The sequence below is a fragment of the Castor canadensis genome, chromosome 7 (genome assembly GCF_047511655.1).
Source record: "Castor canadensis chromosome 7, mCasCan1.hap1v2, whole genome shotgun sequence".
NCBI classification, from domain to species: domain Eukaryota; kingdom Metazoa; phylum Chordata; class Mammalia; order Rodentia; family Castoridae; genus Castor; species Castor canadensis.
Window position 1 is genome coordinate 150,861,996 of NC_133392.1, and position 67,059 is coordinate 150,929,054.

General features: G+C 49.4%; 2 protein-coding genes across 2 annotated transcripts in view; both read left to right on the top strand.

Annotated features, from left to right (window-relative positions):
* Positions 1 to 3,811: 3,811 nt before the first annotated feature.
* Padi2 (peptidyl arginine deiminase 2) lies at positions 3,812 to 43,889 on the top strand. The gene is made up of 16 exons (XM_020168869.2): positions 3,812 to 4,014; positions 13,939 to 14,122; positions 15,423 to 15,495; positions 19,980 to 20,041; positions 22,477 to 22,594; positions 23,009 to 23,134; positions 27,920 to 28,098; positions 28,526 to 28,629; positions 29,708 to 29,819; positions 31,867 to 31,974; positions 34,509 to 34,660; positions 35,871 to 36,015; positions 36,879 to 36,972; positions 38,788 to 38,873; positions 40,520 to 40,648; positions 41,312 to 43,889. Exons 1-16 carry the CDS (start codon positions 3,923 to 3,925, stop codon positions 41,543 to 41,545), a joined length of 1,998 nt encoding a protein of 665 aa, XP_020024458.1. The 5' UTR covers positions 3,812 to 3,922; the 3' UTR covers positions 41,546 to 43,889.
* Positions 43,890 to 55,970: 12,081 nt separating this feature from the next.
* Sdhb (succinate dehydrogenase complex iron sulfur subunit B) overlaps positions 55,971 to 67,059 on the top strand; it is a 24,081-nt gene continuing 12,992 nt past the window's right edge. The window contains exons 1-2 of the mRNA XM_020168867.2: positions 55,971 to 56,127; positions 65,466 to 65,593. Coding sequence (XP_020024456.1) covers positions 56,056 to 56,127; positions 65,466 to 65,593 — 200 coding nt within the window. The 5' untranslated portion in view covers positions 55,971 to 56,055. The remainder of the gene's footprint in view (positions 56,128 to 65,465; positions 65,594 to 67,059) is intronic.

Genomic DNA, 67,059 nt, shown 5'->3' on the forward strand with positions numbered 1-67,059 from the left:
TGCCAGGTTTAAAGCCTTGCTCCTCTCCAGCAGATGGATCTGCCGCCATGCAAACAGGACAATGGTAATGCCCGCCTCATTGGGGTGTTGGGAGGACGCCATGGGCTGAGACGAAGGAAGCTGTCAGAACCACTCCTGGCACAGCCTCAGGGCTCAGCAAGTATCACCAACCACTGTGGCATCGCGCTGTCTCCAGGTAACTCCTGCGAGATCTGACCCAAAAATCCGCCCAGTGATCTCTATATGCCAGGTCCTAGGTGATCATATCGTTTTAATTTTTCCACAATGGCCAGGCATTATCTGTGTATTTCTTTCCTTCTAAATTCTTGCATGCAATAAAGGAAATGCAAATTAAAACCACGCTAAGATTCCACCTCACCCCTGTTAGAATAGCCATCATCAGCAACACCACCAACAGGTGTTGGCGAGGATGCGGGGAAAAAGGAACCCTCTTACACTGTTGGTGGGAATGTAGACTAGTACAACCACTCTGGAAAAAAATTTGGAGGCTACTTAAAAAGATAGACATGGATCTACCATTTGATCCAGCAATACCACTCTTGGGGATATACCCAAAAGACTGTGACACAGGTTACTCCAGAGGCACCTGCACACCCATGTTTATTGCAGCACTATTCACAAGCCAAGTTATGGAAACAGCCAAGATGCCCCACCACTGACGAATGGATTAAGAAAATGTGGTATCTATACACAATGGAATTCTATGCAGCCATGAAGAAGAACGAAATGTTATCATTCGCTGGTAAATGGATGGAATTGGAGAACATCATTCTGAGTGAGGTTAGCCTGGCCCAAAAGACCAAAAATCGTATGTTCTCCCTCATATGTGGACATTAGATCAAGGGCAAACACAACAAGGGGATTAGACTATGAGCACATGATAAAAGCGAGAGCACACAAGGGAGGGGTGAGGATAGGTAAGACACCTAAAAAACTAGCTAGCATTTGTTGCCCTTAACGCAGAGAAACTAAAGCAGATACCTTAAATGCAACTGAGGCCAATAGGAAAAGGGGAACAGGTACTAGAGAAAAGGTTAGATCAAAAAGAATTAACCTAGAAGGTAACACCCACGCACAGGAAATCAATGTGAGTCAATGCCCTGTATAGCTATCCTTATCTCAACCCGCAAAAACCCTGTTCCTTCCTATTATTGCTTATACTCTCTCTACAACAAAATTAGAAATAAGGGCAAAATAGTTTCTGCTGGGTATTGAGGGGGGCGGGAGCGGGAGGGGGTGGGGGCAGGGGGGAGAAATGAACCAAGCCTTCTATGCACGTATGAATAATAAAAGAAAAAAAATAATAAAAAAATAAATAAATAAATTCTTGCATGCATGGTACCCTTGGTGAGCTATCTATCTGTTCAGGGAAGGCCAGTGGACATTTGAGTCAACTCCCAGTCAGGTCCCCACGTAACCCCAGCAAAGGATCATAACAGGGAATAGTGCAGAAGAGCCCCTCCCCGCCCAGGCACTGGAGCCTAGTGCTTGCCAGGGTCAGGAGTTGGGGGGCTTTACAGGTCCATCAATGCCAGGAACTGGCCCAAGCTAAGCCTGCCCTTTGCTGGCATTCCCCAAAAGGCACCGTGAGATGCCTGAAGGCTTTTCTGGCCCCCAGGGGAGCGGCAGGGAGCAGCCGGGATGCGTGAGACCTCCGGCCCTGAATCCACCAACAGCTGTGGTGACCACTTCAGCTATTTTAAACCCTCAGGCACCAGGAAACTTCTGTCCCATCAACCAGGCGCTAGGCTCAACAGGGTGAGCCAGAGCCAGGGCAGGAGCCCTGAGTGTGGGTGGCCGGATAGGGTCGGATTGTACAAGGGGAGGGGGCTTAACTTCCTGAGCACTTGCCTTGTGCCAGACAGCCAGTGTTTTCTGCATATTGTCATCTCATTTAATATTATTAATAAACCAACTATTTCACAGATGGGACTCTGAATAGCAGGGCGAATGGTCCAAGAGCAAAACTGAGATCAGAACCGCTGCCCTCACTCACCTTGCTCCTGCCTATGAGCTCTTATCCTGCTCTGCCACTCCTGGGAGCTGTGCAAGCCAGGATAATTCTTCACCCTCTCTGTTCTCCCTTCATCTGGAAGGGTACAATGATCTAATTCTTACTCATGAAAAGTGCCGCTTGAAACAGCACACGGACAGCAAGGACAATAAGCACCTGCTGTTATTTCTGCTCTGCTGATAATCACAGCCTTTATCTGATGTCATCACTGCCTGATCCTGTTATGACCTGCTTGGGACTTGGTACATGGGGGGGTGGGGCCAGCAATGACCTCACCCCACTCTGGGGTCCAGTTTCCCAATGCGTGAAATGAGGGAACCCTGACACATGTGCAGTGTCTGCCACCACACACAGTAAGGGCTCAAAAGGAGCTCCCTGCAGAGGGGTCAGCTCAGAGCCCACTTTTGCAGATGGCCAGCCACAAGCTGCCTTCTGATTGAAGGAAGCCACAGCAGGACCACCAGAAGCCAATCAGAAGTTAGTGGCCTCTCCCTGGGTCTGTGCACTCTGGCCTTTGGGGGACAAATGACCCCCTGGTGGGGACCTGGGCCTTCCCCCTTCCACACCCACATTCCTCCCAGATCTCTGCCACTCAGGAGCATCCTGAGTTTCTTTACTGCTCCTAATTTGGGCCTACTTGAGGGAGGAGATTAGAGTCAAGGGGCTGGTGAGTGACTCTGAGCCTCAACCCTCTTGTACAGGCTCCCTCCTTCCTGGGCCTCCCATCTCCCCTGTCCCTATCTCCATCCCTAACATGCATCCCTTCCAGCCCCTTCCCTCACAGCCTGTGCCCACTCACCCTCCTGATCCTTCCTCCTTCGTCCTCTAGGAAAGGCCACTTACTACACGTGGCTGAATTATCTGCACACACCAGTCAGGGTCAGAGAAAAAAAAGGTTGACATGGGGATAGAGACTGGTTCACACACCCACAAATGTCACCCTGCACCTTGGTCTTCACAGGACATGAACTGACCTCTACAATAGGACTCCCTTCACTCAGTGGCCCACACCAGAGCCGGGGCCCTAATCCTTGTCCACTCCCGGCCTAGTCACCAGGTGCCATCCAAATCTCTGTCCATAAACACCTTTCTGATCAATCCCCTCCTCTATAGCCCTCTCACGCTCGCCCAGCCAGGGTCTTCCTTGCCCGCCCCGGCTCAGCCAGGGGTACCGGAGACAGACAGAATGACTCATTTCACTCCTGGGGAAGAAGCCGTTCCAGGTTTCCGTCGCCCACCCACCCCGTGGCTTAGCATTCTGGTCCGTCAGCTGCCGGGTCTCCCACTCCTCCTTTTCCCTATGGTAATGTCAATCTGATGGGGTGCTGTGGGGCTGTACCCAGCTTCCTGGCTTTTGCTCTGGTAGGTTCCCCTCCTCTCCTTGAGTTTGCAAAGGCTTCCTTTAAGAAGACTCAGACTCCCCTCCTCGGAGGAGTCTTGGCAGGGGGTGCGGGAGGAGACTGGGTTGGGGCACCCCTCTGTGCTCCCACCAACTCCTGTACTGTCCCCTTGGCAGTTCCACGTTTGCATTTTCTGCCCTACTAGGCTGGGGGGGGGGGGCGGGGTCCGGAGGGGAGACAGGGTTTGTTGAATGGAAGAAGAAGCAAACCAAACAGAACAGACAAAACTACTTGCAACTCACCCTGACCACGGGGGTGGGCGTGGCGACCTGGCGAGGGCGGAGCCACGCTTGACGGACGGGCCAGCGGCCCACAGCGAGAGGAGTGCGGCGGGCGGTCCCGCCCATGCCCCGCCCTCCGGCCGCAGAATAAGGTCGCTCGCTGCACAGCGGAGGGCGCAGGCGGCTGCAGCGGGCTCACCTGCGACAGGTGCTCCAGGCCACCCAGGACGAGCGCACCGACCAGGCCAGCACTGCAGGCGGGGAAGATGCTGCGCGAGCGGACCGTGCGGCTGCAGTACGGGAGCCGCGTCGAGGCGGTGTACGTGCTGGGCACGCAACTCTGGACCGATGTCTTCAGGTGAGTCGGCACCGCGCGGGCCCCAGAACCCGCTTCGACTGCGGGTTCGGCCAGAAACCTCAGACCTTCCCCAGACTCCCGGACGCGGACAGCCTGACTCCTGCCCCAGGTGCCCCTCAACTGGGGGGTGGGGGGGCTCAGAAACCGGATACCCAGGGGATCCCAGAAACCTGACAACCCCCAAACCCTGTGTCAGCCTCTATGGAATCTTTAGCCTTCCACCCCCACCCTCCCCGACACTATGAAGCAGGGTCAGCCCCACCTGCATTTACTATCCCCATCCAAAGCCCCTCTCCTTCACCCCAGTCTTTCCACGGACTGAACTTCTCAAGTCCCTCTTCCGTGGCACCTCGGCTTCTCTACCATTCACTCCTTCACTTTCCCTCAGGCCCTCTTGGCCCACCCCAGCCCAGCCTGCACTCTGGTTTCCCACACCCAACTCAACAGAATTTCTGGGAGATTTTCTGGGGAAAGAGCAGGACCAGAGGGGATCTGTCCCAGGGTGGAATCTGGCCCTGGGGGTTGCTGGGGCTCAAATTTCACCCTCCGGGGGCTGCTGGTAGTTGCCTGTCCACAGGCACTGGCTGTGAGCTCCATGTCCCCAAGTGCCTTCCCTAACTTCACCTTGGGATCAGAGAAGGACCAAGTTCCACCTGCTGAGATCCTGGGACTCTGGGTGCAGAGGTGGGGCCTTTGAGAGAACCCCATATTCAGGATCCTATCCCCTCCTCTCCTCTCTGTTCACAAGTTTGGGGAGTACAGGACTTTAGAGACAGCAGCACTGTAGGGTAGGGCCCTACCACCACCCCCCAGCCCCAGTGACACTGCCAAGTGCTATGGTCCATCTCCCCTAGTGTGTGGGATGGGGCTTGGGGAAGGTGTGACTGGAGTGAGTAAAGGGGTAGGGCGAGTACCCTGTGGGATCGTGCTGGAGTTGGATAGGCTGCTTCTATTCGAAGCATTTGAAGTGTCCCCCCCTCAATGGGGGGAAGAACTTAGTGCTAGGAGGAGCAGCAGGAAGTACTGAGGTGGGCCCTACGTTGGTGCTCTGGGTGGGTCCCCTAGCTCTCTGGGCCTTATTGCTCCCAAATCACCCTGACATCTGGAGCACCCTGCCTCGCCCAGCTCCCCTCTAAAGCCCACTCCTGTGTCTCCCCCACACCCTGCCAGCCCTCTCTCTCCTTCAGTTCCTGTGGCCTTGCCCAGCTATCCAGCCACGTGCCTCCACAGCAGGCACTGGCCATGCTGACACCACTGAGCCCCAGAACCAAGGCCTCTGTCTGCTCCTCTTCCCCTGGCCTCAGTCCCAGTCTCTGCCTTGCCTGGGCTTGGGCCTCAGTGGTCCCACCTGTAAACCTCGGAGGCAAACTGGGTGGTCTCTGAGGGTCATAAAACAGCAGTGGAGGGTGATCCAGGTGCCAGTGACCTGGCAGAATGCCCCTTCCTTTTCTGCCCCCAGTACTGGGTACTGCCAGAGAGTGGGCTGAGAGCCAGGTCACTCAGGTCTCTAAGCTACAGCTGTCACCATACCCACCTGTTTGCCCAGGCACTTTGGGTGCTGTCCGAGAGACTGGCATGGTGCCCACAGTGGGATTGGGGAGCAAAAGAAGGACTGTACTGAAGCCCCTGCCCTTGTCTGGTGCTGGCAGAGAGAGGCCCAGCCCAGTGGGACAGGAGTTTGGGCAGGTGCCAACTCACCCTCCCTTTAGCAGGGGCAGAGGTGTGACAGTTCTCTTTGTCCTTCCTCAAGACACCAGCCATAGCCACCTGCACTTGAGGGTTGCCCACCACCCAGAGAGTCAGTACCATCCACACCAGCATTGTCCAAACGAACTCAAGCTGGGCCACAGTTGTCATTTTATTTATTTAGTTACTTATTCGTTCATTCATTTATTGGCAATACTGGAGTTTGAACCCCAGTTTCATGCTTGCAAGGCAGGTGCTCTACTGCTTGAGCCATGCCTCCAGCCCTATTTGCTCTGGTTATTCTGGAGACAGGATCTCACTTTTTGCCCAGGCCAGCCTGGACTGTGAGCCTCCTATTTTAGGCTTCCTGCTGTTACTAGGATGACGTGCTTGTACTACCACGCCTAGCTTTTTTCTGTTGAGATGGGGTCTTGCAAACTTTTTTGCCCAGGCTGACCTCGAACCATGATCCTCCTGGTCTCAGCCTCCCACATAGCTTGTGATGACAGGTGCATTCACTACACTCAGCTATTGGTTATAGAATCTCACAAACTCATCCGCTTCCCCACTCCCTCCCCTCAGGATAGCCTCAAACTGCAATCCTCTAAATCTCAGCGTCCAGAGTAGCTAGGAGTATAGGCATGAGCCATTGGCGCCCAGTTCACAGTTGTCATTTCAAATGTTCTAATAGTTCACATTTTTAAAAAAGAGAACCGAGTGTGGTGGCCTAACACTCAGTCACATTCCAGCAAGCTATGAGTAGATACACAGAAAGAAGGAAGTAGAACTTTTTTGGACTTTTTTTTCTAGAGAATGTACTTTGTGATTGTTGTTAAAAATACTTGTTGCTTCCTTCTACTAGTCTCAAATCACTTATCTTTTAGGTATGCCTTGCCCACACATCCTCCTCTGTGTTCTGCTACTTCACTGGGGCTGATTCAGGCTTGATGTGGAGTGTCCTGGGTGGATTTTACCCCTGCCACCTACGTCTTGTGGGCACTAAAAGCATAGACACCCCTGGAACGCAAAATGGCACAGCTGGTCAATGGTGAGGGAGCACCTCCCTGCCAGGTGCCTTCCTGGGACTTGCATTTTAGGCTTGAGTTCCTCCTTGCTCCCTCTCCTCCCTCAGCCATGAAGGGCAGTGAGTTGAGTGATGAATGAATGGATGTAGCATTGATAACATGCAGACCTGCCGAGCTCCCCCCGCTCCAACCTCAAGGACCTGTGGAAGGTCGAGGACATACAGCCAAGCTTGGCAGAGCTGTGCTTGACCTGAGAGAATGACGGAGGGAGGAATTCAGGCCAGGTCCCGTGGCCCCATAAATTACAACAACACCCAGCGCTCTCAGCCCTAAACAGAAGGCCGTGCCAAGGAGCGCTCCAGGGCTCCGGTTTCAGGCTGGTGTCCTGGGTAGGAGAGCCCTAGGAGGGACCTGAAACCCTGTATGCCAAGTCCACAGTTCCCTGCATAGTTGGGGTCCCTAAGAACTTGCTGACCAGGGCTCTGAGTCAGAATGGAAACAGTGACAGGGGCTCACCCCCCAGGCTGACCTGGCATGCCTGTGAAATTGTGGGGGAGAAGCCAGGCATGGTGGTTCATGCTTGTAACCCCAGCACTTGGGAAGCTGAGGCAGGAGAGTCAGAAGTTCAAAGCCAGCCTGAGGTATATATCAAGATTCTGTCTCAAAACAACGAAAAGAAAAAAAAAGCATGGTCAGGAAGACTGGTGTTTGGAGGAAGCCCTCTGCTCAGCCACACCAAACCCTATACCCAGGGGCTTAAACAGGCTCACACTGTTATCCCAGTTACTCATCTGAGAACCCAGGATGGGAAGCCAATCTTGGGTGTTGCCTCTCTGGGCCTGTGATCCCCACCTGCAAAATAAATGGGGGGCTCTGGAAGCTCCTAAAAACCCCTACTTGGTCCTCTCCTGAGCCTGCTTGAACCTTGCCTCTGCTCTCCACCTGGGCCCTGACCAGAGAACTATGAGGAAGACTTATACCTGGCTTCTCCCAGGGAGGGAGCTTAGACCCTCGGCTCTGCCATGATGGGCTCTGGGGTTTATTTGGAGCAAGTGCTCCCCTCTGTGGGCCTCAGAGTGCTCATCTATAAATTAGGATGGAAAGGATGGATGGAGAGTGTGTTGGCCAAGGGTCTGACATATACTAAACACTCAGTGAGTGGCTGCTGTGAATTAATATTGGGGTTTTGTGTGTGTGTGTGTGTGTGTGTCCTTTATTGTGATGGGTGGGCGAAAAGTTCTGATTTTTTTTTTGTGGGACTGGGATTTGAACTCATGGCTTTGTGTTGTAAAGCAGTTGCTTGCAAAGCAGACACTCTACCACTTGAGCCACACCTCCAGTCCAGTATTGGATTTATTGTATCATTGAATCCAGTCGTGGTAACACATGGTTCCTGCCAGCAGCACGTTCTTAACTCTCACAGAAGAGAAATGTTGAAAACTTGCTAGTGTCAGGTACCCGAAAAGGGAGGGAGAGCTGTGTTCTGGCTGTTGGGAGTGGGGAAGGCTTCCTGGAAGAGGTGGCAACTGAGCTAGGTCTAGAAAGATAAACAAGGCGCCCAAGACATGCCCCATGGGAGCAAATATACGTGGTAGGAAAGTGGGGTACATGGGAGGGATGGTATTCGGTGTCCTTGAGTGTAAGGCTAGGGGGTCAGTGAGCTGGAACTCAGACTTTGAAGGAATTGTTAAGGTGCTGGACTTTGTTCTGGAGGTAGTAGGGAGTCATTGAAGGTTTCTGAGGGAGGGAGTGGTCATACATTAGATTGTCTCATCCCTAAACAGAGGTATGCCGCCTAGCGAGAGCAGCTGCTGGGGCAATCAGGTGGAGGAGGAGGCTGGGCTAAGTCAGAAATCATCGTTTGCTTCCAGTAATCCTGCCCAGGACAAGTGCCCACCCTAAGGATGCTGGCCGTCACCATACCAAGCACCAGATGTAATGTATGAGGCCTGGACTGAGCTCGTCCTACCGGGCCTCGCCTCCCTCCCTTTCTCTCTGTCCATAGGCAGGCACGCATGATTCCTCCAACGACTGGAGGACAGGATGTCACACCCAGGCTGCCAGGAGCTGGGGTCACTCTGGGGAGGAGCCCCGGCTGGTGTTAACGAGGCCCAGGCCAGATGGACAAGCCGAGACAGCCAGGTGTCAGCCAGGGGCAGGCACTTCATACCCAGGAGGCTGGGGCTGGGTGAGCCTCCCAACCCCTGCTAAGCCAGTGACCTTCCTCAGTGACTGAGCGAAGACCAGAAAGGCTGGGCAGATCCCCGAAGCACATAGCATTGGAGGGGCTGCACAGATGTCCCAAGTGACACCAGCTACCTGTCCATTTCTCTCCATTTCCATGGCCGCCATCTTGTCCCAAACCACTGTTACAGCTCACCTGAGCAGCTACTGTCACTGCTCACTTGTCCCTTCCACTTCTGCTGTTTTTCTTCTGAAACCCATTCCCACCCTTTGCTCTGGGTGAGCTTCTGCAGTGCTGGGTGACCAGGCCTCCCTGCTAAGGAGCCTTGGGTGACTTCCCTCCACCCTCAGGAGAAGGGCAGGCTCCCCATGATCCAGGACCTCCCCCCTCCCTACAGCCTCCCCTGACTCACCCCCTTCGACTGCCTTGGGATGCACATGCCTTGGACTACCACTGCCCTTGTCCTCCCCTCCCCTGGCCTTTTGTCCAGTTCACTGGTTCCCAAACTGTGGCCTGGACCCATAGCTTCAGCATCCCAGAGCTCAAACTCAAGGTCCACTGGTTTAATTCATTCCTTAGAGTAGAAAGTTTTGACTTGGGAGCAAATGCCACTTCCTCAGGGATTTTCTCGATGAACCCCAAACCCAGGCCTCATGGCATGCTACACTTTTATTTTAAGTGCTGGGGATCAAACCCAGGGCCTTACACACGCTAGGCAAGCACTCACCCCCGAACTACCCGCTATACTCTATAGCAGTGATCATACCTATGATCACCCAGTGAATTGTGTAGCCCACTGAAAGTCTGTCTCTTCCACTAGAATATAAGCTCCATTGGCCTAGGGACACGTTTTCTTTCCCACCAGTCTACCCCCAGCCGTAGACCTATGCCTGGCATGTGAAAAATACTCAGTAAAAATGTGTTGAGTGACTGAGTGACCACATGGGTAAGCCCTCCTCTTCCAGCCTGTCCTCCAGCAAACATTTACACTTACTGTGTGGCTGTACAACTCCCTACTTTCAAGAAGTCACAAGGGGATGTAACATGGGTGCAAAGCTACTGAGTTGGGTCTTCAGGGAGGGATGGGCATCTGCCAGGCAGAGAATTCAAGGAAGAGCATTTCAGGTCGAAGGAATAACATGTGCAAAACTGCACAGTGAGTGGGCACTAGGGAGCCATGGAATATTCCAGAGCAAGCAAGTGAGCCGATTTCTGTTTTTAAAACATCACTCTGGCTGTACAGTTTGGAAAGCCAAGAAGGGAAGGTTCATTCATTTATTTATTGCCAAAGCATACATACAGCATAGCTATGTCCTGGACACTGAGACACGATGCACACAGGATTCCAGGGACTGGCAGCTTTTCCTTCTGTCCATGCTGTCTTTAGCCTCTTTCCAATAAGCAGGGAGGTCATAACCACCCTCAGCCCTGCTCCTCAATACTGTCCTGGGCCCCTCCCTGCAGCCCCCAGGGACCCCAAGCTGCCCACGGTCCCCAGTTCTCGGGTTTCTGCAGGGGATTCTAAGAGGATCTTCCTGGGAAGGAAGGCAGCCAACAGGATCTGCAGAGGGACAATAGGTGCCTTTGTTACTTCTGCCAGGGCTGCTCCAAGAATAGCTGTTTGCTCAGCTCTGAGCAGAGCTGATGCTGGGCTGTAGGTGGGCAGGGGGCCCTGGAGCTCTGATGTGAGCTAGGCGTTAACCCTCTGGACCCTCTGGGGCCTCCTCTGGTTTCTCAGTGGCCCAGAGGAATGAAGTCAGGCAGGAAGCATCATTACAGTGACTAAGTCAAGGTCCTAAGAGATCACCTCTTGGGAGTCTTTATAAAGCATCTTTTCCAAGTAGACTGTGCACAGAAGCTGGGTAGATGGAACCAGGCGAAGTAGCAGTGGCTCTGGCAGTGCAGGAGTCCAGCAGGTCACTGCTCTCCAAGCTCCCTCCCTGTCCTTTGCCTAGAGCCTGCCCCTCTGGCCTGGTCCTACCTTCCCACTTAACACTCAGTGATTCAGAGAGGGAGAGCCAACTGCCCAAGGCCACCCAGAAGTTGATGGGCAAAGCAAGAAGTTGCACTAGATGACCAAAGTCCATGATTTGCAGACTGTTACCATGTTTGCCAAAACCATATTCCACCCGTAACACTGTTCACACTTCTTTAAACTGACTCACAGTTTTCTAATAACTTTATTTACAATGGATGTTTTATAGCCTAACCATAAAGGGCTTTATCAGTTGCTATAAAAAGAGACTGAATTTGGCCAGACACTTGGCTCATGCCTGTAATCCTAGCTACTTTGGAGGCAGAGAAGGGGAGAATTGTGGTTCCAGGCAAGCCTGGGAAAAATGATAGTGAGACCACATCTTAACCAATAAGCTGGGCATGGTGGTGCCCACCTGTCACCTCAGCTATAAGGGAGGCGTAAATAAGAGGATCGCAGTCCAAGCCAGCCCCAGGGGGACACACAGATCCTATTCAAAAAACAAGTAAAGCAAAAAGAACTGGAACTGTGTGTGGCTCAAGTGATTTGAACTCAGGAATTCAATCCTTAGTACCTCAGGGGGAATATAAAAGAGAGAGAGAGTGTGTGGTTTAATAAACCTAAGTTTTCTCTTACACCTGCGCCTCAAGTGTAGCCTGCTCAGTCCACCCTCTTGACTGGCTGTGTGTGATGTACCCAGCCTGCACTAGGCTCTGAAGGACAAGGATGGAGGTGGGACCCTGCCCTCGGGAGACCCACAATCCACAGGAGGATTGCCACCAAGTGGCAATACCGCAAATTAAAATGAGGCCCCTGCCCTGAAAGGAATAAGATAGGGGGTGTGGGCAGGAGTGGGTGTCACCCTGTGTCTTATGCACTGGCAAGGGGACCTCAGAAGGCACAAGGGACATACTTAACCACCCCCATCCCCACACATGCACCATCAAGTCTGTGATCTCCCACACATACATCCCCCATCCATGGCTTTTGCCTAGACCCTGTGCCTCAACTAATGACGGATATGGATGGTGGGCAGCTAGTCACAGCCAACAAATGACCAGCCTCCTATCAGTCTAGTGTCCGCTGATAGCTAAGGACTTGGGAAAGGGGCAGAGGGACAAGAAACAGAAGGGCTGGGAGCTCCTTTTTCCAGCTCTGCTGCCAACATCAGGCATGGGCTGCCTCCCCCTGTCCGCTGTCTCCTCCAGTGCCAGACTGGAGTCCTTGCCAGAAGCCCCTATGGCAGTTCTTTCTTTTCCTTTGCTTGCTTGCTTGCATGGAAATTTAACCAGCAGCCCTGGGGATTCTGATACCTGACCACAGCTAAGAGGTGCAGAGCTCACAGTCTCAGGCTGGCAGGGCAGCAGCTGTGTCTTTGAGACACTCTTGTACCTAAGTCTTTCTAAGTCGCAGATCCGTGAGAATCCTTCCTTGATCTCCCTGAGCCCTCTGTGGACTTTAGGAACTTTCAGAGTGGACTGGACTTAGCAGAACTGTCAGTACCTTCCTCCCCCGGCCTCCCTGTTACCTGCCCTTAAACCAGTGACTTGTTTAGCTCCGGCTGCTATAACCAAACCATAGACTGGCAGCTTTAAAAACACATCCACGTCCTCCGTCTGGAGACTGGAAGGTGTGACCCGGCTGCCTGCCTTGTCATGTGCTAGCAAGGGCCTTCTCTGTTCTCAGGGGGCCACCTTGACACCATGGCCTTTCCTCTGTGTGTCCCTGGGAAGAGGATATCTCTCTCGCTCTCTCCCTCTTCTCTCTCCTCTCTCCTCTCTCCCTCTCTCCTGTCTCCACTGTCTCCCATCTCCCCTCTCTCCCCCTCTCCCCTTCTCTCTCTCCCTCTTTACCCTTCTTTCTTCTTCTTCTCTTCCTCCTCCTTCTTCTTTGGCCACCAATCCTATTGGATTAGAACCCCACCCAATGGCCTCATGTAAGCTTACTTCCTCCTGAAAGCCATGTCTCTGAGTGCCACCACAGTGGGGTTGGGAGGACACGAACTTCAGTCCAGGCAGCGAGATAGAAGCAGTTAGTTCTCCTGCCCTAAAGTCTCGGTAGCTTTTCAGAATTCCCTTTCAATGGAAAGGCATCCCTGCGCCCCACAGAATGACTCTCAGCAGTGGAAAATTCCAGGCCAAAGGACCTCGGAGTCAGAGTCACCCTACCCTGCCTTCTTAGGACACGGTTTCTGGACTCCATCCCTGTGACAACACAGTGCCTGCTCAGTGACACTGCATGGGGAGACAAGGTTGTAGGCCCAGCTCTGTCTTTGGAGCAAATTCATCCCTCCATATGGACCTCAGTCATCCACCCTGCCCGTGTGCTCCCAAAGCTGGTCACATCACCAGAGACACAAAGCTTTAAGAATTCAGCTCCTGCCCAGGCATGGTGGCTTATGCCTGCAATCCCAATGATTTGAGAGGCAGCAGTCAAAAGGATCCAAGTTTAATTGGGAGCCAGTGGCTCATGCCTGTAATCCTAGCTATTCAGGAGGTAGAGATCAGGAGGGTCATGGTTTGAAGGCAGCCCAGGCAAACAGTTTGAGAGACCCTATCTTGAAAAATACCCAACACAAAACAGCCGGTAGAATGGCTCAAGTGATAGAATGCCTGCCTAGCAAGTGTGAGGCCCTGAGTTCAAACACCAGTACTGCCACAAAAAAAAAAAAATAAGCAAAAAGGGATAGGGGTTTGGCTCAAATGATACAGCACCTGCCTAGCAAATGCAAGGTCCTGAGTTCAAATCCCAGTATTGTCAAAAAATTCAGGCCCTAAACCAGGCACCGTGGTATATACTTATAATCCCAGCCCTCAGAAGGTTAAGGTAGGAGGATCTTGAGTTGGAGGCCAGCCAGGCTACATAGTGAGACCCTGTTTTAAAAAGTGCCCTATTCACTATTAGGTGGTCACAATATAGCTGGGCCTTTTGGGATAGTCCAGAGCAGATGGCCTGGGAGGGCCTTGCAGCCTCACGCCTCCAGGAATCCCCTCCTGAGGCCCCTCATCCCTATCCCAAGCTCCTCCCTGACCCTCTGTCCTCTCTCCTTACAGCGCAGCCCCAGCTGGGGCCCAAACCTTCAGCCTGAAGCACTCGGAGGGAGTGCAAGTAGAGGTGGTACGCGATGGGGAGACAGAGGAGGTGGCCACCAATGGCAAACAGCGTTGGTCCCTCTCGCCCAGCACTACACTGAGGCTCACCATGGGCAAAGCCAGCACTGAGGCCAGCAGTGACAAGGTGCCATGGCAAGGGGACCCAGTGCCATTCTGGAGTCATGGGGTGGGGGGGGAGAGTGAGAGTGTTACACCAGCCTGTCCAAAAGACACAGCACAAGCCACATGTGTCCTTTCTAGTTGACTAGAAGCCACATTTAAAAAGCAAAAAAGAACCTGGGGCCCGTGGCTGACAACTGTAATCTGAGCTACTCAGGAGATCACACTTCGAAGCCAGCCCCAGACAAATAGTTCAAGCGATCCTATCTCAAAAACACCAAAATAAAAAAGGGTTAGTGGAATGGTTCAAGTGGTAGGGTGCCTATTTAGCAAGCATGAAACCCTGAGTTCAAACCTCAGTACTGCAAAAAAAAAAAAAAAAAAAAAAAAAAAAAGAACCAGGAGTTGTGGTGCATGTCTACAATCCCAGCTCCCCGGAAGGCACAAGTAAGAGGACTGGAGTCTGAGACTGGTCCTGGACAAAAACAAGACCCCCACCTGAAAAAAATAACTAAAGCGAAAAAGAGCTGGGCATGGCATAAGTGAGAGCACCTGCCTAGCAAGTGCAAAGCCCTGAGTTCAAATCCCAGTGCTGAAAAACAAATAAAGAAAAAAGAGGTAAAATTAATTTTCATAATATATTTTGCTTAATCCCAAATATCAAAACATTCTCATTTTGACATGCCATCATTATAAGAAATTAACAAGGTAGGTTTTTTGTTTTTTGGGGTTTGGGGTTTTTTTGCATACCCAGTTGGAGTTACAGTACAGCGTGTCTCAGCGCAGGCTAGCCACCTTTCAAGGGCTCAGAGGCCACAGTACAATGACTCCTGCATTGGACTGTGGAATTATGGGTAAGTGTGGCCTGCTGAGTGATGGAGAGGTCAGGTGCTCAGAACTACAGAATGGTTGGCAGTTACAGCCACAGCACCCCAGGTCTCACTGTCTGTAAAGTGGGGTGCTGAGCACACACAGGGTGAAGCAACTCGCCCAGGTGGGGAAGCCACAGCTACAGTCCCCTCACTGGGCTCTCTCACTATGAACTCAGTGCCCCATCTCGGTGACAGCACTGAGCATCATCCAAGGAAACAGTCTCAGCACTGTCCCCTGAGGCTCAGCAGGAGCAGAGTGCACCCACGCTATGCCGGGCACCCTGACCACGCTCTGCTTGATTATCTGGGAGAAGCAGCCCAACAGCCCAGGAGCGATTCCTGGAAGACAGGGGCGCTGGACAGGCTGTGAACTGGGGGCGTGGTTACTCCAGGTTTTCCTGCTATGACCAGTGATCTCTGCCCTTCTCTCTGTCCCAATGTGCCCCCACCAAGGTCACCGTCAACTACTATGACAAGGAGGGGAGCGCCCCCATCGACCAGGCTGGGCTCTTCCTCACAGCCATCGGTGAGTTGGCCTGTGTGCCTTTGCCCCAGGTGGGGCACTGGGTAGCTCCCAGCGCTGCAGACCTGGCACCTAGAGCTGCTTCTGAACAACGCAGGCCTGTGAAGGGGTAAAGTGGGTGCACACTGTGTCTGGTCCTTCCATTCTGGGTGTGAGGGGGGTTGCCTGCAAAAGGAGATGTGCCCTAGTCTGTCAGGGACTCATCCAATGCCAGGGTACCCTTCACAGATTCTCTGGGCCACAGAGAAGTAAGAGGAAAGACTGACCCTCCCCCATCTCTCCCCTCCAGCCTGGAGAAGAAACGAGGTTCCTTCCCCCTGTCCGTGATACCCCCTTTCCCTCCCCAGGCCCTCGTTCCTTCCCCCTGTCCGTGATACCCCCTTTCCCTCCCCAGGCCCAACTCTGGGTCCTTAATTCACCTATTCCAAGCTCTGTATTTGCTCCATAAGAATGGTGAGGCTCAGAGAAGCTAGGAAAGTCACACAGCAACCCCATGGCATGTTGAGTCCAGAACTCAAGATAACCCCTTCCAGGTGCTTACTATTGCCCCAAAAATCTCTGCCTTGGGTCTCAGACCCACAGTACGAGCTGAACAGCACCAGGGTTCTGATCTTCTGACCCTTCAGTCACTGGGCTGTGCTGAAGATGAGACCTTACTTTATTTTACTGTCCAATCCTAGTGTATTTGAGCCAAAAGGTCATTGCAGAGGGTCACTTTGTCTGTCCAGCCTTGGCTTAATGTTGACAGAGTCACCACACAGCAGGGGAAGGGACACTGAGCACCAACTCTGTGTGAGTGCTTTCTAAAAACACTAACTCTGTCTCCTATTTATTGCACAACTGCACTGTGCCTAGGATTGGGCTGGGTGCTTTGAGGAAGAGGAGGGAAAGGAAGCTGATTAACCCCAGGCATTTACTGAGCATGACAGTGTGCCAGGCTCCAATACTAAACATCTTCCTGGATCCTCTTCCTGGGATCAGCACTGTTGTTATCCCCATTTTACAGATGAGAAAACCAAGGTTCAGAAAAGATAAAACAAACGAAAAACTGCCTGAGGCCACGCACCTAGAAAGTGGTGTCATCCGGGGTATCTCACATTCTCTGCGGGTCTTGAGTCTCCCCAGAAAACAGGTGGCTCCTGCATCAGCCCTCTTTCTCCAGCCTCCTCTGCTGAAATACACACACCGCAGCACCCCTCCCACCTCTCAGCTAAGGCCCCAAGGGGCCTGGCTGCTCCTCGGCCTGTCCCTCTTTCTGTACCAAGGGGTCCCCAGCCCAGATGGGGATCTTGGGATGACCTCAGGAAGCCTTGAGAGATGGCAAGCAAACTCCCCCGCTGTGCTCAACCCTGGCACGTGAGTGAACCAAGTATGCTCACATAGCTCCCTCCACCCCATCTCAGATGACTGTCCCCAGGGACACCTAACCCCACAGAGACAGGGACACCTAAGGACGAAGGCAGGAAGGGTAGGGGCCAGAGGCCTGTCCACTGAAGGTAATCCCGGGGCTGACTGCACCCTTAATACATCCACCAAAACAAGACAGATAGGCTGGATGGCAAAATGAAGTTCTGAGAGGAGGCAGGCCGAGCTCGTCCCTCCCCCAGGACCACACAGAGGAGCAGGGGGCTCAGCCCTTAAGATGCCTTTCTGCCCAAGGCTCGGGACCCTCTCACCCGTCAAATCTCTGCCTTCTGCTCCACATTAATTTAACCTCCGTAGCTCCAGACATTTAGATTCCATGGGTCAGAAAAAGTCCCCCTCCACCGACTAAAACAAAAACACAGAATGGCAAAAAAAAGAGAGAGAGAGACATCAATAAGATAATTTGCCATCACCCATCGCCATTATTTTAATACCTAGATTGAGAAGAGCATCTTCTCAGAATAAAATAGCCATTAACACTGCAAAAACTAAGCCTCATGAAAACTCACCCCAGTGACCTTCCACCAGCCACCCTGAGTTCTCTGGGGAACCACTAGCCTCTCTGTGTTCTCCACTGCCCAGGTCTTCTCTTCCCTCAGGCATATACCAGATGAGCTTTTGAGTGATCACTCAGGGGCAGCACCTGGGAGGGAAGGAAACCCTGATCGCACCTGGAAGGTGGGACTCCCTTTCTCCCTTCACCCCCCCCCCACAAAGATATCTGAATCCATCTCACCTGAGTCCTGTTCTGAGCCCACACTGAGTAGAAAGAGCCCTGGCTTCAGGGTGGGAACAGAAATAAACTTCAGCTCAGCCTCCACCAGCCACACTGTGACCTTGGGCAAGTTACCTCATCCCCCAGCCTCGGTTTCCTCATCTGCAAAATAGTTGCACAGTGTTTTCTTGCACAGCGCTTCCAAGGATTGACTGGGATGGCTTGTGCAAAGGGTCTGTGCCAAGGGCTCAAAGCAGGTGTTCCGTTCAAGCTCCCCTGCTCTTGAGAAAGGCACACTTACTGTCCATGTGGGTGAAAAGGAAGAAGTACTGTCCACAGCCTTCCTCCTGTGGTACCAGAACAAATCTGTGAAAGTCCTTGCCCAAATCAGGCCCAGGGCTCAGTCCTAGTCCTCCAGGACTTGCTGTGTGCACTTGAAAAGTTGCCCACCCACTCTAGGCCTCACTTTTTCCCAGCTATGGAATGAGGGGTTTGAGCTCTTAATCCCTGAGGACCATCAGGCGTCCAATCAGGGCCGCTTTGCAAAGCCTTTCCCATTTGAGGGGCTTTGTGGGGGAGGGGGAATTGTCTCCTTTCATCATTGCCATGGTCCTAGCAGAGGGCACAGCACACAGGCTCTGGGCCCTAGGAACTCATTCCTGTCCCTCCCTGGAGCCTCGGATAAGTGCCCTTCTGGCAGTAGAGGAGGGAGAATCCCAAGCTGCTCAGAAAGACAAGGAGGCCAGGCCAGCACCCCAGCACCCCAGAACCCTGCCCCACCACTGTGCATGGGGCTGGCAGCCTGCCAGAATGTAGCCTCAGCCTCAGCATCTCCATGTCAGGGCAGACTGCCTTGAACCCAATCCTAGTGACATTTCCCGTTGATCAACCCACACCCCAGTGCCACCTGACACCTCAGGGCTATTCTGGGGAGCTGAGGTAGGATCCAGAGCCTCTGGGAAATGTCGTCTGGAGCCCAGAGGCCCTGAAACAGGTGTCCTCTCCGTCCTCCCCCTGGGGAAGGCAGAGCTGTCCCTGGAGGGCAGATCTCTGGGCCCATCATGCCAGCTCTGTCCACAGTCCCTGTAAGCATCAGCCCAATGGAATCGGATTGTCAGACACAGGGGAGCTGGCAGGGAGAACTTTTAGGGGTGGCTGGTAGTTGAAGGGGGGCTCTACAGGAGGGTGGAGTGCAGAGGAGGTCATGTCAATTGACTAAGGGACAGCTCACAGGTTCTAAGAAATTGAGAAGGAGGACAGGAGGAGGTAACAAGGTAACAAGGATGTCCAATGGTGAAATGGCCTAATTTCAGTCTGCACATAACATGTAGGGTCACAGCCAGAAGTACATCATTTAGTATTAAGGAGGTAAGAAGGAGGGCCGGACAGGGAACAGCTAATTTTCTTTAGATGCACTTTGAAATCATTTTATTTCGTATTTTTGCTCCTCTATGTGTGTATTACATTGATAAAATTTTTAAAGTTAAGAAATTCAAGGCTGGTTTATACCGCTTCATCACATCACGAATTCCCTTTATTTTTTATTTTTGAGACAATGTCTCACTATGTACCCCATGTTCACCTCAAACTCACCATCCTCCTGCCTCAGCTTCCTGGGATTATAGACATGTACCACCATGCCCAGCTGAATTTCTTTTTTTTTTTTTTTTTTGTATATATGGGAGGGACTTGGTCTTTGAACTCAGAGCTTCACGCTAGCAAAGCAGACACTCTCCTGCTTGAGCCAAACCTCCAGTCCATTTTTGCTCTGGTCATTTTGGAGATGGGGTCTTGCAAACTGTTTTCTCCAGGGTGGCCTTGAGCTGAGATCCTCCCGATCTCAGCCTCCCAAGTAGCTTGGATTACAAGCTGGCTTGAATTTCTTAACTTTAAAAGTGCTCTGCAGGAGGCAGAGTGAACTGCACACGAGAGAGCGAGAGCGGCGGCGATGTGTCAGGGAGAGGAGAGGCAGTTGGAGGGTCTTGTAGCACAGTTTCAAAATGAGTGAGTTGGACCAGCTACCATGTGTACCCTAGTTGTGTTACTACACTGTGTGTGACCTTGAGCATATGTCTTTAACTCTCTGAGGTAAAGTCCCAGAGAAGGGGGACTTTGACCCAGCCAGCTGCACCTCTGAAGCTGTAAATTGCCAGGTGCACATGGTGTCCACTGAGTTCGCTCACAGTGTGGCATTTTAGGCGAGGCTGGAAGAAGACGATCTCACCAAGGTCCTCCCTTTCCAGTGGCCGAGTGAGTGGTGGGACTGCCCCTTGACCCGCGGGTCCCCTTATGTCCGTTCCACACTGTCTCACAGGCTCAGCAACTCACCCGTGTCTCTTATCCCCAGAGATCTCCCTGGATGTGGACGCAGACCGGGACGGCGTGGTGGAGAAGAACAACCCAAAAAAGGTAGCTGCTTCCCAGGGCAGAGCCCTGCATGTGGCCTTGGGCCCCCCACAGAGGGGCACACACCTCCCGTTTATCAGGAAGGGGCTGAGATCCAAGGCAGGCTCCCAGACACAGCACAGCGATGAGCAGCCCAGGCTCCCTATAGGGTCAGCTACAGAGCAGGCACCGAGCCTGCTTCCCCAACCCAGTTAACAGAGCTGATGAGAAGAAGAAATGTGCCTGCAACAGAGGCATCGCTGCAAAGCCATCCGTCCTGATTATTGTACCTTTTATTTTAAAGTTGAGGGGGCAGGGTGTGGTGTATGCCTCTGTAATCTCAGCATGGAGGTGGAGGCAGAAGGATTATGAGTTCAAGGCCACTCTGGGTTTAGCAAGTTCCAAGTCAGCCTGAGTTACAAAACAAGACTCTGACTCGAAAAAAAAAAAATTGAGGAACAGGGGAGCCGTTCAGGAGCAGAGGGCTGAATTGATCGCGCTATCCCCACTGGCTCCTGTGAGGCCCCGCGCCTTTCTGTTCTTCGTTTATTCATTCACCATTTGCTCATTCATTCGTTTACTCGTTCCCTTTCACCTTGGGCTCCCTGCTCTTCCGCTCCCCTACAGAAGACCCTTTAATGGATTGGGAGTGTCTCTTTCTGTTCTTATGATTTTGGGAAACACAGCATGGTTGGTGTCGTGCAGTTTTAAGTTATGCAGATGGCAGGTTTTCCTGACCTCATTCTGTTTTGTACTTTCCCTCAACCAGTTTTTAAGCTCCATAGGTTCTGCTATGTGTGCATCCAGACCGTTATTTCTGAAGACTACGTTAATTATGAGCAGTGCTAGGATGGAACCCAGGGCCTCACATGCATGCTAAGCACACACCCCACCACTGACTGCACCCCCAGCTAGATGAGCACTTTAAAAAGTAAAATGGAGGACTGAGCACGGTGGCTCATATCTATAATGCCAGCTGCTCAAGAGGCAGAGATCAGGAGGATGGCAGTCTGAGGCCAGCCTGGCAAAATATTCACAAGACCCCATCTCAACCAATGGCTGGGCACAGTGGTGAGTGTGTCATCCCAGATATGACCAGGGACGCAGGAAAGATCATGGCCCAGACATAAAGCAAAACCCTATCTGAAAAACAACCAACAGAAAAAGGGCTGGTGGAGTGGCCCAAATGATAGAGCGCCTGTCTAGTAAGCATGAAGCCCTGAGTTCAAACCCCAGTACTACAAAAAAAAAAGTTAAACAGAGCTTAGTAAGAAGCCTGAGGCCAAGCGGCCTTCCAGACTCTACAGGTCTGGGGCTGGGGGGAGAGGAAGGCCTTGGCCTATTGGGCAGCACCTTCACCATGCCTTTTAGCTAAACTCTGCCTCAGCCCCAGGTCAGCCCTGCACACCACTCTCTGTGTCAAGTCACATGAGGCTCCTGAGGCCAAACCTAGGGAGAAGGCTTCCTGCCCTGGCAAAGTCACCAGGGGTTTTGTGGGCCTGAACTCGGCCAGAATTTCTACCTCTACCCCCACCAAGCACAGCCACCCCCACCCCAGAAATGGGCCAGTAAAGTTTTTGTATTTCCTTTGTTCATCCCATAAGCACCCATTGAACATCTTTTATATCCCAGGAATGTACAAAGAACAAGAGGAGCCCATCCCCCGCCCATGGGGAGCCCACAGTGCAGGGAGGGGACCAACGCTGGAGGAAGAATGACGTGGGCGGCTGTTGTCATAAAGTCTTAAGTGCCCCAAAGACTGTGTGTGGACCGTGCCATGTGTAGAGCAGGGAAGCTGTTGAGGTCTGAAAGTTGTCCTGGAAGAAGGGCTGAGTCTGAAAGGAGCAGTGGAGTTGGCCAGGGGAAGATGGACAGGTTGTCCAGGTGGAGGTCCTCACAAAAGGGTCAGGGCTTGGCCTCTGGGGAGCAGAATGGCATTGGTGTGGTTGGAGTAGAGTGAGTGAGGACAAGGACATGATGAGATGGAGCGGCAGGAGGCCTCACCAGCCCTTGCAGTCCTCAGGGTCAACTTAAATCAGGGAAGCAATGTGACCTGTGGTGGGGTCGGACCTTGTTCTAGCAGCATTCTGCTGCTGTGTGGAAGATGGAGCACCAATGTGGCTCCATTGGGAGGGCTTCATGTCTGGCAACAGTCTCCCAGGGGACCTCAGACCTGGCCTAGCATGTCTGTCTGCTCCTCCTTTGGCCACCCTCGCCCTCCCTGCCTCCACCCCCACCAGAGCTGAGGCCCACATGCCCTGTCCAGTCTTCCAGTTCCACTGTCTCTCAAAGTTGCTGTGGACACCCACACAGGTCCTCTCTGGATGTCAGAATTGGGACTCACATCTGTCAGGTCATAGCTGAGCCTGACGATGGTGGGAGCTGTTTCTCAGTGTCCCTTGAGGTCTGTACTGCAGTAGAGCCCAGAAGGGTGCTGACCAATCTTCCTGCCACTGCAGGCGTCTTGGACCTGGGGCCCAGAGGGCCAGGGGGCCATCCTACTGGTGAATTGTGACCGAGACACACCCTGGTTGCCCAAGGAGGACTGCAGCGATGAGAAGGTGTACAGCAAGCAAGGTGCCAGCGGGGTCACGCTGGGGGAGCAGTGGAATCATTTGTCCCTATCCTGGGCAGGGCGGAGGGTAAGGTAGGTGTGGACTTGGGCCTGCTGAGGATGCTGGACTCAAATGTCCACTCGTGCTCAAAGCCAACAGCAAAATAGCAAATACAGTTCAATCGGAACCATGTTTTTTCAAAAGTGACTGCTGGGGAAGAAAAAGGACTGGAAGGAAATTCCCCAGGGGTTAATAGGAGGTCCTCTCTGGGTTTAGAGGTGACAACCAGTTCTTCTCTTCTCCTTGGTGCATATTTTTCTCTAGTTCCCATGGCACACACCTGTCAGCTTTTCTTGATTATAAACATAAAAGGCAGTGATAGCCTCACCCCGCCCCAGCCTCCCCTCCGCTGACCTCCTTGTGCATGTGTCCCCAGACCTGAAGGACATGTCCCAGATGATCCTGCGGACCAAAGGCCCTGACCGCCTGCCCGCCGGGTACGAGATGGTTCTCTACATTCCCGTGTCAGACTCGGACAAAGTGGGCGTGTTCTACGTGGAGAGTGAGTGACCCAGCTTTGTCCTCAGGCCACCACCCTCCTCCCCGAGCACTCACCCCTGCAGGTACTGCCGAACCCAAGGCCTGGTTCAGTCATTGCAGCCCAGAAACACTATTGTCCTGTGGAGTCAGAGACTCTACAAAGGGAAAGTCTGTGTCCTTCCCAATGGCCAGGAGAGGATGGGCTTTTGAGGTCAGGGTCATGCTGCCTTTATGATACCTGAGATGAGATGGAAACCTCCTCCAAGAGGTGTCTGGCATCTCCAGCTTTCCAAGACCCCTAGAGATTGCTGTGGGGCTCTCCGGGAGTTAATCCTTTGTCTTTCCTGGTGGCAATAGAGGGTCCAGAACCTCCCACTCAGTGCCAGTGTCCTCATTAAACATGACCCAGTTGCATCCTGCCCTCCAGGAGCTGCCTGCAGAGCAAAGGAAGCATAATAAATAGCACAGCAGCTGGGCACCAGTGGCTCACACCTGTAATCCTCGCTATTCAGGAGGCAGAGCTCAGGAGTGTCGTGGTTTGAAGCCAACCCAGGCAAATAGTTTGAGAGACCCTATCTCAAAAATACCCAACGCAAAAGAGGGCCGGTGGAATGGCTCAAGTGGTAGAGCGCCTGCCTAGCAAGCGTGAGGCCCTGAGTTCAAACCCCAGTACCATTAAATAGATAGAAGATTGTACCATTAAATAGATGAAGATAGATAACACAAAAGAGCAAATGAAATAGACTGTCTCCCACAGAATGCCAGATCAGAGGCCCCGCTGGTTCAGTTAGTCCTGTGAGGCCTCTCTGGAGAGGTTATAGTTGAACTGAAACTGAAATGATGGAGAAAGAGGGAGCCATTCATGATCTGAGGGAAGTGTGTTGTAAGCTGGGAGCGGTGCTGTGCAGCTTTAGAGGAGCAGAAAGACAGGGTTGGGATTCAAGTTTAGAGAGCTGACCAGAGCATTGAATTTTATTCTAAGTGCAGTGGAACGCCATTAGAGGGCTTTCAGCAAGGTACTGTCAAGGGCTGATTTATCTGTTTAAAGCACCTCAGCACTGTAGTGTGGTGGGGGCAGGGAAGGGGCTGTGTTGGGGGGACCAGGACCTCGGGCCTCATTCTGGAACCCCTCCTGGCCCACTAGTACCGGGACAGTTACCTCAGGGAGTGATTTAGCCAGGACACCAGTGGATAGCAGCCACCTGAGGCCTGCTCTCCTCAGATCCACCCTGGTCTTTGGGCAGTGACCTCTCCCAGGTTGGAATGTCCCTGATAGTCAGGCCGGCTCCACAGCCCCAGGGGGCCAGGCATGTAGATGTTTACCCTGAAACCCAGGCCAGAGTTGCCACGGGGCATGAGGGGTACAGGAGGAGTCAGCCTGGGCTTTGACTCAGCCTTGGCATTGACTAAGACCCATTGCTCATAGTGACTGACGCTGGGCAATCTCTAGAGGTTTCTTCCCTTTGCTAATGGAATGGACTCAGGTTTGTTCTGTATTCGTATTTCCTCACCACTTGCCATCCGAGATGGGTCCTGAGAAGGCAAGCAAACAGAGAAGCTTAGAGAGAGTTCCCCAGAGGCTGTCTCAGCTGGGCCACCGTCCTGCAGAGACAGCGAGTCAGCTTCCCACTCAGTTGGGACTCCAAATATTCAGACAGGCAAAAAAGAAGACAGACCACTATTCATCTGTGGCCCTGTTTCCTTTTCTACCATGTGAGCACTGGGCGGTGGGGGGGGATGTCAAAATCCAAATACACCTGTAGATAAAGATGTGTTGTGTTCCACGAATGTCATATGGTCACCTGTGTTCTAGAAAAGATGGTCCAGCTATGCCACAGTCAGGTGCTGAGCTCAAGGGGTCCCGAGAGAGAGCGCTGGAGCCAGAAAGATCCCATCACCAGCCCCAGCCTGGGACCCTCCTCTGCACTGTGGTGTGGGGAGGGCAGGAGCTCCCACCTCCCCAGATGACAGGAAGGAAGGAATGAGGGACATGTGACAGGTTCTCCGCATAGCTGGCCAAGGAAAACTCTCTAAACAGCCATTATTGCTTTAGTCGGAAATGTTATGGTTATTAATGAAAGTGACCAGGGTGGGCAGAGATTTCCAGTGGAAGGCCTGGTGACCTGCTCCAGAGTCAGGATCTGCCCAGAACCCAAGAGTTAGTGCCTTCCTTCTTCCTACAAGGACATAGTGACCAAGTTCTCCCCATTTACCCAGGACTCCCCTGGTTTTAGCACTGAAAGTCCCTTGTGCTGAGACACCCCTTGATCCCAGACAAACGAAGGCAGTTGGTCACACTCTTGAAGTCTTCTTGGGAGGGGAATCATTACAGAATGTCTGGAAGGGTTAGGACAAACTATAGCACACACTGGCCAGCTGGAGTCAATGCCTGGGGCTCTGGAGAGGCTGAAGTAGCCAGTGGGTCCAGCCCAAGGCATGAGAGCCACTCAGTAGAGAGGTATTGTTGGTGCCTACAGGGAGCCAGAAAGTAGCTGGCACACAGCAGTGCTGAGACGATGACAATGACCAGGTCACAGCCATCCTGGAGGCATTTCTGCCTGTGCTTTTCTTTCTGTGACAAAAGGACAAGTCTCTCTGCCTTCCATCTCTGTCAGTGATTTCACCATCCTCCTTCCCATGGGGCTGGAGGTCTAACGTTGGTCCTTCCCACTCCAGACCCGTTCTTCAGCCAGTGCTATATCCACATCCCTGGCCAGCAAGGGAAGTGGGGGTGGGCAGTGACTCTTTGGGACAATGGCTAGATTGTTCCTACCAAGGAATGAGTCTGCCTGGCACTGCCCAAACTGCCAGAAACAGGCCCAAGATAAAGACACACTGTGAATCACAAGACACAGGCCACACGAGGAGGAGAAAGCTGTAACAGATGACTAGAATATGTCCTCCTACCTGACCCCCCCTGGCCAGACCCTCCCCCAGTCCTAGACCCTGAGGGACCCCCAGCTGCCCTGAGCCTGGGGAAGGCTATTCTGCAGGGACAAGAGGCTTCAAGGCCTGACACTGCTTCCTGAGCATCAGTCAGCTCCAGTGCAGCCTGGGGCATGTGGGCATGGGGGGTGGGCTGTGATGTGGTCCTTGGGACAGTCAAGGCCTGGCAGGTGAGGAACACATCACCAACTCATTTTCAGCCTCTCCTAACTGTAGTATCCACAGGTTACCTATGGTTACCCATAGTTGCCAAGGTTACTAAAATTACTGATGCTGTGTCATTCACAATGACCCTGTGGCATAGACACTGTTAGCCTCTGTTTAACAGTTGGGTAAACTAAGGCTCATGAGGTTAAGCGAATTCCCAGAGCTTCCATAGCTTTGAAAGACACCACTACTATGGTGGCCAGCCCTCAGCCAGATGAGTGATTGCCTTGAGGAAGAGCCATCCCAAGCCCAGGCTTTGTGGTGTGTCATTCATTTCACAGGTTATACCCAGCACCTTGTGTGCTGCAGAGTTCTGGTTCCACATTCTAACTCTTGGGTGGCTGGTCATTAACCAGTATCATTGTTGTTAAAAGTACCAAGCTGAACCTGGCTCTGCCCTTCCAGCTCTGCAGGGCATAAAGAAAGTCCTTCTGGAACTGCATAGGGCCCTGCCTCCATGCCTTTGTCCATGCAAGTATCTCCTCCCACACACACCACCTCCACCCCGCCACCTGCAAAGGCCACCTCCCCCTGCTCTGATGCCTCCCACCCTGCCTCCCCTTCCAGCCCACCCCGCATAACGAGAGCAGCTCACTCACCACGCTGCCCTTATGATGCTTCCCACTTCTGTCTTATCATCGGCTGAGCACTGCTCTTACAGATGCTCTGTCCTGACCATCTGGCTCCCCAAAGGTCTGGCCCCTGCTGGTAACAGGGTAGTAATTTGATCCATGTGCTCCAAACCAGCCCAGAAATTCCCCATTGCCCTCTTCTCTGAGAGTGGTGTGGGAGTCGTTCGTTTATCCAGAAGGCATTTATTAAACATGACCATACGCCAGGTGGGGAGCTGGGCCTGGTGGGGCCTGGCTCTGTCCTCACACTGATCATGTGCACTTACGGAGGCTGTAATGGGGAAGGGAAAAAGCTGTGGAGGCTCCAGGCAGAGTCCAGTGCTTCCTCTCTGAGGATCAAGGCAGGATTCCCACAAATGACACGAAGCAAGACCTTCAGGGAGGAGGAACATGACTGTCCTGAGCAGAGGGAATGGAACTGTGGCAAGCTGGAGATTCCAGTGAGGCAGGCACTGGAGAACCCTGCCACTCCTCCCCACCATGGAAATGGACAGCCAGATACCCACTCATTGGTCTTCAACCAACACAGCTTCTGTAATAGAAGAAAATTTCTGGTACAAATGACACATTCGTGTGTTATTTATACAAAGGGGATGGGAGCTTGGGATGCAGAATTAGACATGAATTTGAGTTCCAGCTCAGCCACTTACTGGCTATTTGACCTTGGACAAGCCATTTCTCCTTTGTGAGACTCAGTTTCCTCCTCTGTGAAATGGGCACAGTAACGTTCTATCCACCACTAGCTGTGCGGTTATCATCTGCTCTCATCACAAGAACATTCTAGCTATTCACAAGAACAGCTAGCTCATTTTATAGATGAGGAAACTGGAAGCCAGCTGGTGCACAGCAGTGCTGAGACGATGACAAATGACCAGGTCACAGCCATCCTGGTGGCACTTCTGCTTGTGCTTTTCTCTCTGCATCTAGAGGACACGGCTCTCTGCCCCCTCGTCTGTATCAGGGATTTCACGGACCTCCTCCTGATGGGGCTGGAGGCCTGATGTTGGTCCTTCCCCCTCCAGACCCATTCTTCGGCCAGCGCTATATTCACATCTTGGGCCGGCAGAAGCTCTACCATGTGGTCAAGTACACAGGCGGCTCCGCGGAGCTGCTGTTCTTCGTGGAAGGTCTCTGTTTCCCTGACGAGGGCTTCTCGGGCCTGGTCTCCATCCATGTCAGCCTGCTGGAGTACATGGCGGAGGTGAGGGCTCCAGGTCTCCCTGATGAGGGGCTGCCTGGGGTCAGGCTGGGGCACCTAGCAGAGGCCCACTCCCAGGAGCCCACACTGTGCTCTGCTCCCTGAAAGCACCGAGGGTGTCCAGGCTTGGAAACTTGGGAAGGGGCAAGTGGGGACCCCAGTAACCGGACCACCTGGGTTTAAAGCCTGGCTTCACCACTTGCTAACCTTGTGACTTAACAGTTCTGTGACTCTGTTTCCCCATCTGAAAAGCAAGGATTATAGTAGCACCCATTCCCTGGGTATGTGTAAAAATACTTGGCATGAGCCCTGGCATACAGTAAGTGCTCAATCAATGAGCTATTGTCATCAGTTTCCCCCACTTTGGAGGGCAGGAATGGAAAGGCCCTGATGTGATTTCTGTGACACTCTCTCTCTCCCCTACGCCCAGGAGATTCCCCTGACCCCCATCTTCACAGACACCGTGAAGTTCCGGATTGCACCATGGATCATGACCCCCAACATCCTGCCTCCTGTGTCGGTGTTTGTGTGCTGGTAAGAGGTGGTCACAGCCCAGACAGGCAACATGGCTGAACGACCAGTGGCTGGGCTTCGGGGGCAGACCAACCTGAATTCAGTTCCTGGTTCTGTCACTTAGCACCCACATGACCTGGAGGTTTGACCTCTCCAGACCTCTGTTTCTGCGAAATGCCCACACCACAGGGTGACTGTGAGGAGTAAATGAGAAGGAGTAGGGAAAGCATTTGTCCAAGCGTTTATCCTGGCATAGGGTGTGTGCTCCAAAAGTAACACCACTCCTCTCTCTTGCATTGCTGGGCCCAACCGTGCACTGGGCAGTGGGCAGTCAGCTCATCTTGCTCATTTATTAAGCAGGTGTTTATTGAGTACCTACTATGTGCTAAACTGACAACAGTGAAATGAGAAGCAAGGGAACAAAGTGGCCACACACGGCTGGCTGGACTGGAGGTCCTCCGCCCATCCCTGACCTTCATGCCAGGCAGAGCTCTTTTTAAAATCTGGGGCAGCAGGACCAGAGGCCTGGCTCAAATGGTAGCGCGCCTGCCTAGCAAGTGTGAGGCTCTGAGTTCAAACCCCAGTACTGCCAAAAAAAAAAGATAGTATGCTAAAAATTCTGAGTGATAACTTTTAAAAAAATGATAATAAAATAGCCAGGTGCCAGTGGCTCACGCCTGTAATCCTAGCTACTCAGAAGGCAGAGATCAGGAGGATCACGATTCAAAGCCAGCCCAGGTAAATGGTTTTCGAGACCCGATCTTGAAAATACCCAACACAAAAAAGGGCTGGTGGAGTGGCTCAAGGTGTAGGCCCTGAGTTCAAGCCCCAGTACCACAAAAATAAAATAAAATAAAATCTGGGGAGGCAGAGAGGCAGGGGAGGGGGAGGGTTCCCTTCCTCACTTGATTTGCTCCTGACTTTGACAACAGCTGCATACGTGGGTGAGTGTATGTGGCCCTTGACTCCAGTGAACTCTACAAAGGTGACTGTGAGCACAGACGTGGCCTTACTGGCCCAGCTCAGCCAGAAATGCCAGTTGTTATCACCTGTCCCTACTCACCCTTCCTCCTGGCCTCCTCTTTCCCCACCTCCTCAGCATGAAGGACAATTACCTGTTCCTGAAGGAGGTGAAGAACCTGGTGGAGAAAACCAACTGTGAGCTGAAGATCTGCTTCCAGTACTTAAACCGTGGTGACCGGTGGATCCAGGTACAAAGCTCAGCCATGGCTAGGGAGGGCATGACATGGGGGTCAGGCAAGAGGAGGTTAGTGTAAATGCCCAGGCATCAGCTCACACCTGCACATGTGCACAGAGACATGAATGAATGGACAGGGCCTGCAGTGTAGCTTCTTGTAGCAGCAAAAGGCTGCAAAACACCCAAGGTGTCCATTCATGGGGGCCTGGTGACAGCCTTGCTGTGGAGTGCTGTGCAACAGCTACAAAGAATAAGACTGGCCAGATTTGGTGGCTCACACTTGTAATCCCAGCAGAAGCAAAGATCTAGAGGATCCTGGCTTAAGGCCAGCCCAGATCAAAAGTTTACAAGACCCCATCTCAATCAATGGAAAGCTGGTGTGCCCTGGGCGCCAGTGGCTCATACCTGTAATCCTAGCTCCTCAGGAGGTAGAGATCAGGAGGATCACAGTTCAAAGTCGGCCCTGGGTAAATAGTTTGCAAGACCCTATCTCCAAAATACCCAACACAAAACAGGGCTGGCAGAGTGGCTGAAGTGGTAGAGCACCTGCCTAGCAAGCATGAGGCCCTGAGTTCACAAAAAACTGGGTGTGCAGTGGTAGCCCACATCTGTCATTCTAGCTAAGTGGGGAGCATAAATCTGAGGAGGATTGTGGTCCTAGCTGGCCTTGGAAAAATCAAGAGACCCTATTTGAAAAATAACTACAGTAAAAAGTGTTGGATATATGGTCAGTCTATGACTACAGATGTAGAATACGCTTCACGCGAAATTGTTACTTGCAGGAAAATATATTTAGGATGTTTTGGGGTTGATAGCAGAAAGAAATACTTGTAACATACAGACCATCTCTGGGATGGTTTCTGCCATTGTTTGCTGTGGGAGGAAAACTGGGGACTGGGAGGAGGTACAAAGGAAATGTGCTTTCTGCTCTATGCACTTGTGCTTTGTTTTGTTTTGTTTTTTTAGACAAGGTCTCACTAAGTAGATCAAGGGCAAACACAACAAGGGGATTGGACTATAAGCACATGATAAAAGCGAGAGCACACAAGGGAGGGGTGAGGATAGGTAAGACACCTAAAAAACTAGCTAGCATTTGTTGCCCTTAATGCAGAGAAACTAAAGCAGATACCTTAAAGCAACTGAGGCCAATAGGAAAAGGGGACCAGGAACTAGAGAAAAGGTTAGATTAAAAAGAATTAACCTAGAAGGTAACACCCACGCACAGGAAATCAATGTGAGTCAATGCCCTGTATAGCTATCCTTATCTCAACCAGCAAAACCCCTTGTTCCTTCCTATTATTGCTTATACTCTCTCTACAACAAAATTAGAGATAAGGGCAAAATAGTTTCTGCTGGGTATTGAGGGGGGGAGCGGGAGGGAGTGGAGTGGGTGGTAAGGGAGGGGGTGGGGGCAGGGGGGAGAAATAAACCAAGCCTTGTATGCACATATGAATAATAAAAGAAAAATGAAAAAAAAAAAAAAAAAAAGAAAAGAAAAGTCCAATTTGCATCCCAGACCCTAGTATCCTAACATCCAGTTCCATGGGATATTTCCTGACCATAGCATATTCATCTTTGTATTCTCCAAATGTGGATTGTGGGGTGGGGTGAGCTTTTTATTCTTTTAGGATTTAAAATTATGTACACATAAAGCAAGAAGTGGGCGTAAGTACTTTGTTGTGAGTGTGGGGGCAGGGAGAGATCTCCAATGCATGGCTTCCCATTCAGAGCAGGAAAAGGAGGCATCATTGATTCCATTTCCATCAGCACATCAGGAGGATGGCTGGGAACTCACTTCCTGAAAAATACAAAAAAAAAAAAAAAAAAAAAAAAAGGTCTCACTAAGTAGCCCAGGCTGGTCTCAAACTTGAAATTCTCCTGCCTCAGCCTCCTGAGTGCTGGGATTATAGACGTGTACCACCATGCCCGGCTCATTTGTGCTTTTTTGAGTTGTTGGCCCAAGTGCACAAATTACGTGCTTGTCCTAAGCCCTCTCCACCCTTGATTACTACCAGGCATCCCCTAGGCCCAGCTGACAGTTTTCCTCGGTGTCCCCACAGGATGAAATTGAGTTTGGCTACATCGAGGCCCCCCACAAGGGCTTCCCGGTGGTGCTGGACTCTCCTCGAGATGGAAATCTGAAGGACTTCCCCATTAAGCAACTCCTGGTGAGATGCCGAGGGCCATTTGCATGGGACACCAGGGACTCTTACAGGATAGAGCAGTCAGGAGAATCTTGGGCACCCTTGACCTAGTCTGCTGCCCAGAGCCTCTGTTTGCTCATCTGCAAAAAGGGCCAGCTGGAATGTGGCCTCTGAGGTCCTTTCCTGCTCTGATGACTAATGTTTTCCCCAAACAGAGAGAGGTGACTCAAGGGAAACAGGAACCAAGGGGGACAAAGCAGGACCCAATCCAGGACCCCAACCCTTGCTGTAGCCTGCCCCTCCAACTTGCAGAGAAATGTTTCAAAGAGGGAAAATGTAGTTTGCAACTCATGGTTCTAACCTCAGAGCTCATGGTGACTTTGAGGCTGTGGTTCTCGGCACGTGGGGGGGGTCTATTTAAAGCAATCCGACTCTTTTCATTGCACAGCCAATTGTCACCTCCATTTGTTCCTTAGCTACCCGTGTAGGGGCAGGACTGAAACCAGCCTCTTTTGAACTCACCCTTCCTCCTGAACAGGTGGCTAGAGGCCTGGGCAGAGCATGATACAGGGAAGGTGTAGGTCAGGGGCTTTCCCAAGGTCACATGCAGGGGAGCCTCCCCATTAGATGTCAAGGCTGCTCAGAGGTGACACTGGGCCTGGTACATACCTACTGCTTGAGAATATTCGCTCACCTAGTCCCCTCATCCCAGAGAGATGGCAGAGCCTGCTCTGGAACATCAGAGGGACCTGGCCTAGAGCAGTGGTCCCACAGCAGAGTTGGGATCTTGGGCAAGCAACTTAACCTCCATGAACCTCAGTCTGCTCATCTGTAAAATGGGAAGAGAAATGGGATGGGACTCACAGGATCCCCAGGAAGGTTAAAGGAGTATTCAGGGCCTCAGTGCTGTGCATGATCCAATGACCATTAATTGTCGGGGTTTCATTGCACAGCCCTGGCCACCACCATCAGTGAGCTTACAGTCCACTCCCCCGGCACTGTGGGGAGTCAAGTCAAACTGGACCAGCACCAGGGCTACTACTAGCATGAGACCCAAGCTTCCAGACCTGCTCTCTCTCTCTCCTCTCTCTTCCCTGGGCCACCACCTGCCTTCAGTGTTCCAGGCTGGACTGGTTCCAAGGCCTGGGCTGCATTGTTCCTGGTGGCTGGGCCAGGCCTGGCTTTGTGCTGTGTGCCGCATGTATAATGCTGTAAAGCCCCAGCTGCCGGCCTCCGGCCACCTCCTGCCAACTCACGCATCACCAGCTGGGGCCTCAGGCGAAAAAGCGTTAAGCTGCCACCATCCACCCACATGAGGCACAGCTGTCCCCTGTGCCTCCTGGTTGGGCCAGGTCACATCTCCCACTCCACAGATTTTTGTTAGGCAAGCTTAGTTCCAGCCCCCAGGCAAGCTCTCAAACAAGATCCCTAATGGTTTTTTGTTTTGTTTCGTTTTGTTGCGGTAGTGAGGTTTGAACTCAAGGCCTCACCCTTGCTAGGTAGGCACTTCACCACGTGAGCCACTCTGCCAGCCTGCTTCCTAACATTCTTTTAAAAAAATCATGAAAGAAATCTTAACATTCATGGGGTCAGTATGTCTTATCTTTTGGTGTGCCAGCTCAGAAGGATTCTGAAGCTGCTTCTGGGCTCAGGGGGCACTCACCATTGTCAGGACGGGTTGGGGTGGCATGCAGATCATGTCTGTGCTGTTCCTGCATGTATTAGTCAGCTAACACTAGGCAAGGCTGCAGTGACAAACAAGTCCCCAGTCTCAGTAGCTGATAACAGCCAGGGTCTCCTGCTTGCTCACCTCCCACGTTGAGCTGGTTGCTTGTCTGAGACTGATTTCTCATTCTAGAGCCTCCGTTAAGCAGCAGTTCATGCTGAGAATACCATCCTCCTAGCTTAAGACAAAGAGAAGAAAAGTGGGCAGACATGTGTGGTGGCTCGTACAGCTTCTGCTCCTAACTGGCCAGCATCTCTGCTCATATTTAATTGGCCCAAAGCAAGTCATGTGACCCAGTGATGGTTGGGAAAGTAACATTCCTTTTGCAGGGAGATACCAGAAGTCACATGTGGTGGGTCAGGATGCAAAGTTCTCTGCTGGGAAGGGGTAGCAAATCCCCCAAAATAAACATCCAATCTACCACTGCCTCAGGTCACCTGATCAGCGCTTTTACAGATGAGGAACCTGAGGGCCAGAGAGATTCAGAGATGAGCAGAGACATATACAGCACACATGAGGACTAATCTTGAAATCACCACTGTGCATCTGTGTTTGGGAAAACAGGCCCACGCAGAGACCTGGATGTGCACACGCTCGTACACACACTCACAGTCGTTCCCTCACTCTCATCAGCTCATCCATAGCCTCCCCATGCCCAGGCCCCTGCTCTTTGGTGGAAATAGGTGACCTCAGGTGATGCTTCTGGAGGCCAAGCCCCCCCCCACCACCACCCCACCAACAGCAAGGCCAAGGAGTGCTGTCGGGGCAGCTGCTTGGAGCTGAGGGTTCCTGGCTACCAGAGGCTAATGGCAAGTGTGTGCCCTCTGTCCAGGGCCCAGATTTTGGCTACGTGACCCGGGAGCCCCTCTTTGAGACTGTCACCAGCCTGGATTCCTTCGGGAACCTGGAGGTCAGTCCCCCGGTGACCGTGAATGGCAAGTGGTACCCCCTCGGCCGGATCCTTATCGGGAGCAGCTTTCCTCTGTAAGAAGCCAGAGTGGGGCAGGGGGGCAGTGGGAGGGGGAGGGGGATATTTCTCTTTAGAGGTGGTCTGGGTTGCTCCTGCCTGGAGTGAGTGGCTGGGAGAACCCCTACACACCCCCATCACGACTCTGTGAATATAAAGAAAACCAAGTCAGCCTTTACATCTTAGTATAAATTAGGATCTGCTATATAATCAAATAAATCTCTCCCTTTCCCAACTGGGAGACCATAAAACAGATGAGGAAAGGATGGAAGAATCCAGGGAAGGGACCCTGAGAGAGGGACCAGGAGCATCCCCGTGAGTCCTCAGGGCTGCCCTACATGAAAGAGGTATGAAAAGACCAGGTGCAGCCGGGAAACATGAGTCCCTGGCTCTTTGACTTGTCCACAACAACCCCACTCCCTGCCCACTTAACCACCAGCCAATGAAAAGGCAGATTCTTCCTTGGTCAGAGCAGTCGCTGGGGAGAGAGTACTCATTTCATAAAAAGGATGCCAGGAACCTGCATGTATGGATCAACCAGGATTTGAGCATAAGTCCCTCTGAGCTATATGAGATGTTCTGCCTTCTGGGGGATACAGGCAGTGGCCATTTCCCCACATTCCTCCTCTTCTCCCTCCACTCAGTGGTCACTCATCCATTGAGCAACTGTTCCTTGTGCAGATGTCAAGCCTGCTCTGCCCTCAGGGAGGTTCACAGACATGGAAATGGATGATGGGAGGTTATATCTATGGATGATGGGGAGACTGAAAGCCCCAGGGAATGTAGAAGTCAGGAAGGGCTTCCTGGAGAAGGCATCACTTGAACCACTAAAGATTAAAGCGAGCAGTAGTTAGTATACAAAAGGGCAGTGTGCTGGGGCAGAATCTGAAGCCATCAGTCTCCTGTCACCTCCAGTGGTCCAGACAGGACTGCTGAGCACAGAAGCTGCCTCCGCATACTCACCTGCACCCTCGGGGGGCTGATGGCCAGCCTCCAGGCCTCACGCAGGTGTGGCTGTGACCAGTGCATTCTCTTTCCCGTTGGCCTCAAACGCCTTCCACGGTCTCAGCACTGCAACTCAGACTCCTCCTGTGACTCTGTTAATGACACCCAGTGCCAGCCTGTGTTCCAGAGGCTAAACACCTCCTGCAGGCCCTCAGGTGCGGCAGACATGAGGAGGTGGGGAGCAGCCTCCTAAAAGACTGCCTCCTCTCCAACCATGCCCAGGTCTGGTGGTCGGAGGATGACCAAGGTGGTACGCGACTTCCTGCAGGCCCAGCAAGTACAGGCGCCTGTGGAACTCTACTCGGATTGGCTGACTGTGGGCCATGTGGACGAGTTCATGACTTTCATCCCCATCCCAGGCACAAAGGTGAGCTAGTCCCCAAGACTAGAGTGAATAGGAGAGTGCAGAACCCATGTTCTCCTTGCCAGGAGAGAGTGGGATCTAGGATCTAAAGGAAACAGACAGCAGAGGAAGAAGGAAGTGGGCTGAAGCTGTTTTGTATGTTGTAGCTGTGGCAAGTAAATGTTTAACCCAATAAATCCAAAATATCAGCATTTCCATGTGTAATCAACATAAAAATAGTGAGCAGCTTTCATTCTTTTTTCATACTGTCTTCATACCATGGTGAGTATTTCACTCTTATGGCTTATCTCCATTTACACCAGCTACAGTTCAAGTGTTCAGCAGTCAGATGACAGTGGCTACTGAATTGGCCATAACACCCTTTTTTTTGAGCTGGAGGGGTAGACTGGGACTGGGTTTGAATTCAGGGCTTTGCACTTGCAGGCATTCTACCACATGAGCCACACCTCTAGTCCATTTTGCTCTGGTTATTTTGGAGATGGGGGTGTCGCAAAATATTTTCCTGGGCTGGCCTTGAACCTCAATCCTCTTGATCTCAGACTCCCAAGTAGCTACAATTCAGTTTTTCATTTTCTGAAGTGAAAGAAATGGCTGCCACTTTGTACCCTGGAAATTCTGTAGAAATGGCCTGGCCTGTTGGCAACTTGGAGAAGTCCCTTCCCTCTGTCCTTTTGACTCTGAGCTTCGCCCCAATGGCATTGCCAAGAGGGATGAAGGATGAGAAGTAGCCTTGTGAGGAGGACGGATCCCTGCAGAGAACCATGGCCCCTCTGTGTGGAAGGCTTAAGGGATGCAGAGCCATGGCCCCTCCTGCTCCCTAGCCTCCTCCTCCCAGGCAGAACTGTACCCCGGACTGTCTCTCGCAGGAATTCCGGCTGCTCATGGCTAGCACCTCGGCCTGCTACAAGCTCTTCCGAGAGAAGCAAAAGGAGGGCCATGGGGAGGCCATCATGTTCAAAGGTGAGTGGCTATGGGGCCTTGGCAGGAAGCAGGAGCCCAGAGAAACTCAGGAGGATGGGCATATGAGCTCCTTGTCCCCGAGTGCTCAGCCCCACCTCCCTGGCCATGTGGCCTATTCCGGGGCTTGTGAAGCCACCATGGTGGCAAGGAATCCTGGGTTCTCCTGTCCCTTGCTGGAGCCAAGTGGACCATCGAGCCATTCTTACTGTCATTGACAAAGTGCTTCTTCAGGACCTAGTGCACACTTGAAATGACACCAGACCCAGAGAAAAGTTAAAGGGCCCAAACCCATGTGTGATCTGCACCCAGGAGCTTGTATTTTAGAAAGGAAGTTGTTTTGTTTTGAGGTGCTGGGGAGGAAGCCTGAGGCCTCACGCATGCTTGGCAAGTGCTGCACCACTGAACTGCACCTCAGCCTTAGAAAGGAAGATGGAGAGAAAACAGACCTGCTGCAGCTTAGGCACAGGAGGGAGCATGGGCTTTGGCAGACAGGATGCACAGTCAGGCATCATCACTGTCATCCTGGGAGCTCCATTGAGACATCCATCTATCTGGGATGGACATAGACTGGGATGAGGTCTGTGCCTAAATTAATCATGGGAAAAAGAAAACTGATCAGATGGAGACTCCGGGTCAGGTTTGAGCAGCCATGGCAGTCTCACTACTTTTTAAATGTTTTAATCGTGGTTCAAGTATACATAACCTATCTTTCATTTTAATCATTTGTAAGTACATAAATTAGGGATGAATAACTCTCCCCACTGTCCATATCCAAGTTTTCTTAAGTTACTGTTTGCCACTTTTCAGGTGGGTATCCTCGATAGATCTCACATGCAAAAGCCTGTGTGCCCAAAGGTGGTGGTCATTTATGTCCCTGTCCTCCACACCTAATTGTCTCAGACTGTTGGCAGTGTGCAGAGCGGCCAGGACCAATTCTGTCCTGGTGTAATTCCTCACCGATGGGAGTGGCTGGCATTGACTTTCTGGAGATTTCCTTTCTATAGTAAACATACCCATAAGATACAGGGACCCTTACTGTCTTTGTGGTAATGAGGGCACGCAGTGGTGAGGAGGAAGCTCTGACAGCCCTGATCTCCGCGGTCGTCAAGCTACAAGCCTGGGAAGTGTGATGGCCCAGCAGGCTCTTCCTAGAGTAACAAAAATAAAGTAGGTGCATACACCTGTAATCCCAGCACTCAGGAGGCAGAGTCAGGAGAATTTTGAGTTTGAGACCTGTCTGGGTTACGTAGCAAGGTGCTTCACGTGAGTCCTTAGACAGGTCCTTAACCTGTCTGTGTCTCAGTTTCTTCACTTTAAATGGTATCAGCTACCACAGAGAAATGCAGGGGGGTCTAATGAGTTCATCCACACAAAGCATTTAGAAGAAGGCCTGCCTGCGCTGGAGTGAGACTCAGGGTAGGGCACTTGCCTAACTTGCACGAGGCCCTGGATTCCATCCCCAGCCCTGCAAAAAACAAGACACACCATCATGAGAAGAAAAGTGTGCCTGCCACATATAGGTGCTCAGTGGGCATTGGGTCTGACCAATGGGGCACAAGACTACCTGTACCATCCCCACTCACTGGTTAGAGAGAAAACAAGGCAACCAAGGCTTCTTCCCTGGCTTGGGGGACACTGCCGACCCTGGAGGAAGGTGTGTGCACTGCCATCCCCAGGAGGACGGGCCTGTTTTCCTCCCTCCTAGTCCTCAGCCTGTTCTGGGCTCCCTGTCCCCATTCCAGTCCAAAGTTGGCTCAGATAGAGCACCCAAACTGGCATCTAAGGCTTTGGCTGTAACCCTCTGACCCTCCTCAGGCTTGGGGGGAATGAGCAGCAAGCGGATCACCATCAACAAGATCCTGTCCAACGAGAGCCTGGTGCAGGAAAACCAGTACTTCCAGGTGAGCCAGGGCCCAGGGCCGGGAGGGCTGAGCCTCGTGTCCTGATATCCTGGGGCTTCCACAGAAAATGACCAAGGGCTTCTAACACACAGTGCGCCAGTACTGACAGGTCCTCAACAAGCATTGGTCAGCCTCATTACTGCCTGGAAGGTAAAGGGCTAACAAAGTCTCTCCCAGCACAGACAAGAGGCAGTCAGGATCACTGGGAAGGAGGCATACAAGCAGAGCCAAAGAGTCAAGGTCACTGTTAGACCAGTGTTCATGTCATTTGGGGAAGGCACAAGCCTTTAAAACATGATGAAATTTGGAGGTGTGGCTCAAGTGGTGGAGCTGCCTGCCTTACAAGTATGAAGCCCTGAGTTCAAATCCCAGTACTGTTTTAAATAAAAAAAAAAAAATGAAAGCTACAAATGTGGTTTCCAGAAATATGTCCATATGAGCACAGGCCCTGACCTTGGAGGTCACAGGTCCCTGACATTTTCTGTCCATGCATGGATCCTCACCTCTGAGTTCCTAAGTCTCAATGGTTGCATCCAGATAAAGAAACCAGTCATATTTATTTGAATTAAGTATCTCTTTATTTTCATGGGCATATTTTAAGGATCCAAGTTTTTAAAAATTAAAAAACTGGTTTAAGAAAAAAAGTAATGATGTAATGTTTGACTCATTGAAGTGGAAAGGGCAGTGGTAGAATGGATTTCAGGCACAGGTTGATCAGCGCTCCAGCTCCACTTCTCTACTTCTCAGTCTCTGAAGGTGCCTCATGGTAAGAATATGGCTGCAATAGTTCAGGGCCTCATATACACCCAACACAACATCCACTGAGGGTGACCCCACACACACACAGCTGAACAAGAGCTTGCATTTCAACTTGTTTAGGTTGTTTGGGCCAACCTAAACAAATTACTAAGGCCAGGGTGGGTTTTTACATTCATTTGCTTATTCCTGGGTTATTGCCCACCCCTGAACCAATCACTGGGGCAGGAAGTACAGACAGGAATCCACGAATGATCTTCCACCTGAAGGTTGGAGCAGGGCCAATACTCTCCACTGCTGGGGAGAGGGTGTCAGTGGAGCAGGTACCAGGGACCCACGAAGTTCACCAAACACCTCTCCAGCTACTTTGTGATCCTTCTGTGCTTGCATCTTGGGAGCAGGGAGATCCGAGGTCCAATCATGGATAGGACCTGCTGTCACTTGCTTTCAGTGATAGGACCCTGGGCTATTCACTAAGGATTGTCTTTGTTTCTCATCTCGCGTCTAAGAGGGATAAGAATCGTAACTGCCTCACGGGCTGAAGGTTCAATATGTAACCCGTGCAGAGGGCTCGGGACAGTGCTGCACTTGTGCTCCGGGCGCCTACTTTACCAGCACAGTCCTACCTCAGGGGCAGCCTGAAGGGTAAGGAGATGCTGTGTGAGCTGCACCGGGCATGGGTCCAGCTCAGGAGGGGCTCAGCAGGGGGCACTTCCTCTGCCTTGTTCCCATTGTTATCACTGCCCTGGGCCCTGTGAAGTGCACAAGAGAGGTCATGGGGAGCCAGCTGAGGACTGGGCATCTCTTGAGGGTGCCAGGCCCTTAGCCTGACTCTATAGATAGGTGGTAGGTTTGTTCCATACCTGTGTACCCCCTCCTGTCCCACCCAGCGCTGCCTGGACTGGAACCGTGACATTCTGAAGAAGGAGCTGGGACTGACGGAACAGGACATCATTGACCTGCCAGCCCTGTTCAAGATGGATGAGAACCGCCAGGCCCGAGCCTTCTTCCCAAACATGGTGAGACCCTCCAACCCTGACCCTTTCCCATGCCAAGTAGAGCAACCAGATCCAAAAGGACCTCTGGCCCAGGCTGAGCTGCTGTGTGACCTCGCCCCAGGCACCAGCCTTCGCTGAGGTCCTCGATTGTCTCCTAAGAGAGATATGCTTATCCTAACTGCCCCACTTGGTACTGAGAACCCTTTACAATGAGGAGAGGAAAGTGCTTTGCAAAAAGTAAGTTCTTTTTGTACAGGAGGGATTTTGCTATCATCGGCGGGGGGGGGGCTCTCCATGACATAGAAAGAAGTCAGATCAGCAAACACAACATGCACACAGATATGACTATACACATGTACATATGTCCACACAAATGCTTACATACACGCACCCACGTGTGTGCATATTCATACAACCAGTGCCTGTATACGCTGACGCACGCACAGATAGCCATATGGACATGCATGTGCACACCTTTACAGATGTGTGCATACAGAGGCAGATTGGTTCTCTACCTCAGCCTGCCATTTGGGAGTTGCCTAGCCTGCTCTGTGCCTCAGTTTCCCCATCTGTAAAGAGGTGATTGTAATAGTACCTCCTTCACAGGGTTGTGGGGAGGCCTCAAGGAATTAGATCAGACAGGGATGCAGCAGGCACTCCCTAAATGGTTGCTCCCTGTCCCAGGTAAACATGATCGTGCTTGACAAGGACCTGGGCATCCCCAAACCCTTTGGGCCCCAAGTGGAGGAGGTGTGCTGCCTGGAGACGCATGTGCGCAGCCTGCTGGAGCCCCTGGGCGTCTCGTGCACCTTTGTTGATGACATCTCTGCCTACCACAAGTTTCTGGGGGAGGTGCACTGTGGCACCAACGTCCACAGGAAGCCCTTCACCTTCAAGTGGTGGCACATGGTGCCCTGACCTGCAAGGGCCCTGGTGCTCCCTCCTTCCCTGAGGTCTCGCACCCCCAGGCCCTTCCCCTACCTGACCCTGACTGGATGGCCCCCGCTAGGAGATCTTCAGGAAGAGGGTGGGATTTGGATTATCTATACTTTGACCTCCCTGGGAAGGGTCTCAGTGTCCACCGAAGCCACCCTCTGTGAGCCCAGCTCTGTCCCTCCTAAAAAAGCTGGGTACATGGCCAGTGTCTGCAGAGCCCTGACACAGAAACAAAAGGACACAAAAAATCATGGAGCCAAACCATTCCCCAAGGATTCTCAGTCTCAGTGCCACACTGGAATGAGGGAAGAAGGGAAGGAGGATCTGAGATTGAGGTTCTTCCTGCAGACATGGTCTAAAGTTCAAAGTAGAACAAGTGGAAAGGACCCCTGGGACCCCCGACCTTGAACTGCACCATCATTTCAAACCCTCAGGGTCTCCAAGTGGCCACCTCCAATTATTCGTTCCTTACCACCTCTCATACACCCCACACACACTCATCTACTTCTCTCTGCAGTGTAGACACCATTGGCCAGCCCTCCCCACTACCTGAGGGTCCAACCCTGTAACTTAGAACCTTCTTGGAAATAGAGCTCAGAGCAGAGACGCTCCCCCATCCTTGGGGCTCTCCCCCAGACCAGCATCGGTATGCCTGGGCTCAGAGTGTAAAGATCCTGTCGACCATCCATTTTTCTCTTGCCTGTGCTCAGTTCTCTGGCCAGTCCCTGACAAATTCCTTCACAGTGTGACTTCCTCCCTCTGTCCCTCCTCCTGCCCCTCTAGGCAGCTAGACAAGGGCTTCTTCACCACTAACCAGACTCATGCCCCAGGGCATAGGAAACAACCTGCTACTCCTACAGGAAGTCAAGGACCCTAACCAGGCCTCCAGGCCAAGCAGCGGTTCTGTGGCCTTTTTGAAGTGGATTGATTATCCTGGAGAAATTCACCAGTGCATTTACCAAAGACCCTCTGGTTTGGATATAACCAGATTAAGCCGCTGGCTTCAACTGAAAATAGACTTTCAATTTAAGAAGAAAAAGAAAAGGTCCTTTAGGGCAGGAAAATAAGTGAATTAAAATTCCACCTTGAAAGTCAGGCACTGGTGGCTCACGCCTATAATCCTAGCTACTTCGGAGGCTGAGATTAAGAGGATTGAGGTTTGAAGCCAATCCAGGCAAATAGTTTGCAAGACCCCATCTTCAAAGTAATCAGAGCAAAGCATACTAGAGGTGTGGCCCAAGTGGTGGCATAAAACCCTGAGTTCAAACACTTGTCCTACCAAAAAAAAAATGGTAATTTCACCTTAAAGGCAGAAAGGAGACATTTTATAACCAATGAAAAGACTATAAATTTTCATTCGTGGGGGAACAGGATTTTTGTTTTGAATTATTTCCATCAGCCATTCAATAAGCATTTGTTGTGACAGACACAGTGCTAGGCTCTGAGAATACAGTGGTTAACAGCAAACAGGGCATATACCTGGTCAGTCCCCCACAGGAAAAGCCTTCATTTCACCCACCAGCTTTTGTCCTTTCTACAATTCAGTCCTTAGCAATGCCAGTCCACTGTATTCTGGAAGTGCTCAGGCCATAAATCTTCCTGCAAGTAACTGGAAGAAATGAGGGGAGACAGGGTCTTCTTTAAACAGTCCCCCTTTCCCATCCAGCTGGGCCAGTACCACCTGTCAAATCAGACCCCAGCACCTCAGAAACTGCTGTCTCCCTTCTGAGGACAATGGCTCCTGCCTTTGGGGGTGGGGTAGGGTGGGGACAAAGACCCAGATCTTCTCCCTAGCCCCAGAGATGAAAACAAATCCCTAGCTGTGGGCTTTTCTCTGGAATGTGTTCGTGTGTTTGGTGGGTGTGGGTTTGTAGGCTTTCTTTTATTTTTATCTATTCTGCAATAAGGGGAAGTGAGCGCCTCCCACATGGAGACAATGTGTCTTTGTAGATTTTCCTAAAGCTCTTCCTACATAAGTCAGTCATGTTAGAAGGTTCTGGAGCCTGCAGGACTTAGACAGGGGCCCGTCCCATCTCAACTCATTCGCCCACCCAGTGTGACTCCCCTTGGTCCACCCCATGGACTCGTGCTCTTCCCCACCCCCACTGGCTATAAATGTAGGCCAAGAGCACGCTTCTGTGTTGCAAAACCCAGCCAAGTTCCTGCTTTAGTCTTGATTATGAAATAGTCTACGGAGGGTGGGGTGTTGTAAAGATCGCAGGAGCTGGGCAGTTTCTACTTTCTTTCAAGAGGTGATGGCGGAGATCAAAAGGCGTTTAAGGAAGAGCCTGACTGAACAGTGAGAAAATAAATGGTCCAAAGGGAAGTCACAAGGCTGAGGTGTGATGTTCTTTGCGGCTTCCTAGACAGGGCCCCTCCTGGCCCTAACGTTCCCGCTGTTCTGGGCACAATGCCTGCAATGCCTGGGCTTTCTGGGAGGGCATCTCAAGGACCTGAAATCTGCATACACACTCAAGAGCTGTGTGTGACAACAAGGGGATGGGACTTTGAGCACATGATAAAAGCGAGAGCACACAAGGGAGGGGTGAGGATAGGTAAGACACCTAAAAAAATTAGCATTTGTTGCCCTCAACACAGAGAAACTAAAGCAGATACCTTAAAAGCAACTGAGGCCAATAGGAAAAGGGGACCAGGAACTAGAGAAAAGGTTAGATCAAAAAGAATTAACCTAGAAGGTAACACACATGCACAGGAAATCAATGTGAGTCAATGCCCTGTATAGCTATCCTTATCTCAACTAGCAAAAACCCTTGGTCCTTCCTATTATTGCTTATACTCTCTCTACAACAAAATTAGAGATAAGGGCAAAATAGTTTCTGCTGGGTATGGAGGGGGTGGGGGGGGAGAGGGAGGGGCAGGGTGGGTGGTAAGGGAGGGAATGGGGGGAGGGGGAGAAATGACCCAAGCATTGTATGCATGTATGAATAAAAAAAAAAAAAAAAGCTGTGTGTGAGTGACATGGCCACCACCCAAGGTCAAGACCACTTCCCACAATAAGGTAACTGTTTTTATGATGGAATTCCCTCAGAAATAGATCCTGAGATAAGACTTTGGGAACAAGAGATTTATTAAGAAAGCGCCTCCAGGTAAAAGCCACAAGGGGACTGGGAAGCAGGACAGGGAAGAAGGAGAAAAATATGGGTGTGATTTCAGGTGACACCTTTAGCCTGATGCCTGGAGAGCTCTGGAGTCTCCATGCACTTGCACCAGGCATTGGCGTTGGGGCCTTTGGTGCTATGAGTGATTCAGGCCACTAGTAGCCCACAGGGAACATCTAAAGAAGGTTATGACTGTAGGTATTACGAACAAAGTCCCTTGGGGTGTGTAATCCTAGATGCTCAGGAGTTGAAGATTGGTAGGATCAAGGTTTGAGGCCAGCTCCGGCAAACAGTTCTTGACACCCCATCTCAAACAATAAGAAAGGAGCACAGTGGTACACATCTGTCATCCCAGATATGAGGGAAGCACAAATAGGAGGATCACAGTCCAGCCTGACCTGGACATAAATGTAAGATCCTATTTGTAAAATAACTAAAGCAAAAAGGGCTGGGGGCATTGTTCAAGTGACAAAGCACCTGTCTGGTGAGCTCAAGGCCAGCTCAACTCCCAGAACTACCAAAAAAAAAAAAAAAAAACCTAAATAAGTAAAAATAACAAAGTCCTAGGAGCTGGAGGTAGACTTAAAGAACCAGGAAAGTTGTGGGCAGCACACCAACAGTGTCCACTACTCCTGATAATGAGGCAGGCTAGAAGTAGGAAAAGTTTGGAGCTCATGCAGGTTGCCGGGGGATGGACCAGACCCCCCCCCACCTGGCTGGGAATCACCCATGCCCCTCCCCACTCGCTCACTGTTGGGTGGGAACCTCCTGGGCCTGCCCTCCCACCTGGGTAGGTTTTAAAGGCACCTGAAAAAAAAAAAGCACACTCTGTCAGCCGGTGGACTCCACCTGTACCCACCGTACTCTCTGCTTCTTCTTCCCTTTGCTCACGTGGGAGAACAAGTTTCTCCCCTTCTCTCAATAAAGCTACCCTACCTCACCCCACCCACATGCTCTGCTTGGATTCTTCCATCTGGAGCACAAAAACCAGGATCTTCTGGTCACAGACTGCACCAAGTGCTGTAATAAATAAGTAAAAATAACAAAGTCATAGGAGCTGGAGGTGGACTCACAGAACCAGGAAAGTTGTGGGCAACACACCAGCAGCATCCAGTACTCCTGATAACTCCGTGTTCTTATAATAGGGAATTATTACACATAGGTACTTGTGATTTGATTTGACCCATACAATGCAGCCACAATCTAACAGGTCCCATAAGAGCAAATTCCTGAGGTCCTAACTTGGAGCCACCTGGTTGGCTGCTGACTTCCAAACCTTTGGAATACATCTTCCCAGTCCTCAACCCTCCCCCTACCATCTTAGACTTCTGGACTGATCTGTTGGCGTAACTATTTTAAGTGGCCACCATAAAATGGTTTCATTTTGCTTCATTCATGGGTCCAGCCCCCTGGAATCCTTTTCTCCCCTCTTTCTTTGTAATTTACTACATGTTTCTGGGTCACAGGGCGATACATGTACACAAGGTGCAGTGATCAAATCAATATAGTTAGCACGTCCATCTCCTTACGTGTTTCTCATTTGTTGGCATTGGAAGCCTTCAAATTCCTCTCTTCCAGTTCTTCATAAAATATAAAATAGGCCAGAGGCACTGCTCAAGCAGTTGAGCACCTACCTAGCAAGTACTGAAGCCCTGAACACCAGTACCGCCAAAAATATTAATTAAAATATATACAAATGTTTGTAAACTATAGCCTCTCACTGTGCTGGAGAACCCTAGAACTATCTAGCTGTGTTTTGTTATATATTATCCAACTTCTTTCTATCCCTCCTCCCCCATCTTCCCTTTTATACCCAATTAATGTGGTCCAAACCATGGCCAGCCAATCTTTAATAGGTTTCCTGGCTCACCTATTTCTGCAACTCCTCAAGAGATGCTGGTGTGTTAAACAAATTCATCCTGGTGGGAGCTCACATCTTGGTGGCTGCTCTGACCTCAGGAGGGCTGAAGGCCACTCTGAGACTTAAAAAAACAGCACCATCCAATAGAGAAAGAATGCAAGTCACAGGTGTAATTGTAAATTCCTTAATAGCCACATTAAAAATGAAAAAAGTAAAAAGCAGGTAAAATGAACTTTAGTAATGTAGTCTCTTTGAATATTCAAATTGTTATCATTTCAACATATCAAAATCTTACATTTTTAATTTGATTTTCACTTTTTTTAAGTAAGTGTGTGTTGTATCACATCTCTCTTCAACTCAGCACATTTTAAATGCTTGATAACCACAGCTGGCTACCATAGATCTAGACACAGATCTAGAATCTTCTCTGCCAGACTGAGCCCCAATTATGGACAGGGGCTCATTCCTTAAAATCTCAAAGTTCAGCTAATCTTACTGCAAAGGTTAATGAAAGCAGACATGTTAAATATATACCAGCCCTCACTGGCCCTGGGATTCTGATTCTGCCCTTCCAGAAAGTTCTCTTGCCTAAACCCTGGCCACCACCAGGTTAGCAGGGCAACTTGAACTTAGGACCTTGCACTTGCTAGGCTAGTTGCTCTACACCTTAAGCCATACCCTGAGCCATTTTTTCCTTTAGTTATTTTTCAGGTAGGGCTGTCCTCGAACTCTGATCCTCCTGATCTCTGCCTCCTGAATAGCTGGTATTACAGATGTGAATCACTGCACCCAGCTCACCTAATACTTTTGCTGAATGGAAGAATGAATGTAGCACAGCAATCATGAACTATCATGTATGAACATATACACACACTTCTTTCATGCTGAAGAGTGTCCAGGAGTGGCCTTGGCATTCACCTGGGCTAGGATGAATGACTGTTGAATGAATGCAGGAATGGATGATTGGGCAAAGAAGGAATGAGGGGCTGCCAAGTTGAGTGGAAATGCAAAGGAAGATAACTATGTGTCATGCGTGGGAAATGGTGACCTTAAAGAGTGACTGAGATCTTATTGGGGCCTCGAGATCATTTCAAAAACAGAACATTTTTTTTTTTGAGATGTTCAGCAATTGGATCCCATCTCCCAGGAAGAGGGGAATTTGGTCTGGCAAATTCCCTCATCTGCCTCACGCCCACCAAAGAGGAAACAACAGCATTTGGCTTCTTCTCTGGCTTCCATCAACTAAACACCTGTTGTCCTGCAAATCAGGCAAGCTAGAAACAGGGAAAGAAAAAAAAAAAGAAAGAAAAACCTGCCATGCAAAAGGTTGCTCTATGCTGAATTTCTCCATGTCCCCACCGGTGGGGCATCCCCTCTAATGGTCATTTTATGGTCAGGATTACAGTTGTGAATTCCTCTGCAATTATAAATTCCCCCAAATAGACAAGGGAGTCTCTTTGCTGGTTCAAACCAGAGAATGACACATGGTCTATAAAGGAAAACCTGCCCTCAGTCTGACTTCTCTTGTAAGACCCTCTACTCAAGACCTTATGAATATTGATCACGTCTCCGTGCATATGATTAAAACCTGGGATCAGCAGAAGTGTATGCATAGAATGCTCCATGTTATATAACAAGACCTTGTCACTAGAACCTGTCACTCACCCTAGCTCCTCCTGCAAAAATGACCCAGATCTTTTTGCCATTTGCCCATACAGCTTATAAATTGCCCTTTAAACAAACAAATTGGGGCTTCTGTGCCATCTGGCCCGAGCCCACCACTCTCTCTTGCGGTGTATATTCCTCCTTTACGTTCCTTTCCATTTCTTTTTCTTTTTTTTTTTATTCATATGTACACACAATATTTGGGTCATTTCTCCCCCCTTCCCCCCCCCCCCGCTCCCTCCCTTACCACCCCCTCCCTGCCCCCTCCCTCTCCCCCCACCCCCTCACTACCCGGCAGAAACTATTTTGCCCTTATCTCTAATTTTGTTGTAGAGAGAGTATAAGCAATAATAGGAAGGAACAAGGGTTTTTGCTAGTTGAGATAAGGATAGCTATACAGGGAGTTGACTCATTAATTTCCTGTGCATGTGTTACCTTCTAGGTTAATTCTTCTTGATCTAACCTTTTCTCTAGTTCCTGGTCCCCTTCTCCTATTGGCCTCTGTCACTTTAAAGTATCTGCATTAGTTTCTCTGCATTGAGGGCAACAAATGCTATCTAGTTTTTTGGGTGTCTTACCTATCCTCACCCCTCCCTTGCATACTCTCGATTTATCATGTGATCAGAGTCTAATCCCCTTGTTGTCCTTTCTGTTTCAATGAAACTTTGCTGCTGTTTAGCAATCTGTGCCTCTGTCCACTTCTGCGTTCAGGAGATGTAAGGACCTCCTCAACCAGGGTCTTCTGAGACCACCTGCCAGTAACAGGAACAATAACTGAAGTCACCACATCTGGACAGACATTTAGCATACACCATTTCCTCTAGTTTAGACCCACAGAGAATCACTTACAAATCATTTCATTCTGAAGGACCCACAGACTTTGTCCTTGGCCACTGTGTGCTCTCCACACCCATGGAGTTCCCCTAACAATTATCTATGCTCCCTGTTCTCCCCTTCCCCTGTGGAAAAGGGGACTGTAAGTTTCTAAACCACGTGGGCTGGTGGACAATTACACTGTGTGACTGCCTTCGTGCAAGCCATAAATTCACCTGCTCTTCAATGACCTGTCTTTGTCGGGTTATAACTTTCCTAGGGCAGAGTGGAAATCTCCTTTGGTCTGATAATACAAGTTTCAGTCATACAGGGGACAGGAGGGTCTGAGCCCTGGGAGTCCCCTGAAGGTAGAGACACTGCAGTCACATAATCAATGCTGTATTTTAGAGAGCAGGCAGTAATATGAGTGTGTATCTATCTATACAGATAGATAGATGTGTACATATATTTATATATATATACACACATGTATGCAAAACTGTTTGTTTTTTAATCACTGCTAGGGTTTAAGAATATCAACAAACTGCCATCTTGCTCAACACCCCTGTTTATTTTTGGTGGGACTGGGGTTTGAACTCAGGGTCACTCTACCACTTGAACGACACCTGTCCATTTTGCTCTGGTTATTTTGAAGATGGGGTGGGGGGGCTCAACCCCCCACCTGGGCTGGCCTCGAACCTCGATCCTTCTGATCTCAGTCTTCCAGATAGCTACAATTATAGGCATGAGTCACCAGCGCCTCGCTATAGGAAAACCAATTTTAGGAAACTGCCTGAGAAATGATCAAACCAGGTCCATCCCCACACTTAATTATTCTGTAGCAATAAGATAAAATACATCTATGTGTGCAGTTAACACAAGACTCAGCCCTGGATGGAAAACACCTTACATTACCATTCATAGGAGAAAAAGAATAGCAAGCAGAACCGTGGACTTCTGTAGAAACATACATATGTATTTCAGGCAAAGGAAAAGCTCTGGAAGCAAGCCCACACCGACAATAGCAATGCCCAGGGAGAGGGGAGTGTGACAAGGGGATTTAAGCCTTATCTACATTGCCTGGATTCTTTACATAGTGAGAATTTAATTACACATGTATTTTTAAACAATTTTTAAGCTTCCTGAAATCCTTGGCATCTTCTTTATGCTGAAGTCTTCCAGCCTAATTAGCATAATCTGGTCCCCTTAATCACGAGAGTTTTTCCTCTTCCCTTTTCCCAGCTGGGCTTCCCACCACCAGTTTAAGAGTGATAACGCCTTATAGGCATTAATTCATTTAATCCTCCCCCTCGGGAGGTGTCTGGTTATTTCCCCCCATTTTATACAATAGGAAACAAATGCACAGAGAGGTTTAGTAACTTCTTCAAGATCACAGAGGAAATGGCTGATTATAAGAGGGTCTGCACACTTGACCATTTCACCTCTGATTTCCTAAAAGGCAGGCTTGCCTTTAATATTCGGCATCTCTGACTTGGTTTGTTTCCAGTTCACTGACATCCAGCCGCTACAAGTGAATATTTATATTCGTTGCTGCACTTCATTTGCATGAGTCTGTCTTTGATTTAAAAAAAAAAGGGATGTTCAAAATTTAGCATCAGCTAGAAAGGGAGTTTTATGGTGTGCAATATGCCATGTTTGCAAAGTGCACATCCAGAAAACAAAATGAGCTGATAACTTGAGCGCTGCGGCAGGCAGGTGGGAGGAAGACAGAGGTTGTCATGGTGGGGCAGTTCTAAATTTGTGTGTGTGTGCACAGTGCTATAGGGCCCGGCATCGTGACAATCCTCAGACAGTCCCGAACCACTTGCTAAGTCCCAGCAGCTGAGCTGACCTCAGCTGTGTGAAACCCAGTCCCAGCTGGAGTGGGTTTGGCTCGTGACTTTTTGCTCTTGGAATTCCATAGAGATTGCTCATGAAATTGGAGAAGCCTGGAGCATATGACTGCTTCGACCCCACTCAAAAAGAATATTTTGAGAAGTCTAATTACATCGAAGTCTAATTACATCGTAGGGTTTGCATGTGATGAAGGAAGAGGGTTTAGATGAACCATGTCTAAGGGCAGGTTAGCAAGGGCCGCTGGGGAGTACTGGGCAGTGCTGCAGGGTGGGGGCACCCCCTGCAGGTGGACCAGAGTGTCTACAGCCACCGTGTTCCCTTCATCCCGCAGAAGATACTGGCCTACTCGTTGTGTGACCTGGATGAAGGATTGACCCTTCCTGAGGCTTTGAGGTTGACCCTCTCTGAAGAAACATAACGCACACCTTGTGGGTTTGCCATAACGACTAGAGAGGGCACCCAAAGCGTTTGCACAGGACCTGGCATACAGTAAGTCCTCCAAATGTGACTGTCAGCAGCCCCATCATTACCATTATCAGCCTCATGAGCAACAGTAAAGATGCCACACAGTGTCCTAGCAGAAGGGAGAGGGCTTCTCTGAGAACCAGGCCAGGCAGGGCTAGGGTGGGGATGGGAAGAGATGGGGGCAAGAGGCCTAGTAACGTTTGATTTGCTACCTATGTTTACTCTGATTCTAGAACTTTCATCCCCTCTTCTCTCTAGAGAAGTGCCTAATTATGCACACGTACCCACCCACAGTGCCTGATAACACCGCACTCTAGAGGAAAATAGCCCAGCCAGAGAGCTGGATGTTCTTGAAGGAGACTAGATGTTTGCCAGCCTTACAGCAGTGATAGGCCTGCTTGCTTGATGTGCAAGCTGCGGGATCCTTCTGCAGCTATGGGAGAGAAGAAAGCTGTGGCCTTCCATAATTCAGGCCTCAGCCTCTCTGTGGGGTCTCTGCTCTCCCTCTCCCTGTGGGTCTGAGGGCTGGGCCTGGTGGAGGACGGAGCAATGATGGTTGTTGATCACCCCATCCCCTTCTTCATTTGGGTCCCTGACAAAGCACCCAACCCCCTTGATGAACCCAGAACTTCCCTGATACTAATTACAGAGAAGCCAACAGGGGTTAGTAAGACCTTAAGATACAAGGGAACTGGTTGTGGTGCACATCTGTAATCCCAGCACTCAGGAGGCTGGGGCAGGAGGATTGAGTTCGAGGCCAGCCAGGACTCCATAGTGAATTCTAGGCCAGTCTGGTTTACATTGTAAGAACCTGTCTCAAAAAAAAAAAAATGGCTTACACCTGTAATCCCAGCTACTTAGAAGGCAGAGATTGAGAGGATGGAGGTTTAAAGCCAGCTTTGGCAAAAAGTTATGGAGACCCCTCCCCATCTCAACAAACAAGCAGGGAATGGTGGTGCACACCTGCCATCCCAGCTACGAGGGAGGCATAAGTAGGAAGATCTTGGTCCAGATGGACTGGGTAAAAAGCTCAAGACCCAACATGAAAAATAACTAAAGCAAAAAGGACTGGGAATGTGGCTCAAGTGTAGAGTGCCTACCTAGTAAGTCTGAGGCCCTGAGTTCAAACCCTAGTACCACCAAAAAAAAAGCTCCAAGGGAGATGAAAAGTAGTCAAAAGAAGAGCAGCCCCAGGTCGGCACCAGGATGGAAGGAATCTTGCTGACACAGTTCTCCCGCTTTTCTCAAGAATGCTGAAACTTATGCCATTTTATGATCATGAATTTTTTGCATTTTAAAAAAATATTGCATTAAATCATATTGATCTCGATTGCAAGTTTTTGGGCTTCTTAAATTCTGTGTCCAAGGTGAGGGCTTCTCTAGATTCACTCCAGTCAAGACCCTGAGAAGTGGAGCTGCCTGAGCTCTCCCCTGGGCTCCCCTCTCCCACAGCCACCAGGAGGTCTCCATCTCTCCTTTCACCTTCTGCAAGGAACACATTCAGCTCATCCTCCGTTTTTTATTTATTCCTTCATTCAACCAACCAGCATTTACTGTGCACCTACTGTGTGTTAGGTTCCAAGCCAGGCACTTTGGAAACAAAGAGAATAATGAATATTCGTTCATTATTTACTGGCTACCAGCTGTGTGCCAGTCATTGAGCCATGGCACATGATATCAAACAAGGCAGATATAGTTTCTGACCTTGGCATGGAAGGTTCTGACAACGAACACATTCATACAAAATTCAATTACACCTGTAATTCCAGTACTTAGGAGGCTGAGGCAGGAGGATTGCAAGTTAAAGCCAGCCTTGCAATAGCAAGACCCTGTCTCAAAAAAAAAAGAAAGAAAGAAATCAAACAGAGCTGCAAATAGCAATAAATACTGTGAAGAAAATAAAATAGAGTGAATGTCCCCAACCTGGGCAGGTAGGCTTGTAAATGAGTAATTGTTGAACCAGGTGAAAACTGCACTGATGGCCTGTGTTAAGGATATTTTGCTGGGAGTGGTCACAAAGTGACTTTTGAAGAGAGGAGAAAGTTGAAGTTGGCAAATTGGCCATGCGAATATAGAAGAAAGAGCCTGTGATCCCAGCCCTTGGGAGGTGGAGGCAGGAGGTTATCAAATTCAAGGCCAGCCTGATGCAAAAAACAAAAAAAGAAAGAAAGAAAGGTGGGGGATGGAGCCTACTCCAGATCTAAGACATGGTGTTGTACAAAGGCTCTGGAATAAGGAATGAGGAAGGGAGCTGAGCAGGCCTCATCACAGGGACAGATGAGAATAGAGGGGCCCGCAGGGCCCTGAAGACCTTGGGGGCCGTAGTGGCAGTTAGTGGCTGCTGGTATGTGGAGGGAGAAGAAAAGGGTGACACCAGTTCCCAGCAGGGAGGTGGTGCTGATAAGGGCAGAAATGGCAACACCTCCTGCAGTATGTACAGTTTGGGACAGCTTGAGTTTTAAGAGGGATGAGGACACCCAGATGGAGATACCCAGGGGACAGCTGGGTAAAGGGAGAGGATCAGCCAGAGAAATGGAAGAGGCCAACAGCCCTGGGTCAAAGACATGTGAACTGTAGATAAAAAGGCCCTGGAGTCCCACCACAGGGGTCAATTACAGTGAAGTGGGTTTGTCTCAGAGGCAAATAAACCTCCCATGAAAAAGATCACCTGATATTTTCATCTAAATCCAATTCTTGTTAGTCCTCTGGCTTGGAGGAAATCAGCCAGATTTCTCTAAATTACAAGATACTGGATTACAGTTGATTGTACAAATATCTTTTTTTTTTTTAGACAGGGTCTCAAAATAGGGACAGTCATTCCAACCTCAAAGGGCTGTCAGGAGGGCTAGAGAGACGCCTTCGTAAGCACATTATAAATGGTGGGGTTCAGGAGAAACATGGAGCATCCAGTGGAATGTCTGATGAAAAGCAGTATGTCACTCTCTAGACAGATGGAAACAAACCAACCAAAAACCCTAGGGTCTTATCACAATGACACCTTGGGAAGATAAGTCAGGAGTAGGACATGAAAACCCCTAAGTCCCTTGGCAGAGGTACCTTTCTGGAATCTCAAAGTTCAGGCCCGAGGCACAGCCACCCAGGAATTTATTATCCTGCCCCCATAACTTTGAGCTCCTCAAATCCCCATGAAGCCCAGGAATGATGTGGCTGTGGGGCTCCCCCTCCATAAATCAAGTTCTCCTTCTCCTGGCCTCAGACTGCAAACAAAAGGGTAGTCACGTATCCAAAGGTGGCATCTGCCTTTGACATGAAAGAACCTGAAAATACCAAGAGGACCAGTGCTCTAGAAATCTATCCTGTGCACACCCTTCCTTCATCTTAGGAGAAGTTAAAGGGAGAGTGATATCTTTCCATGACTTCAGCCAACCTGGGTGGCCCAAGAGGTCCCTGGGGACAGACTGGAGGAGCCTATTCCAGTGCTGGGTCAGCCCTATTGAAAAGTCAAGGTGACCTCTACCTTGGCACCAGTTGCCCCCAAGGCAGCCATGTGAACCATAGTATCTTAAATCAGCTGGCCCTACCCCATAGTGATTAAGGCAAGGAAACTATAGTTCAGACATAGAGAAGGACTAGTCCAAGGGCACATGACCTTGAGGGGAAGATTCAAGGTGAGCTCCAAGGATCCACTACACACACTGGCAGTGTAGCCATCCTGAGGAGGACTCCAGAAACTTATCCAACCAATTCTTCTGGCCAACCTAATTTCTCCAGAAGCATTTAAATGAGCTGTGTGGAGACCAGCCTATCAAAGGCACCCTTCCTTTGTCAAAGCGAGTGGGCAGAGAGGGCAAACCATCACTCCTGGGAACGTGGAACCTGCAAAGTCACTGCCCTACGTGAACACCTGGGGAGCCTCAAGAGAGCACAAAGTGACTTGGAAAACCAAAGCCACCACACACACAAGGTAATCAAGTCCCCCAAGTGAGGACCCACTTGGGACTGAGAGGACCCACGGAGGACGATGGGAAAAAGCAGTTCAGACGACTAAAATGGAACCGTAAAAAACCAAACCAAAGCTTTCTCGAAAGGCTGTTGTGGGGATTGAGACGATACGTCACAACACTTGACGCATAGTGGAGCTCAGAGGTTAATGAAGTCACCAAGGGCAGGGTGCCCTTCGCTGGGGTCACCCCTATCTAGAGCAGAGCTGCTGTACCGCAACTGTCCATCACCTGCCCATCTCCACCATTAGAGAAGGAATGACAACTTAAGTCATCTTTGTGTTCACGTCAGTTCATTCACCACCTGTCCCAATTTGCCCCAGGACTGAGGGGCAAATTTGCCCTCAGTTTTTATTTTAAAACCTGAACAGAGAGGAAAGACTAGCAAGTTTTCAGCAAGAAAGCGGTTAAAATCAGGGCTGGTATGGAAATGGGAAGACTCCGCCCCTTCTTGGCCTTAGCCCCACCCCCTTATAGCCCCACCTCCTTATGGAAGGAGAAGGACTCCTCCTCCTTCAGCCCGGAAGGTCACCTTGGGAACGCGCGAGGGCAAATGGGCATGCGCCTGCTGGCCGCTAATGCGCATGCTCGCTTTGGTTTGCTCGCGGTAACCGCCTTCCGCTCTGTGGCTCCCAGCAGATAGCGGGCCCTCGGGCGCAGGGGAAGCCGGCTTCGTGCCGCGGTGTTCGATGGGACGCCGGCGGAGAATGACCTCAGGGTTAAGGGGCGGGGCTGACGTCACGAGCGAAGATGGCGGCGGTGGTCGGCGTCTCCTTGAGGCGCTGGTTTCCAGCTACGACCCTTGGCGGAGCGTGCCTCCAGGTGAGCCCAGGATCCGGGGACAGCAACGGGGTGGCTCTCAGGTTACCGAGGAGTAACCTATAGTTGAGAGGACCCCGGAGAGGCGGAGGAAGCCGAGAACCAGGCCTCGGGGCGGGGTGGGACCTCCCACGGCGCAGTTTTGACTTTGGCTTAGAGCATCCCTGTCCGTTATCCTGAGCCTTGACACAGTTTGTGAGCCAGGGCGGAGCCGATTTTTTAAAGATAAAAAGAGAGAGAGAGATTCAGAGAAGGAACTTGACTTGTTCAAGGTCACATGGCAAGCGATGACAGTTGGCACCCGAATTCAACTCCAGATCCTTTTTCTGCCTTGCAGAAAAGGGAGACCTGTGACTTCGTCAGGGATGGGAGCTGTGGAGTGGGATTGGTAAAGCAAAGGATGTGCAGTGTGGAAGGAAGTCACCAGGCCCCAGGATGGAGGGAAGCACCCAGCCCCCTGCAGGATCAGGACCGCTCCGTGGGCGCCTGCAGGAAAGACTTAAAGCAGCGAACCTATTCTCCTTTAGGGCGTATTAATGCTGACCTCCGAGTTGGCATGGGATGACACAGGTACCCAGCTTGGCGCTGTTTTTATTACCCTACTAAATGTAAGTTATAGGTTTTCCCCAAACGCCTTGGGTCCTCAGGGCACTACATACTTATGAACTGCAGTCTAAATGGTACCACTGAAAAGAAGGCACCATTGCTGCTTAAGAGACCTAGGATACAAATCCTCCTCTGGACTTCTCAACAACCACTTTAAGGTGGGCAACAGGAACTCTGCCTCCTTTTTAGAGAGTTGAAAACAGACCCCAAAAAACCTTTCTGGGAGCTAGGCGAGTGGCTCAAGTGGTAGAGCACCTGCATAGCAAGTGTGAAGCCCTGAGTTCAAACCCCAGTACTGCCAAAAAGAAAGAAAAGCATTTGCTTGCTCAAAATATCATAAGCCAAGAACTCCTAGATCTGGAACCATTTTTAACAAAATACCTGAAAAACACCTTAGCACAGATCTTGGCACAAAAAGTAGTTCCTCACATGAGGAGTTCTGTCATCTAAAGTACCTGCTGTGGCTGTGTAACTCAGTATATTGTCTGAGCTCTAATCATAGCTCTCTCTAATGTGCTGTACATGAACCTGGACAAGTCATTCACTCTGCATTTCTTTCTGAAAAGGAGAATTAGAAAGAGAGGATGCCAAGATTGGGAGTGTGGCTCAAGTGGTAGAGCACCTGCACAATGCCCAGAGTTCAAACCCTAATACTGACAGAAAGAGAGAGAAAGAAGAATGCGTACCAGAGCCTCAGGCTGATGTCTTCTGAGCCTTCAATTAATGATTGGTAATGACCTTGTTTACTAGTTCCTTTCAGAGTTGCTGAGGAAGCAGTTAAGTTGTTAGAGCCTTACCAATGTGAGTGAGTTCTAAGGTTCAGGCCCCTCTTCCAGGAATGAATTGTAGAAAAGGCTAGTTTCCTGGGTTGGTATTGTGATTTCAGGCCTTTATCAGGCCTTCTGAGAGAAAAGAAAGAAAAGAGCCCTACACCCTATGGGAATGTGTACCTGTACCCACAAAAGCCACCTCAAAAGAATCCAGCAATGAGCTTGATGTGTTCCTGTGGGTAATAAGTTCACAATCTCGTGGCTGTCGTCTACACCACTCTGCCACAGTTCTGCAGGTATTTAACTGTAATGTATCAGCTGTTTATGATGCTTTATTTCTTCATATACTTGGTATTTATGTATTTACTTACTTATTTTGGCAGTACTGGGGTTTGAACTCAGGGCGTTGTACTTACAAGTGGTTGCTATACCACTTGAGACATGCCCACAGTGCTTGTTTCTTCATCTGGACTATGAACCCTCGTGGGCAAACACCACCTGCTTACAGTTGTGCATTTCATTACTCCTAGCACTGGCAGGGCTTAGGACATACATCTGCCAGTCAGAATAATACAGAGTCTGAAAATGTTGCCAGTATTGGGAAGCAGAGATTATTTTGGGGCTATGCTACTACCCTCCCCTTTACAGAGGAGGTAGAATCAGAGAGGTTAAGTAATTCGCTAAAGAACACACAGCTAGAAGTGGCAGAGCTTGGAATGAACCAACACCACTGTCACACTCCAGAAAAAAGCCTGCACCTTCTGTTTTAGGAAAGCTTATGTTCATACAGGCCTCCTGGCCTCTTCTCCATTTCCCCACCTTCCTCCTCTGCCTGCACATCCCTACTGCTTTATGGGGATCCAAGTCGGCTCTCTAAGGAAGCTTTCCTGTGGAAGTAATGACCAGCCTTCTTCATGATCCAGAATTCACCCTTCCCCCCTCTCCTCAGTCCACTTTAGTCCAGTTGTTGATTATCTTTTTATTTTTTATTTTTTTTAGCAGTACTGTGGTTTGCATTAAGGACCTCACGCTCGCTGGTCAAGCACTCTTACTGCTTGAGCTACACTGCCAGCCCAACTATGAACTTAATCTCATCTGAGATTTCCTAACAATGCATTCTGCCTTGAATACTTACTAATCTTCTTCCATTGTGGATTTTTGGTATAAATTCCAGGGCAGGTAATGAAGGAGGAATCCTCACACCCTGTCCACCTTCTTGCCTCTCCCCCATATTCTTCTTTTTTTCCTGTTACTGTGGGAGAACTAGCAAGGCTCCTCTGGCCAACCCTTCATGTCCCTGTCTCTCACTTCCTCAGAGGTAGCGCTTCACTAGCTCCCTTTCTCCCCTGAACAATTGGTTTGTCCACCTCTATGGAATCTTTATCCTCAGCACACAAGCATGCTATAGTTTTTCTGAAACATGTCCAGCTACCAGCCCATTTCTCAGTTCAGTTTTATAGGAGAACTCAAAACAGTTGTTTAAATTTACAAATTTCATCTCATCATCATCATCATTTCTCTAAAATTGCTTATGTCCAGATCACCAGTGACCTTTGCCATGTTGAATCCAGCAGTCAATCAGGAATGGTGGTGTAGGCCTATAATCCCAGCACTCAGAAGCTTGAGAGGAGGATGATGAGTTTAAGGCCAGCCTGGACTACATAGCGAAACTCTGTTTCAAAAAATGAACAAAAGAGCCCAGTGATCAGCTCTCACTTCTTGTGACACTTCTCTCTGCAGTATTTGTCACTCTCATTCACTCCTTCCTTGAAACACTTTCTCAACCAGAACATCCCAGTCACTGGGTGTGTTAGTCATCTTTTTGTTGCTATGACAAAATACCCAAAATGGACAACTTAAGGGAGGAAAGATTTTTGGGGCCTACACCTTGAGCCACTCAACCATCCCTGCTTTGTGAAGGGTTTTTTCGAGATAGGGTCTCCCAAACTATTTGCCCAGGATGGCTTTGAACCTCGATCATCCTGATCTCTGCCTCCTGAGTAGCTAGGATTACAGGTGTGAGCCTCCAGCACCCAACTAAGAAAGATTGGTTTTGGAGCATGGTTTCAGAGATTTTAGTCTGTGGTTGGCTGGCTGTAGGCTTGTGGTGAGGTAGAATATTATGGTGGCGGAAGAATATGGCACAATAAAGCTGCTCACTCATGGCTGTCAGGAAATGAGAAAAAGGGAGACAGACTGGGGACAAAATACACCTTTCAAAGCCACACTCCCTCCCACACACACCTGCTTCTCCAGTCAGGCCCTGATAGCCCATTCACTATGAACTTATCAGTGAATTAACCCATTGATGAAGTTAGTGCCCTCATGATCCATTCATCTCTCAGTGGTGCCACCAGCTGGAGACTAAGCCTTCAGTACATTTTTAGAGGACACTTTTTCTTTTAAATTTATCATTTTTACATGAGTGTACATTATTTGGGCCATTTCCCTCCACCCCCCCGCCAGGGGACACTTTATATCCAAACCTAACACCAGTTTTTCTTCCTTGTATTTTGAGCCATTCTTTCTAGCTCCTTTTGCCACTTTTGCCCCATCACCCCAACCTCAGCCCGGAGGCCTATTCTCTATAGAGTCTCCCTTGGGTTTTTTAGATACTGTCTGCCTATAAATACTAACTCTTAAAATTATGATGTGTCCAGTCCAAACCAGGCCCCAAACCCCAGGTGCACATGGCTTCTGGTTATGTTCTTACTTCTCCACATGGATGTCTGGTAACACATCTTAAACTGTGCTTGCCCCTCCCACTCTCACTCCTCCCCACCACACACACCTGTTATTCTCCTCCTATCTCAGCCCATGGCAACTTTGTCCTTCAGGTTGCTTAGACCAGAAACTTTAGAGTCATCCTTGACTCTACCTTACTCTCAGAACCAATCTGTGAGCAAGTACTGTCAGACCTATCTTTAAACCACTTCTCACTACCTTTACAGCTACCAACTTGGGTCAGGCCTTGCAATTCCTGTCTTCTATAGTTAGTTCTCAAAGAAGAAGTCAAAGTGATCCTTTCAAAATTTTCGTCTGATTATGTCACTTCTCTGCTGAAAACCTTCTAAGGTTCCTATCTTACTCAGGATGAAAGCTGACCCTCCTACAAGGACCCCATCAACTTCTAATATCTTCTATCCCTGTTATTCATTCTAGTCCGCCTACTGATCTTGTTGCTTCTCCAACACGTTCCCACCACAGGTTCTTTGTGCTCAGTGTCCCCATGCATGATTTGCTGATCCCTTAGATGTGTCTTTGGCCCGCCTCCTCACCTTCCTTCAGGTCTTTGCTCAGCTGTCACCTTTTTTTGGGAAATCTTTCCTGGTCACCTCATTTAGAACTTGTAGTGTCATAGCCAGGACCTCCCAGGGCCCTTCATTTTCCTTGTCACCATCTGACATACTGTAGATTTTATTCTTGCATTCTTCCGCCAACCACTGTGTAAGCTCCATGAGTTGGGATGTGTGTCAGTTTTATACTTGATTCCCCAAGGCCTAGAAAAGTTCTGGAACATAATAGACACTATAATTATATATTGAACAATTAAATAGATGTATGAAAGTGTATCTGAGCTGGCCATTATAGAAAATCATGCTGATGGAGTGATTATAGTTGTTCTTTGCATCTGTAGGGGGTAAGGCATTCTCTTGTGCTGCTGTATTTTGTGTTTGCATTTTCACCCTTGACATAGTGGCTAAAAGGTTGGATTTTACTAGATCACCTGTACCAAAAGCCCATGGGTAAATGCTTTGCACAGGCTAGTTGTTTTGATGCCAGTGTCTTCTCTGGTTGGAGTGTAGGCATGTGCCACCATGCCCAACTATATCACATTCTTGAAATGATAAAGTGATAGCAGTGGTGAGCAGATTAGTGGGTGCTATGGGTTAAGGAGCAAGGGAGGAAGGGTGGGAAGAAGTGGACATGGCTGTAAAAGGGCAGCACTTGGGATCTGGTGGTGATGCAGGTGTCCTGCATGGTGACTGTCAGTGCCAGAATTCTGGTTGTGAGTCTGTGCTGCCATTTTGCAGGATGTTTCCATTGCAGAAGACTAGGCGAGATCAGTATTAAATAATACTGCATGCATTGCAAATGCATGTAAATCTATGAGTATTTCAGAGTGAAAGGAGTTTTTAAAAAATTAAAAAGCAGGAAACTACAGACATGCAGTAACTTATGTGACTGTCAAGGTATTGTGAGTGAAAGATGCTAGACACGCAGAGCTGCCGTGATCGAAAGCAGGCAGGCGCTGGGCGTGGGGAAGGGATTTATGGTGCCAAAGCACAGAATCTTTTTGGATGGGTATGTTCTGTGATTCTGATAGACTTACACTGCTTTGCCACAACTCATCACATTATCGACTTAAAATCACTAACTTTTGTAATGAATTGAACCTTCTGAATCTAACCAAAAGAAAAAAGGTAGGCTAAGCAAGCAAAGTTGGTTAGACTAATACTTTGTTCTTTCCTCTTTTCACTTCCTCTTAAGTACCACAAGGTGGCATTAGCCAAATGTTTGTTTTACAAAATGTGGTTCCTAGAAAGGACTTTCCTTTTATTAATGGTTCTTACCCAGCTTGGTGATAGGTAAAACAGCTTTCGCCTTCAGTTTCATTTTCTTCATGTGTTTTCTTCTTCCCCTACTGATAGCTAAGGTTTACCTATTTTCAGGCAGTTTTTACCAACAAGTAACAATATCACTGTATTTTTTAATCAGTTAACTTTAGGAATTTTTACTTTCTTTGACAGCTTATAAAAAAAAGAATTAGCTGGCCTAAGATATGGGCTGCATTTTTCTTAGACAAGTTGAGGGTCAAGTGATGATCACCATTGGGAATGACAGATCTGCCCCCCCACACACAAACACATCCTTAGCAGGAGCTTGGCAAAACGTGTGGTTTCTGCCTTGTTTTGCCTGCTTAAATGGGAAAGGCCTTCAAAGACTGTGGCGTGGAAACAGCTTAGCTGCAGGTCAGCATTGTGAGTGAACGCCATATACAGAGGGATGTTTTGTGTTTCATACAGGTTGCACTCTTCAGCAACCTGTGCATTTAAATAAACCACATTTCTATGTCAGTCTAACACTCAGTTTTTTCTCTTTCTTCAACCTTTCCTAAACATGGGTTGATCTGCTATGTGCAAATGTAAACGATCCCCTCAAAGAACTTAGGACAGCCATGCACCAGTGGCTTCACACCTATAATCATAGATACTCAGGAGGCAGAGATCAGGAGGATCTCAGTTTGAAGCAAATAGTTCAAAATACCCTATCTCAAAAATACCTAACACAAAAAAAAGTCTGGTAGAGTGGCTCAAGGTGTAGGCCCTAAGTTCAGGCCCCAGTACTGCAAAAAAAAATAAATTAATTAAATTAAATGAATACGAGAACTTAGGACATAAAGAGAAGACGGCACCCAGAAAAGGCTGAAGATATTCCTAAGTCAGTTGGCCAGTGCAGCATATGGGAACATGGTTTCATGGATTCCAGAGTCAAGTGCTCACTCACCAGCTCTGTCATTGGGGCCATCACTTGTTCTTTGAGCTTCATTTGTTTTATCTTTAAAATGAAAATTTAGTGGAATAATTCAGCTAACTGATTTAATGCTACATTTGGCAATAACAAATAGAGACTTTAAAAATGAAAATGAAGCCAGATGTCACAGGTGGCTCACCCCTGTAATTCTATGCTTGGGAGGCTGAGATCAGGAAGATTGCAAATCAAGTCCTGCCTGGGCAAATAATTTGCAAAAACCCATCTCCAAAATAACCAAAGCAAAATGGACTGGAGGTGTGGCTCAAGCAGTAGATGGCCTGCTTTGTAAGCTCAAAGCCCTGAGTTCAAACTCTGGTAACACCAAAAAAAAAAAAGTGAAGATGAAGCAAAAGAATTTTAAAAAAAAGAAAAAATAAATAAAAAGCATTAAAGCTGGGTGCTGGTGATTCACGCCTGTAATCCTAGCTACTCAGGAGGCAGAGATTAGGAGAATTGCGATTCCAGGCCAGCCCAGGCAAATAGTTATTTTAGCAAGACCCTGTGTCAAAAGAACCCTTCACAGAAAACGGCTGGTGGAGTGGCTCAAGGTGTATGCCCTGAGTTCAAGCCCTAATACCACAAAAAAATAAAATAAAATAAATAGGGCTGAGGGCATGGCTCAAATAGTAGAGCACTTGCCTATCAAGCACAAGGCCCTGAGTTCAAACCTCAATACTGCCAAAGAAATAAAATGAGGATGAGCTGGGCATGGTGGTCTGTAATCCCAGCACTCACTGGTTGAGACCAGCCTGGGCTACTTATTGAAACCCTGCTCCCCATAAAGAGGGATAACAAGGATGAATTTAAGTATAAAATTTTTCACTTTGGTTTGGTTTGATTTTGCAGTGCTGGGGATGGAACCCAGGACTTTGTGCATGCTAGGCAAGCATTCTACCACTGAGCTACTCCCCTACCCAACACAACCCTTTCTGCAAAAGTGCTCTTTTGGGGAAGCTGCTGTGACTGAAGGAGGGAGGGGACTGAGGCCCACCCACTCACTTCATCTGGCCCACTTACTAGCAGCCCCTGTGGTGGCTCCAGGATGCCTTGGCACATGGTATGAGATCCATCGACATAAACTGCAAGTTCTGGGAGAGGTCATAGAGTCATAGGGAGCAGAACTCAGCTGTTCCTTAGATCTCTAAACTTACTTGTGTTAGGACACAGTATTTATCTTGTTTTCTGCCCTAGCTTTTTGTTTTGTGTTTTTCTTTTCTAATTATTTTTATCTGCCCTAATTTTAAAATCCCATTGTCTTATTTTGATAACTACAGTAGTTTTTTAACTGGTTTCTCCGATCTAGTCTGACAATTCTCTCTTCATAACTAGTGATATCTTCTCCCTGTCAAAAAACTACTGATTATGTCATTACCCTGATTATAATGTTTTGCTTTCTGGGTGTGGTGTCTCATGTCTGTACTCCCAACTGCTTGGGAGGCAGAGTTGGGGAGGATCATAGTTTGAGTCCAGCTTGGACAAAAAGTTAGCAAGACTCCATTTTAAGCAACAAGTTGATTGTGGTGGTGTGCACCTGTCTTCCCAGCTACTTGGGAGGCATAAATAGGAGAGGATCAAGGTCCAGGTTGGCCTGAATAAAAAGGCAAGACCCTGTTTGAAAAATAACTAAAGCCAAAAGGCCTGGAGATGTGATTCAAGTAGTAGAGTGCTTACCTAGGAAGCATGAGGCTCTGAGTTTAAACCCCAAGACTACCAAAAACTTAAGTGGGGGAGTGGGAGGGTGGCTCAAGTAGCAGTGTGCTTACCTAACAAATGCATGGCCCTGGGTTCAAATCCCAGTACCACCCAAAAAAAATTTTTTGGGCTGGCTTCTCATTGCTCTTAGAAAAAAAAAATGAAAACTCAACTTCTAAGTCATTGTTCACTTCCTCACATCTGCTACTCCCCCATCCATCCTCAGCCACCTGCCTCCAACTGGAGTCTGCTTAGGGCCTCACAGATGCACAGTGCCCTTCCACACACACAGAAGCCGTCAAGTGTGCTATTCCCTCAGCCTCTAATCTGAATCTGTTCATCTAACTCAGCTTAAACCACACTCCGAAGCCTCTGACCCAACCCTGGCCTAAGTCAACTGGGTTCACCCAGAGCTCTCTGTACCTTCTCACAAGGACCACTCTTTACACTGGACTGTGAATACTCAGTTGCACTCTTATTATTCATGAAATAAGTTCTGTGAATGCGAAGGTCTATTTTAATAAGTGCTATGTCACTAGCCCCCAGTACCATGTCTGGTATATCACAGGTGCTTAATATTTATTGCATATTGAATGGCTGTGCCTTTCCCAAGAATGCTGTGTATCAGTAATGTATGAGTTTATATCCAGTATTAGTTTTATCATTCTAGCTAAATGGAAAGAAGACTCTTGAACTTTTAATATTTTGTTTCTTTTCTTGAATTTTTTAAAATTTTAGGCCTGCCGAGGGGCCCAGACAGCTGCAGCCACAGCTCCTCGCATCAAGAAATTTGCCATTTACCGATGGGACCCAGACAAGCCTGGAGATAAACCTCATATGCAGACTTTTGAAGTTAATCTGAATAAGTAAGTATCTCTGTGCAAGCTAGGTATTAGACAAAGGAAAGGGGGTTTGTTATTGTTTTGTTTTGTTGTTTATGGTGCTGGACATTGATCCTAGGGACTGGTGCATGCTGAGCACACACCTGACCACTGAGCTGCATCCTCAGCCCAAAAGAGAGCCCTTGATTGTTTTTAGGGACATGCTTGTCAGTTATTAGGAAGCTTAAAAATCTGATACATCCAGTGGTCTGGAATCTGTCATCTGTTTTTAAAACAAGAATGAGGTGGGTACCTGACTCAGAAAGATAAAAACCAAGAAAAACAGCCTTTATAAAATCCCTTGCCTTCCTCCAAATTACAATGAGATATTTTTCTAGAAATACTGATGGACTTAACTTTATGCACAGTTTTTGAAGTCATTTAGCATATTACCTATTTTAAAATGCTAAATGTTTTGCTTACAGGATAGATAGATAGATAGGTAGCGGCCTGTGATAATGATGAACACCAGAAACTTGGCTGGGGTGGTGGCAGGATAGGATCATGATGTTTTAAATGATCTGAATATATGTATCAGTTTTCTATTGCTATTGGGGCAAATTACTACAAACTTAGTGAGTTCAACAACATAAATATATTACTTTACATTTTTGTAGGTCAGAAGACTGATATAGGCCTCAGACTAAAATTACAGTGTCAGGGTTGGGCGCCAGTGGCTACCACCTGTCATCCTAGCTACTTTGAAGGCTGAGATCAGGAGGACTGAGATTCAAGGCCAGCCCAGGCAAATAGTTCACAAGACCCATCTCTAAAATAAATGTTTTTTTTAAAAAAGCACAAGATGTCAGCAGGCTGCATTCCTTTCAGGAAACTAGGGGAAATTTTTCTGCTCATTCAGTCACTTGTAGTTGCAAGACCGACATCCTCATTTTCTTACTGTCTATAAGCTGAGGACCGTTCTCACCTTCTGGTGGCTGCCTCATTCCTGACTCATGCTCTTCAAAGCTACAACAACATGGCATCAAGTCTCTCATATCCCGTCTCTTAGAACCACTTTTCTTCATCTTCTACTTTCAAGGAGGTCCACAGGTAGCCAAAGGGAAAGAAGAATCTAGTGAGGTAGGCTGTCCTCCCATTGCTAACCCCATGCAACCAGAACTGTCCTCTGATCTATTTTATTTGTAAATGAGGTGTTTTTTTTAAATAAAAGCTTCTATGGCATCAAAATAGGTCTGAAAATCTCTAATACTCTTATGGCTTTTTTTTTTCTTCTGTGTAAACACATAAATGCTACTAACAAAGTAGAATTAATATATAATACTATTTAAATTGATGAAACTATAAAATACTTGACAACCAAAAACGCTTAGCAAAATTCTAAGAAATGGCAATTGTATAGGCCACATTTTCGGATCATAATCCAATAAAACCAAGAATCCATATTTAAAATAAAGGAAAGCCAGGTGCTGGTGACTTACATCTAGCTACTC

What these genes read in the sequence shown, in the direction of transcription:
- Padi2 (XM_020168869.2), top strand. Translation starts at nt 3,923, where the DNA reads ATGCTGCGCGAGCGGACCGTGCGGCTGCAGTACGGGAGCCGCGTCGAG. An exon ending in CTGAGGCCAGCAGTGACAAG is followed by an intron (nt 14,123 to 15,422) that starts GTGCCATGGCAA and finishes GCCCCCACCAAG; the next exon opens with GTCACCGTCAACTACTATGA. An exon ending in GTGGTGACCGGTGGATCCAG is followed by an intron (nt 29,820 to 31,866) that starts GTACAAAGCTCA and finishes GTGTCCCCACAG; the next exon opens with GATGAAATTGAGTTTGGCTA.